We start from the raw sequence: 72,089 nt of genomic DNA on the forward strand, positions 1-72,089 counted from the left end.
TGCATTTAACACTTGGGCGCTTTGATGCCCTTGGTCTGATTATAGAAGAGGGCATATTTGGTTCATTTGAATGTGAGCTAACTTTCAAAAACTAGCCTAAGACTAAGATAGATGTTTGTGAAAAAAACCTCTATATTTGCAATTGAAAATGAAAAGTATTTCAAATATTTGTTTAGTTTTAGCTAAATTTGAATTTTAGCTGCACTCAAAGAGAACGAAAGTTGTATAGTTAAGCTTATACTACAATAGTTAGCTACAGAGAATATAATAATTGAATTCAATTAAGAACTAGAACCAACTTTATGTAACTGTGACTACTTAAAAGACTCTTAATCACCTGGATAAGCCGAAGACCCAAATTGCCAGTGCTTGAGTTTTAAATTAGTCTTAGTTTTATTTGCATTCTAATCTCTAATGAATAGTCACTAGAGTATATGTATGTGTGTACGTCTTGTCTTTGTCACAGTTCTTCTGAAGCTCTACTTCACGTATTAGTGTTGTTAGTATATATATATATATATATATATATATATATAAATATACTTTGTAGTGGAGCACTCCATCTGGACTTGCATATGTAAATATATGTATATTAGCTATATATATATATCAAGCTATATACATTAAAATTAAATCTATATACAACAATGCTTCCTTCCTAGAGCACTTGAGCACTAGGGGCGCTGAGTCGTATTCTTGCTGAGATAGAGTTAGAGTCTAAGATCGCTCTTGTTAGAATATAAACTGAATGATATATGTATGTCACTCAGTTTACAGAACTGAGAGAGAACTGAATAATTTAGTAACATAAGGTCTAAAATCTCTCTTGTTAGAATATGAACTAAGTGATATATGTATATATATATACACATATATGTGTATGTACATATATGTATGTATGTAGGCTTGACTAATTAGGCTCTCCTCTGGAATGTCTGACTGGAGTCTTAAGTTACATATACATACATACATATGTATATATACACACATACATTTTCAGATATTCAGATATGTACTCCTATATGTAATAACTGTATAGATCTTATATCTTATATATTTATAGGTATATTCTAACGGGTATTTTATAGTTGAGCATTACATCTGGCCTGCCTGAAAGTACTTGTACTTGTATACACATGCATATACTATGTATGTATGTATGTATGTATGTGCATACATTTATGCATATACATAAGTAGATGTATGCTCTGCATATATGTATGTATGTATGTGCATGCATGTGCTTTTGTGTACGTGGCGTGTTGTTGTTGTTGTTGTTGTTGTGCCTACCCCTATATTGCTCCTAGTTATATTTTTGCTCCCTTTTTTTCTGTCGTTGAATGAGCAAACACTCTGCTTGATTGATTTATGCATGCAAAGAGCTGAGAGTACAACACAGCACACACCTATGTATATTCGTCCTTATCCCCAGCACACCCCCTCTCCCCCCGCCCTGCCGTACCACTCCACTGCTAAAGTTCTTTTCTCTCCTTGATGCCAACAGCAACAACAACATCGACAGCAACAGCAGCTGCTGCAATAAAACCAAATCAAAATGTTGCTTCAGCAGATTGCTTGCTTATAATCTTAGCATCCGATGCAATGCGAATGTGTGTGTGTGTGTGTGTGTCTTTCGGTTTTAACTAACATTTTACTCAGTCAGTCCTATGGGATAGTATTTCACATAGCTTATAAACTTAAGCTGATTTGCCTGCTGTTCTCAGATGTTTTACCCTGAAAAGTCTATATAGAAAGAGTACCTATATAGAAGAACTGCATAGAAAGAGCATATAGAAATGGTATAGAGAAAGAATATATAGATATAGTATAAAGATATAATTATAGAAAAGTATATAGAAGTAAGAAAAAGAAATGGTATTAAACTATATAGGAATGGTATATGGAAAGAACATATAGAAAACTTATACAGAAATAATATATGGGAGCTTAAAAATATATATACATAAATGTATATATATAGACAGAATATATAGAAAACTATATAGAAAGAGTGTAAAGAAATGGTATTAAACCGTATATGAATAGTATATGGAGAGAATATATAGAAAACTTGTACAGAAATAGTATATAGTATATAGTATATAGTATATATATAGTAGTATATAGTATATACATATATGGAAGCAATGATTGGAAAAACCGAATGGAAGCAGTATACAAATATATATAAATATATCTATATAAATTGTGTAGCGAAAACGTATATATGTTCATGTATATATTATATGGAAAGAATCTATAAAAAAGTATATAGAAATATAATCAGAAAACAGTTTTGCATTAACATTCATTTTATATATACCCATAAATAATAAATGATGTGCTATGGCCATTGGATGCAATACCAGGATAACCCTGGGATCATGGCTCGGATCGAGGACTGTAAAATTCTCGACGATTTTACTGGCAGGAATAGTGGGTATATCTCAGACACTTTCCAGAATAATAGACAGCAAACCCGATGTGGTTTAGGCAGTCAGAGTTACGCAAAGAGCGAACGTATACGCAGGCTCAGTTGTGGTACGTCTAGTATACCTTGAAGTCAATAGGTAGATCGATACGCTTGCTTTCTTCAGATACCAAAGAACCTATTGCATTTCAGATCAGGGTCCACTTACAGGATCAAGTACTAGAGTGTGTCTGACCGGAGGTCAATCCTAGGATCATTCTAATGCTGAAATGCCTAAAGATATATTTTCCATTGGATATGTAGACGATATTACTATCACAAATATGTATGTATGTATGGTAGAAGCCCAAAAGCGACTTATCCAAGTTAGGATCCGCACGCAGCTGTCGCTTAACATAATTTCTGAGTTCAGTTGGCATCATATGTAGTGATTTCTTTTCCAAAAATAAGTTTGACCATAATTCAGTTCATTTAAGATTGCTATCATCATTGTCATTAGTATTATTATTGATATTATTATACTTTGCATTGCGTAAAGCTCTTGTCTGATAATTCATACAAGTGCTTCAGGTCGCCAATGCACTGAGCTCCATCATTATCATTATCATCGCCTCATCATTAGCAAGGTTATTATTCTACTAATTAAATAGATATATATGTAAATATTTCGCATAATTATTATTGTGATTCGAATAGAAGCTTTGCTATTAATTTAATAAAGTGCATCAAGTCGCCAATGCGCATGCCAATGCACTGCCTGCCATTGTCATTATCATTATCATTATCATTAGGCTCTGCATTATTGCGCTGCAGCTTGGGCCCCAGCGACTGTCGCAAGCGCTTCGCTTAATTATTTGAGCTGGAGCTCGGTTGCATGCCTCTAATTGGCTATTTAGTTGGCAGGCAGATAACGTCATCGGCCTCGTCTGGCCCTGGATGGCAGTCCTTTGCCGAGATCCGGAACACAAATGGCCCATTACAGTTGCCTCTGGCCGTGCATTGCGTTAATTTCAATTTATGTACATACGTCTCGATGCCATCTGAGCTGAATAGCGAGTTTTCCTCTCAGCTCTGCATGCAAAGAAGCTGGAAAACTTGTCGCCTTTAATTAAGAAGTGTCTCAAGTGTATGCATTGTACTTGAATATGTATGTATGTGCGTGTGTTGTATAAACAGCTAACATAATATTTCAATAGAGTCTCTCTCAGTCCGAATCGCACTCCATTCGAATGCGGTGTCATGTGATGAAACTTTAGCCCCAACTAGAAAGAACGGCTGTCAATGACGAAATACCCTCAAAGACACTTGATACATCATATATCATATATGATATATGATATTTGGAATAGCGTATACGATATATGTACATATACGACAGGCGGAAGATAAAGCTTTAACCTAAATTCTACAAGCATAATGAACTTTATGTGGGTTAAATTTGATTCAGAGATCTTCAAGAATACAAAAGTTATACAAGTTGTGTACTTTGAAGTGAGCTATGACGCGATCTTTCTTTAGACCCATGGTTCAAGGTTTATGGATATACCTATGATACCATCGACAAAAGAATTATACAGCTTCGATGTATAATAATAATAATAATCTTAATAAGTTAAAAGTCTAAATTTGTTCAATTTGAAATTGTAAATTGAAGAATCCCCAACAATACGTCTATCTAAGTGGAATATCAGTTAAACAAAATGTCCAAAACTCTTTCGACTCTTGATAGAAATACAATTTGCTTTCATTATACTCAAATAGGCAACTAAATTTAAAGTTTGCCCTAATTTTGTTGGGCCCAAATATCTAATTTGAATCCATAGAAGTATTTAAAGCAACGTTACCTATTGGCATTGTTATTAACTTTAGCTCTATAACCATATACATATGTAAGTAAAGCTGGAAAATGTGTACAGCTTCTATAGATAAGGACTCGTCTCATTATCCTTAGGTGAAGAGAGTATATTGCCTCCGTCAGTTCGTGCGCTCATGCATCTCTCCCTCTCTCTCTGTCGCTGTCTGCATTTTAGCTCAGTTTATAAAGAGCTAAGAAGCTATATCTTGCTGAAGTTCTATAGACTGAGCATGCTATGAAAAGCTAGTCGGTTCTTTAAATGCGTTTAACCTAAAAATAATCAAAATTTTATTTGATTTTCTGTTCACAACTTTTACAGATCAGAGATAAAGTCTCAACTCGAAATGAGTCGAAAGTTCCTTTAGAGTATCTTCCGTTAATATTATGTGATGCATAAGTTGAGAAGGCTTAAGCAAATTTGGATGGGCAGCATAATATATGATTCAAAGTAAGTTTTCGCTTATTACACTGCTATTCGAGTTATCTATATAAAGAATTTGATGTGCCCTATGCTGCGATAGAGATTTTCTGGTCTAGATGAGAATTTTGAGGGATTTTGGCAATGTTTAGCAATGATATTGTCCAGCTCTTGCTTCTTCGAAAATAAGACCATTTAGAGAATTCTACTGACAGTCTTTAGGTCTGTCTTTCCTATCCCCAATATATGTAGGTGCTCTTATAGGTTCTATCCTAGATACAGACAGATGGACTGGGCTAATGCAATGCAGCCAAAGATTATATATGTACATGTATATACTCGATGTGGTCTGCCACGCCTCTTTCTGCCTGCTGCCTACATTTCAAACATATCCATACAAAAAATCATTGAATTTTTGCTTCAATGACGCAAAAAATGTTCAGTTTTAATATAAAGTCTCAGTCTATATGCATATATACACATACACATACATACATGTACCTGTGAAATTTGCATTTTTATTAACTTGTGTCTAGCTCCCACTATAAAGTGACAGCAAAAAATAATCAAAGTATTAAGAGCGAATCAACAGCAAAATTTTCAATCAATTGGCATCTGGGCACGGTTTATCGCTTCGTAATTACTTAAATTAAAACTGACAGCTATTCGAGACAGTTGTTGTTGTTGTTGTTGTTGTTGTTGATATTGTTGTTATTGCTTTTGGCATTTGTCACTGCCCATACTACAGCCCTAGCACGACAGACGGCCCCCAGGCCGGTGTTGTCAATGACGCGTGCTGATGGCATTTACTCGTACTCGTACTCGAACTCGAACTCGTACTCGTTTTCAATGTTAAATGTTGGCTCCACTTACTGCCAAAGGGTGGACATTGGCGACACCGGATGGGGCGGGGCGGGGCGGCGGTCTCGGTCAGGCAGGAAAGAACAAAAAAAAAATTATAAAAAGGAAGTAAGAAGACTACAGACGAGCTCTACCGACTGAGGAATACTTACTACCTAGGCGCAAACGATACCAGATCCATTTACCACGCCTTGGATTGATATACATATCTATGTCTGTCAAACCCTACAACTCCGATTTCCCCTACGCCCTATGGGTGTAGATACATTCGCTTTATCTTTTTGGCTTGGTGTTATCCAGGCGAGTTTACATTGCATTTCTCAATTCTTCAACTACCAACTCAGAAAACTTTCTGAAATGCCCGAATATACATATATTTTCCTATTTGCCACGCTCCTAGTACGTGGATCGAGAAAATCTGGGCACTTTTTAATTTTCGGGTAGACACGACAATATGCTCTGAATTTCCTTACGGTCTCTAGCATTCAGACGGGCAGACGGATGGACAGCAGGACGGACTGTGCAAAAAGCCAATATACTCATTTCACTTTCGTGAGTGAGCATAAAAAGGGGGGGAAAAAAGAACGAAAAGAAAAGTGAAGCGAAACGCAAAGCAACAGAAATTATGCATGAAAGACGCACAAAAAGCGCCAGCAAACATACATGCACACATGCACACATGCATACACATGCACACATGCATACACATGCACACATGCACACATGCACACATGTCCAAATACACTGGCCTGAATGCAGATGCAGATGCACAGCTACACATACAACAACAGATGTCGAGGGTTGGTGTACTAAAGTGTGTGCGTGTGTGTGTGTGTGCGTGTATATACATATGTGTGTGTGTGTGTCTGTGTTTGCGTCTGTGTGTATAATTGCAATTGCAATGCAAATGCAGTCGAAAATGGAAAAAGCAACAATGGAAATGTTTACCACACGTATCGCGCCTCTATCTGCATTCATATCACTAACCAGGGCCCGCATAACTTCCAACAACAACAACAGCAACAGCAACAACAACCTATAATCAAAGACCAGAGTCAGGGACTCGGCACATTGCAATCAGTTGGTCAGTCGCTCTGTCAATTGTTACACCCTGTGATCAACAAATATACCAATGGGGTATGCTACATATGTATATAGATAGATACAAAAATTTTTATATACATTTATAGATTTAGACTCATATGTCTATATATCTGCATTTTGATTTGTGGTTTTGATGTTGACCTAAAAATGTTTTAGAAAGTTCATTGGAACTCTTCCATGTTCCATCCTTGGTAAAGCTGTTAAGTGTGAAGTTGGCAGCGACAAAATTCAATACGAAATTACTTTGTAAACGATCCGATATATGAAATCTATGGATGTACAGTTGTGTTTAAAAAAAATGTAGTGCTGCTCTACCTAGAATATATGCATACTATATTTGATTTATCATGCAAATAAAGCCTCTGTACTGTAAAAAACTTCAACCTAATCAAAAGGTTTATTATGATGAAGGCTCAAATAGAATCCAAGCAATAGAATTATGCCAAAAAATATCACTCCCAATAGTCATTGACAGCTACTATCTAAATATGATTTTTAAGAGTTCATTATTTCATGCTTATGTAGATGCAGAACTTAAAAAGCCTATGTACAAGCTTTTATAGCTCTTAAGAGATAAACAAATGAGATTTGATCTGATGAAAGTAGATGCAAAAGAAATATTCTTACTATAACTCATCCAGAGGATCTTTAGTATATTTAATCATATATATGTATGAATTCAAAGTGAACTAGTGAAATTTTTACAATATTTAAACTATATATCCATTTTCAAGCGAGTTAGAAAGACTTGAGCTGCCAAAGTGATGATATCTAATAGTAATATTAATAAATTCTAATATTTCCAGTCTCATATAACTCGCTTTAAAAATAACGAATCATAATTTCAGCTTACTTCCCATCAAATACAGGGTAACTTTCCATCAATCAAAGATCCGATATGATTTTTCACACTGTTCGCTTGCATAAAATCATCTAGTACGCCTATATATAATGCCTGTATATATGTATGTATATGCGATATGCATCCATTGAGTGTGAGCGTTGTATATGTATGTAGGCATGTATGTGTGTGTATATAGCACGCATCTAGGCTTTTGAAACTGAAGCTGATCGCATTATGGGCAAACAAGTGGGAACGATGACCGCTCAAGTTCAATGCAATGCGGAGACATCTAGCTATTCTAGCTATTCGCATACCTTTCAATTGGTTGACACTAATTTGAGATTGCATAAATATGATATACGATCATAACATAAACCTATAGTGCCTGGGATTCTAGCAATGAATACCCATGGAATATCAATTTCTAGAGCTTCGTAGCAACAAAATATTTGATTGCAGTCGATAAATATATTATAAATCGAGGCCAAGAATACTTTTTGTATATATTTTGTTTATAATGGATCTCTTATGGGCCTACTCCCATGACTCTAGAGCTAGATTCTCCATGATATTGAGATATTTGTTGATAAGAAAGGCTATTATATTTTAGGTCTATATATAGAGTATATAGAGGGCAGTCCACAGACTCTACTCGTGAGAAATCTAGACCTGTTTGTTGATTTTGACGAGGGTCTTAGCCGAAGTGCAATATTAAGATCAAGGGAATGAAATATATCGAAATGTTAAGTGGACTGTTAATGGGTGAATTCTTTGAGCCTTGACAGGTATACTCAAGTTCGTCAACTTTGCTTTAATATATTATTGAAAATGTGACCCTAGATAATCTGTTTTAGTAAATCTATAGAGGAACTCCACCAAAGCGAAATGCCAACTGCAGCATGTAGAAGTGTTCTAAATCGAGATGTATTTAGTATTGATACATCTGCGAAACTTCAAGTATACAGCTGTAATACCACTTGACATATTTCAGTTAATGGGGTATTGGGATTAAACGGGCAGCTCTTTATCAGTTACAACAAATAACGTACTCTCGATAAGCTGGCCGCTCGCTCAGTGAGCTTATCCAAATCTTAAGGTTATGAAGATAGATAGATATGTATTATTATAATATGTACCTATGTACCTATATAAATTCATTTGTATATCTTGCTGATAAGCTTCAGACTTCAAAGTTAAGATATAAATTTATATATATACAATTTGTAATTGTACTCTCTAGCTTCAGTAGAATGTATAGATCCATATCGACAATACTTTTATAGGATCAGAGACTGTATGCTCTTTTCACTCTGTAAATGAATGTACATGATTGTACAAATGTTCAATTTCAGGAATCGATGCATGCTGAAATCTCCGTTCATTGGAAGGTATTTCAAGCAAAGAATATTTCCAAGAAGTTTTTTCGACTACTAAATTCGTCAGCTTGGGAGATTTGTTTTGTTTGATTTGGAAATACTTTGCGTACGTCAATCAATCAATTAACAACAGACTGAAAGCATCTAAGCGAAAGGCTTTAAAATAAGTTCTTTAGATGTTCGTTTTCTGTAATCTTAGGTCAAAGATTGTCTTCGACTTTGAGAGTTTCCTAGTTGATAATACTAAAGCGAAATATAGAGAGGTTTAGATAGATATAAAGTAGAATCCGTTAAGAGCAATGCTCAAGGGATCGTCTTTACATGCAGAAGATCCTATAATCATATAAATTTACTCATGTTAGTTTATCTAGGGACCAGAATTTTCGTCGCTATAGGCATACGGATTACAGTCGGATTCATATTTTAAGTTTTCTCTTTTGATAATTTAATTTATTGAATAAGGATTAGATATTGGCAATGGATCTACCAGAAGCGTATATAACATAGTTAAAGAACTTCATCTTCCCTCTCCTCATTCATATTACCTACTCTACTCGCACATTCTTCAATCTAAAGGTAATTATTTCTTAAGTTTCATTTTTTTGAGGGATGGGGAGGCTACGACATCCATTTGTGTAAGGCAAGCGCTACACGTGAACGATATGCATAATGCTCCAAACATGTAAATTATATGTATGTATGTGTGTACGTGTGTACCTATGTCTAGCTGAACATCTCTTTGGTAAGAGTGGAGCGAGTGCTGCGCTTGGCATTTACTGGAGTTACTTCAACCCAATCGCTTGGGTCCAACCCTTGCGAGGGTCACATGGCGTATGAGTAACAAGGCCCTGCCAAATAAAACCTCACAAATGCAGTGCAAATTGCAGCAACCACAACAACAGCAACAGAAGCTACAACAACAACAACAACAACAACAACAGCCACAAGAGCAACAAACAAGTGCAAAGTCACGTCAAGTGCTTCAGCTGCTGCCATTCCATGGAATTTTAATTAAAAAACTTAAACAGCTAACGAAAAGCAAGTAAGACACTGCCGCAGTCGCGCACGTTCCACGACTAGCAGATACCCTGGAAAGCTAATTCTGTCTATATATGTATGTATCTATGATAACTCTCTACTACAGCCTGGAATTAGTTTTGGCATTTCATTCAAGAAAGCTGAGATAGAGAGCATGGAAACCAAAGATCAAATGGAATAAGTTAGACGACAAAAATAACGGAAATGTCGTTTACTTATTCCGTTATATAACATATCAAGTTTTAGTGACTGCTGAGATCATGCTTAAGAATATGGTTAACACACTCAAATGTCATAGAATAGGCATGAAATTCATTCTCTTTGCAACGTATTCCTCAACGGTTCCAGTATGCCCCATGAAATTCTTGTATTAATGAGTTTAGGGTATAACAAGCGTGAAATTTGTGTGCAAGCAAGCAGAGATTAAATACTCTTGACTAAACTGTTATTTGAATGTCAAAATATGTTAGTTGATTGATAGATTGGCTGACTGATTGATTGAATGACATGCATATTGCATACGAGAGGAAGAACTCTATTCGAAACTCTGAACAAATTTGTGAACAACAAGAGAGCGATAAGAGTTTTGTTTTGATATAGTTTTATAGCTTCAAGTCTAAAACCTAGAGTATTTTGGCTTTCAGTAATATTCAGCATGCGCTCTGCCTGGAAAGATCTCTGCTTGAAATCGTTGTCCAATAGAAGGCTTGAGAGTGTATAAGAATTGAAGGCGTGGCCAATGAAAAACATAAAAGAAAACTGCAAAAACTGTTCAGGTGAAATCTTCTTTTTTTTTTTTTGACTAATTAGTTATTGAATAAATAAATATATATGCCTTTCTTGGAAGCTAGGCAAAAGAGTTAAAACCCTTCACCTGCAAGTCTTGCATTAGCTTCAATTCTAAGGCTCCTTTGATGATAGATTCATAAATTATAATCCGAAAATACTTTATATCTGGTATATCTAGTGTTATGAATGAGCATTCTGAAGTGGATATGAAAAAAATCTTAATCATATTCAAGAGAGAGTTAATAGATCTCTATATTGGCTTCTGTAAGATATTCACATTATATACATACATACATATATTCAAATATTCACATTAAAGACTTATTTTTCTGATTTGTCACGACTCTTAAGGTCTATGGCTCTGTAATTTATAGTCAAGTCCTTCAAATTTGTATAACACTCTATACGTATTTGATTTTGAATCTCAGAAGTAATATAAATAACATGAACATGAATTTAAGTACGTAATATCCTTTAAATTTAAGAAAACAGAATTTGATCTTGAATAGAAAGCTTTTGCATTGAGATATACATATATACATATATAAGATATTATGCAATAATGTTCATCTGGCGCGATGGAATTGTGTTACCAAAACTGAAGTTTTCTGAAGGAAAGGTGAAGCCTGAAAGACCAGGTGAGCTCAACGACAGCTATATTAATGCGGTGCAGGTGGGGGAGCTAAAGGAAATCTGAGCAAATCGAATCTTTTAAAAGTCATTCCGTAATTGTCGAATGGAATTGAGCATTACCTTGTAATTGGCTCAGATCTAAGTTTTTTAATAAAATATGGAACGCATATGATTTCAGGTACAGACTGTGTGTGGTGTGCGCTTAGCTGTGGTCTGACAGGCTCCGAGATACCTTGTAACCAGAAATGTCATGACGCACATCCTATTCAGGCATAGCTCGAGCTGTCCTTTACAACATCCTACACACTCACACGAGTGAGCAGTCACACAAGCACACACGCACACACACACACATACATGCATATAAGCACCCACACAAGCACGCACAGTGCAAACTGCGTAATTTATTTTTGTGGCTGCTTCTGTTCCCTCCCGCCAGCTTCTTTTCCATTGCCTTTACTCTCCTTTTGGGAAATGGGAAAATGTGTTATTGAATAACTTCGGTGTTTACTGTTCGATATCAACGAGAAATTCCACGTCAATAATATAAAATGGAATGTGAATAAATACCAAGCCGAAAGGCTGAATCTTTAATAATGAATACTTCGATTCATTCGCTGGAAATCAAAAGCTGAGAACAGGTTAAAGAGCTACAATCCAAAAATCGGTTCGCTTAAGAACACACGAAGGATTTTGAAATAAACTAACAATATGTAACAAAAATTCAAACAAATATTATTTTCCAATTTGCCACGTCCCAGGAGATATATTGGGATATATAATGGATAGAAAAGCATACAGAACGTATATTGCTTACGTTCTCAAGATAAATCCAGATATAAATATATATATATGTAGCTGTACTAGTCTTGCATATACATATGTATGTACATACTTAACTTATAAGTTAAATATCAAATTACAGCTGGGATCTACCAAAATTTAGTTAAATTACTGAAGATATCTCCAGCTATTTATCATAATATCAGATTTGATCTATTATCTTGAGCTAAATTGGATCATTGAAATAATATGTTAATCCTTTGTTTAACTTCTCGAGCTGCTAAGCGAATCTAGAAGAGATTTGTTAGATTTTTACCGATATCTTGACGTTTATTGATTTGGCGCTGGCAATGAGCAGAAAGTCCTCGATGGTGCCCGAACAGGTGGGCACTTAGCTCATTATGTCTCATTTAATAGTTACGTGTAGAATTTTGAAGTAGATGCCTTGCACAAATTGCTCTGCAATCGCAGTGCAGCATATAGAACTCTGGGATTGGATGGCTGGGGTGGATGGGGTGGGCCTGCGACTTGCAGTTCCGGCTCTCAGCGCTGGCCAAGCTCGGGTCCGTGTCTGGGTCTGGGTGCGGGTGCGGGTACGGGTGCGGGTGCGGGTGCGTGTCCGAGTCCAGGTGCCTGGACATTTTTATAAATAGTTAAGCGCACGCGAGCTGCGCGCGAACCCCGAGCGAAAGTAGCGAAAGGAAATCCCCAGGACAATGCAGCCAAACGAAGCGGCTTAGTGTTTGTGTGTGCGTGTATGTGTGTGGGTGAGCGCAGCGCCGTCGGCGTCGTTGCTTGCGTCATGTCTGCCGAGGCGTCGCACCGTTGACAATTTGCTGCTTTCATTGCACAATTTAACATTTGTTGTTGTTGCTGTTGTCGTTGTTGTTGTGTTTTTATTGCCATTCCTCATCCCCCTCCCCATCCTCTCTCCCTCCCTCTCAGACTACCATTATTTCTCTCTGTGCATGGCTTGCTTGCTCACTCACTCGTGCGCTTGGAGAGCGCATGTTGCGGCAACAAATTGTTGCACAGTCAGCAACGACGCCAACGCAGGCGCTGACGTTGACGCTGACGTTGACGCTGACGTTTCGCTGTTTTCATTCACATTTCGTATCGCGGCAAATACGTGGCGTTCTCTCGCTGGCCTCACTCCCTCTCTGTCGTTTGCTTTCGCTCTCTCTTTCTCTGTATCCCCCTCTATCTCTCTCTCTCTCTCTCTCTCTCTCTCTGTCTCTCTCTTTCAGCCTACTCCACATCTTTGCCGTCGTTCACATTCTGTGCCCTCTGTTGCGTACGCACGTTGCACATTGTTGTTATTGTTGCCGATTCAGCTGTCTGTGTGTGCATGTGTGTGTGTGTGTGCTATTTGTCGTCTTCTTGAAGCTATTTTCCGGTTTTACAGTTCTCTTTTTGCGTTGCTTTTATTATGGCTCTCCCACTTGTCGCACGCCCCGCTTGTCATATCAATGTCATTACAGTTTCGATGGCGACATTCGCTTCAGTTTTCCCGTTCGTCCTGACCGGCAGCCATGACTTGCACTCTGCGCACCTGCGCCGTGTTTTTGCGACGCATTTTCTTAGCTACTGCTTCACACTGTCATTCGCCAGCCGAAAAAGCGCTCTCCATCCATCCACTTGGCTCGCTCTCGATAGACGCACGTTTGTTATTGTTTTCGTACCATGCTCCTTACTCACCCGGTTTTTCGACAGGCTCACGCTCTCTTGCTCTCGCTCTTCGTTTGGCTCTTCCTACCCGACGCTCTCTGAGTGTCAATAATAAACCGTTTCCTCTCGCCTTCTGCTGACTTTTTGTGTTTATGTTTGTTGTTGATTGCCTCACAATAAACTCCACTCGGGCTTTTACATATGTAGTATGTATACATGCATGTGTGTGTGTGTAAAGCGCTCTCTGCAACGCTGCATCTACTGCTGTCGCGACGCGTCGCTGCTGCTGCTGCTGGCGCTGCCTCTGTTGCTCCTTCTGCTGCTGCTCAAGCTTTGACGCTTGATATCTGATAATTGCGCATTGCTTTTGCCTTTGCCTTTACGTTCGCTTTTGCTCCTGCTTTTAAATTTGCCATTGCCGTTGCCTTTGCTTTCTTTTGCTTGTGCTTCCGCTTGTCCTTCTGGGTTTCTCATCGACACGTTGAACTTTTAGCAATTTGCCAAAAATTTGTCTCGCATCTATGGCTTCATTTTCCGCAGAAGCCGCAGACGAATTTATTGAGTAGGAAGAAATACACGGCACAGATTTATATACATACATATTAATATTACGTATGGCAAGCACTTTATTTTAAAATCGATATTTATCGATATTTATCTATAGATGTATCATCTATATCGTATCCATGAGAACTGTGCATGTGAAAGTCTGACCTCTACCAATCGTCATCCTAACAGCCCTTTGCTCAGTCTTAATCTTGGTGTAATCCTGGACTGAAATCTTATATTTTGTAGACATGTCCCATTGGAAAAGCCTGGCTAAAATGTATTGGTTAGCATCGAACCGCCTTTGAGCAACGAGATCTAGACGCTTCAACTGGACCGTGTCTTAACTTAAAAATAAACAAATATCGCCTAGAGCTTTACTTTAAGTACAGCTTATTCGTCATACTTTTAATCAAACTAATTTCCATTTCGACTAAGTTGTCTATAAGTGAGTATGCAGCACGCAAAAACAGTTATCAGTTTAGAATATCAAATGTCAATCAATGGGCAGCACTACAGATGGTAATCAATGGCTGCAGAGCTACGCAACGTGGAGTCTATTTTCAATTTGCCACAGCTTCCGCTACTAATCTGGGGGATTTTCATTTTGGCCACGAGCAGTGTCCTTCCTGATGAGCACGTGATGAGAAAGGGATCAAGTTAAGGTTCACATGAATTGCATAGGGTTGCCAATTTGGTTGTTGTCGTTGTTGTTTCCTATGTTGCTGTTATTGTTCTGGTGTTCAAGTGTTGCTCCTGTTGTTGTTGTTGTAGTTGTATAACATGCTATTGCTGTCTCTTTTGCTGTTATGTTTCTTGTCTTTGTTATTGTTGTTCTTCTACATAGTTCTTGTTGTTGCTGATGTCCGAAACACCTGTTGGTGCTACTGTCTGACATTTTGTTACTATGGTTGTTATAATAGTTGTAGTTGTTGTTTGACATGTTTATAGTTGTCAAACATGTTGTCGTGGTCGCTGGTGGTGTTGTTGTTGTTGTTGTTTAGACGTTGTGGTAGATGCAGAATCCTTAAAGTGGTATATTCTAATTCGTCGTGCTCTCGACTTATCCGAATCGATCCCCAGGGTTCCTTGATCTGGCTCACTTTATTCACTGTGATGAGCTTATTAAACGGGTGTACGATATTCACCAATGAATATGGAACAATTGGGTAAACAGACCTCAATAACAAAAAAATATATAAATAGATTTCATTTCATTTTGCTTTTTGAGCTACTCCATGGCTCCTGACTCGACTCAAGTTCCGTATGCTTCTGTTGTCCACACCTCGTTCACCCTACATAAGCAGATCCTCGCTGGGAACAAGAAGAAGAGGCGAGAAAAGTCAAAAATAATCCTCTTTTTATCAAGTATTTCGGACAACTATGTCATTTCGTTCAGGAAATCAATCGTTAGTCTTCTTCATACTTCTATCTACATACGGAAGATTATCTTAGTCATCATTTCAACTACATGTCCTATGTACAGTAAAAAACCCTTCACGTCAATGCAACAAAATATGTATATAATTTAAAGTAGATAAAAAAAAATTAACAATCGTCAAACAATTAATCAACGAATCCAAATGTAAATCCATTCACAGCATTCAAATGGTAGTAGCCAACGGTCGGTGTTATCGGTCATAATAATGGGTCAATCTCCGCCCTAGGACAAGAGGAAAAGAGACTGGCCACAGACGCACTTCCTGATCTTGCGCTCCAGACTCTTGAGCTGTGACAGCAGGTTGATGCAGAGCTGTCCTCTGGGCGGGCAGCCCAGGCAGGGCCGACCGCCGGGTCCGCATGGCCTGCATGGCCACCATGGCTTAGGATGGCATGGCTTCCTTGTGGTTGTTCTCCTTGTTGTGGTTGTTGTTGTTGTTGGTGTTGTAGTAGTCGTTGTTGTTGTCGTAGTAGTCGTTGTCGTAGTAGTCGTTGTCGTAGTTGTTGTTGTTGTCGTAGTAGTTGTAGTAGTCGTTGTTGTTGTTGTCGTAGTAGTTGTTGTAGTAGTCGTTGTTGTTGTTGTCGTAGTAGTTGTAGTAGTCGTCGTTGTCGTTGTTGTAGTGGTAGTGGTAGTAGTTGTTGTTGTAGTAGTTGTCGTTGTCGTTGTTGTAGTTGTAGTTGTTGTTGTAGTTGTTGTTGTTGTTGTTGTGGTAGTAGTAGTCGTTGTTGTTGTTGTTGTTGTGGTAGTTGTCGTCGTTGTCGTGGTTGTTGTTGTGGTAGTTGTTGTTGTTGTCGTTGTTGGACACGTCGTTGTTGTTGTTGTCGTCGTTGGGCACGTGGGTGTTGTTGTTGTGCACGGTGGAGTTGTTGTGCACGGTGGAGTTGTTGTCGGTTTTGTTCTCCTTGTCGTGCACGTTGTAGTTGTTGGTGGCTTGGTAGTTAAGGGGCAGCCGCAGCTAGCTGAGCTCAAACTAGCACAGCAGAGCACCACAAGGCACGCTGAAGGGAAAAAAAAATTAAAAATAAAAAAAAATCAATCCCAATCCTTAATGGTTATATGATACGAATTTACCAATCAGAGAGGCAAGAACGAAATTCATATCGAAGTATTGCTTAGACAGCCTTCACACCGAACAGAAGTGAAAGCGGATACTGATGCCTTTACCGAGCCGAACCTCCCATTTTATAGGGTTCGTCCGGCTGCCGTTGCATTTTAATTTTAGCACAGAACAATTGCGCAAATACACGCAACTAAATTCATCCGCAAATATTTGCAAAGCCAGTTTCTGGCAAGCTGCACGTTAAATATAGAAAGCCGAATTCACAATTTTTCGAATATCCCATGCCGACTAAGTCAAACTGATATAATTAAAAACTAATGGCGAAAAAGAAAACAAACTGATTTAAATAATAATATAAAACCGATTGTAAGAATATCATCGATGAGGGAACGATTGTCGATCGCACTTTACGGACTTAGCCCATCGTCCGTAGGCCCTTAAGGCTGTCAGTCCTTGCAAACGCAATTTCTAAGGGATTTTCCATACTTCTATTACTTCCATTAAAAATACTCCAATTCATTCATATATCAAATATTATCTTGCATACATCATATTTTAGTTATTTGAAAATTTTCCTCATGAATTCCCATCAAAAAAAGACTATTTTATATACTTTATATTATATATTTTATACGAAAGACTATTACTTAATGTTTTTACACATAGAAACCTGGGATCGTGTAGATCATTTACGTCTTCAAATAGATTTGTAAATATCGAACATTCAACAGCATACGTTTGCAAAAATACCAGAGACATCTATTACGCCCATCCCAGGCTTTACAATTAATAAATCTTATTTTTTGAATACATATTGAATACTAAACATTTTTAAAATAATATTTACAGCATGTCTAAGATATTTTTCTCTTTAGTATATTTAGAAAATATATTTAAAGAAAAAAAAAAAAAAAAAAAAAAACAACTTTAATAAATGGACTTTTGTAATCAAACTTTCAGTATGTGATAATAGCCTATATACATATACATATATGTACATACATATGTGATGAAATCCAAAATATACCAATAATCAATATTGTATAAACCACACAAGAATAAACAAAAAATGGCAAAGTTTAGTTGATAATATTAGAAAGAATATAACAAAAAATGATACTCAAAATCTACGCCCTCATACCTACGATTAATTATTATATTATTATTAGTACTCATTTTGAGAGGTTTCGGAGTATTTAAAGTGTATCCTCTTAATTTGTACCGCCTGATCTTCACTGTCATAAAAATAACGTAATCCGTTCAAATTTGATCTGCCTTAATATATTTTTATATTCTTAGAGCTATTGTCCTAGTTCATTATTTCTAGTACTGTGCATGATATTCCGTTCTCTTCTCTGTATAGATAATCATTAGACAGATCTATCACTCTTATAAGTGATAATGAAGTTTCTTTCATCAGAATTCGTAATATTGTAGAAAATATATATTTGTTCTATCTCTGATAGTCTATAGAATAATATGTCCGGTCCAGTTAGTGTGAAATCAAACTAAGCTGTAATCTTGGATTTCTCCTTCAACATTATTATACATCCCCTGTGGCATACACCAAATTTGATAGCTCTGATTGCCAAGTTGAGTGAAATAAATATTCACAAATACATATGTACATATATGTACATATGTGTGGCTTTGGGTGTGTGGCATATCGCAAAAATCTATTCAAAATTTACAATTTACTTATTATTATGGCCTTATGAATAATTTTAGTTATTCAAATTCAGTAATTAATACAAAAGGAAATTTAGGGCATAAGCATTTCTCTATCTCTATCAAATAGAATATTTTTAGATACATTTTTCGTTTATTAAAAATCATTTCCCAACATAGGGTTGATATCTTTAAAGAATAATACCAGAGCAACAAAATAAAATCTGAATGACTTTCAAAGATTTCTGTCCTATAAATATTCTATACCATGTTTCCTCCTCATCCCTAATGGATTACAATAGTTTTCAAGGATGAGACCTACTAGTTGTTGTTTGAACTTGCATTTGCTGGTATTGTAAACCTTCTTCCAATAGATATATGTACATGTACATATGTATGTAGCATTATATATAATTATTTTCTATTTTTCTATAAATATGAATAACTGCAGTGTTAAACGAATTTTCATCAATGTTTATCGAAGGAATGGAAGACCAATCCGTATCATATTGTCTTTCCATCTGACACTACCTGAAGTAGTCGTCCATCAATTGATTTTAGTGCTAGACCGATAGACTTAGTCATCAGTCCATCAATATAACAAAAGTAATTGTGTCTAAGTGTTGGATAGGAATTCAAAAGGACAATTGATAGACTTGGGATATATCGATAATATGTCAATCTATAATTAACAAGAAATGAAATACAACAATGTCAAATATTGTAAACAAAACATATATTTTATTAAATTCAAAATTCAAACAAAATGGAAAAATAGTCAACAAATGTCAATGATAATAGCTAAAGGGGGAAAGGTATCTTGCTTTGTCATTACGATAAGGATCTCTTGTCCAAGTCATCTAGTCACAACGGTGGCTGCAGACGCAACTCTTTAACGTGTACTCCAGCTCTCTGATTTGGGCCAGAAGCTCGGAGCATAGCCATTGCTTGGGCGGGCATCCGAGGCAGGGCACGCCGCCTGGTCCACAGGGACGGCACGGATTCCAGGGCCAATGTGGCTTTGTGGGGCGTTCTGTTGTTGTTGTTGTTGTGGTTGTTGTCGTTGTTGTTGTTGTTGTCGTTGTTGTCGTTGTTGTCGTTGGTGTTGTTGTTGTTGTTGTTGTTGTCGTTGTTGTTGTTGTCGTTGTTGTCGTTGTCGTTGTCGTTGTTGTCGTTGTTGTCGTTGTTGTTGTCGTTGTCGTTGTTGTCGTTGTTGTCGTTGTTGTCGTTGTTGTCGTTGTTGTCGTTGTTGTCGTTGTTGTTGTCGTTGTTGTTGTCGTGGTTGTTGTCGTGGTTGTTGTTGTTGTTGTTGTTGTGGTTGGTGTTGTCGTTGGTGTTGTTGTTGTCGTTGTTGTTGTGGTCGTTGTTGTTGTGGTCGTTGTTGTTGGTGTTGTTGTTGTTGTTGTGGTCGTTGGTGTCGTTGTTGTTGTTGTGGTCGTTGTTGTTGTCGTTGGGGTTGTTGTTGATCGTGTGGTTTTCGTTCGACACATTGTTGTGGTCGTTGTCGTTCTTGGTCTACATGTTGTCGTCTTCTTCGTCCTTTTTGTTGTCGTCCTCTTAGGTTTACATGTTGTCGTCCTTGGTTTACATGTTGTCGTCTTCTTCGTCTTTCTTGTTGTCGTCCTCTTAGGTTTACATGTTGTCGTCTTCTTCGTCCTTCTTGTTGTCGTCCTCTTAGGTTTACATATTGTCGTCTTCTTCGTCCTGCACGTTGTCGTCCTCTTAGGTTTACATGTTGTCGTCTTTTTCGTCCTTCTTGTTGTCGTCCTCTTAGGTTTACATATTGTCGTCTTCTTCGTCCTGCACGTTGTCGTCCTCTTAGGTTTACATGTTGTCGTCTTTTTCGTCCTGCATGTTGTCTTCTTTGGCTTTCTTTTCGTTACCTTGATTGGCCTTCGTGTCGTGGGCTTCTTTGGCTTTCTTTTCGTTACCTTGATTGGCCTTCGTGTCGTGGGCTTCTTTGGCTTTTTTTTCGTTACCTTGATTGGCCTTCGTGTCGCGGGCTTCCTTGTTTTTATCGCTGGTTTCTTGGCGCCACGACTTGCAACGACTGGTGGGCGGGGGGGAGCCGCAATGGGCCGGCCTGCATCCTTCCCTGGAGGTGGCTTCTTGGCCAGAGGCGGTTTCTTAGTAGCTGCCTCACGTTGGAGCTCGGCTGACGAGAGATCCACAATGCAGAGAAGCACCGCGATCGCTGAGGGAGTTGAGTGTTTAGCAATTAGCGGATCTTGGGATCTTGGCTATATATGTATATGAGATTACCTATAAGACAACCCACTAATAGTTTCATGGTTGCCTCTACCCCTTCACTGGGCGCGAAAACAAAAACTGCTTTTCGCAGGGGCCCACTTGCATGTTATATAGGGCCCGACGCACTAAAGAGGTTGTGCACGCGCGCAAACAACCCCAACTGAGCAAATAAATAATATTATAAATAAAAGTATATTGTAACTTAATTTTTAAGTAAATTGAACGCAGTCAAGTTCACCTATTGGTTAAATATAGTCCGTGCTCAAGAATTCCTTATGTCAATATCAATATCGGTATCTCATATATCATTAAGATCCTCACCTCAGGCAGACATATGTACATACCTAGATAATGGCGGTAGATCGATTCTATCCTTATTATCTAGATATTTATAAGGAAGGTCTTAGGAGTTCTTGCATCTTTATAGGGTTGTATACATATACATAGCATATGCATCAGATACAGGACAAATACATATACATACTATACAATACATACATATACATAACATAACATATACAGAACAGAGACAAGACATATACAGATAATACAATACAACATAACATATACATATACATATACAGATACATATACATAGACAGATACATACATAACAGATACAGAGACAATAAGAGACAGAGAATATGACAGATACAGAGACAATACAAGACAATACAGAGACATAGACATAACATAGACAGCAGAACAGAACAGTATACAGAGACATAGATACAAGTACAGAGACAGATGACAGATACATAGACTAGACATGACATATACATAGACAAGACATAGACATAACATGAGATACATATCAATACAGATATTACAGGATACATAGACGATACATAACATAGACATATACATATATATATATATATATACATATACATATACATATACATATACATATACATATACATATACATATACATATACATATACATATACATATACATATACATATACATATACATATACATATACATATACATATACATATACATATACATATACATATACATATACATATACATATACATATACATATATGGAGGTAGTTATCCAATAGCTCCTTATAGGGTATGTATTCGTATATAAATTACCGTCTCTTTTTGGGATATCTAGAGTGCGAGCAGTTATCAGTTAAGATTTTAGCCAGTTTTCGTTGCATTCTATTGAGGCTGGCCTCATATTCCTGTTTTGGTTGGCACGTCAACAACTTGTTTCGCCAGTTGGATGTACAAGCACACACATATGCATATAACTTGGATGTGTATGCATGCATATGTACATATGTAAAATAATTACATACATACATACATACACATGTACATATATGCATATTTACAGATATTTTGTGTACGTACTCTAACAAAGAAACTAAAAACTAATAACTACGCATTTCAAATAACACATTCTGACCCACATACATACATATACATATGTACATATACACACATACACACACCTACATACATACATAGCAATAACCATAGTATGTATGTGCACGTAACCATTTGTATGGGTAAATGCGCATCACGGAATGTATCAACAATATCTGTAAGATGTTTAGAAGAAGCGCAACAAAAGAGGGCAAAGATGAAACACAAAAAAGTACAATGAACCTTCTTCAAACTTCACTGTCTTGGGAGCGACGCTGGCAGCGAACGCAACGCACAGCGGCTATGCTATAAGCTGCCCCCTCATAAAGTATGTATGTACATACATACATACATACCTATATACATATATACGAAATTGTACATATACAGAAAAACGCACAACAAAGTAAAATGCAAGAGGAATTGTAAAAACAAACAATTTGCTGTTGCTGCTGCTGCTGCTGTCGCTGTTGTTTGGGGCTGTAAGTTTGCTGCCGCTCTCGCAGAGCGCTGCAGCTATTACATACGACGCGCTGCGACGCTGGCAGCGTGCCGCTATGACGAGACCATGCATATCAAAACAAGTTCCGTTCCACACAAATGCCAGCACGTTTCGAAATTGCCGACGACGACGACGACAACGACGCATCAAAACAATAACAAAAGCCCGGCCAACAAAACATTTTGGAAAACGAAACAGTGCATAAAAAGCGGCTGCAGCGCGCCAGCAGCAGCAACAATAACAACAAAACACAATAGCTTACAACTGTTGACGCTCCGAGCGCAGCATAAAGAAGCTGCTGCTGCCGCTGCCGCTGTCGCAGTCGCAGTCGCAGTTGATATTGGCTTTGCAGACGTAGCGGCTCAGCATAAACATTGCATCTTAGGGTGGCTCAAAAACTATTCTTAAATTTTTGAATACTTACATATATTTCACTACAAATTAAAATTATTTATGGTAAATTGAGGCAATACATGCATGTAAAAAACTATATGTGTATGTATACAATATTTGTATTTTCTTACAAAATATATGTAATGAGTGTTTTTTATTTCATATAGGCAAGTATAGGGGCATTAAAACAAGGCACAGTGCCGTACAAGTGCCGTAATTGTAACCCAATTCCCTATTAGCAAACGCAACAACAACCGCTAAGTGCCTACCGACTTGGTATTATCAGTTCGCTTTAAAGTTCATTACAAAATAAACTATACTCTCATATTTCGAGCACATTTGGCCTAATACCCCGCTGCGGTGCCACCCTAATGTTGCTGCTCCGCTATTTACAAATACATAGTTCTGACGTCGCTGCCGCTGTCGCTGCTTCTGCCACGGCCACTGCCGCTGTTGTTGTTGTTATTTCTTCTTCCTGTTTCTCGCTCACACAAACACAAACAAAACACACACATTTTAACGGCACCACGTCACGTGCGCTCGCGCTTACACTCTTCGCTCTCGCTCTCTGTGGCTGCACTGTGCGTTTGCCTTTGTTGTTTTTGCGAATGCTTCGGCTTCTGCTGCTGCTGTTGGCGCAACGCTTGCGACTGCGACTGCGGCAGCCGTGCCAAAGTAAAAGCCAGCGACTATGCTAGCATTTAGTTTGCTTTTGCTTGTGTCATTGCAGTGTGTGCGGGTAGGAGCTGAAGCTGAATAACAGAGCGAGCGATCAAAAATAATTCAAATTACAAAACAACACACTAAATCAGCAACTAGCTCAAAGAACCTTTGTTAATTTTTGCAAATTTATCGCATATTTTTTTCAAGTGTATCTATAAGATAGTTTCAACTGTGCAAGTGTTTGTGTATGTGTAAAAGAAAACAACAATAACAACACAAACAAAAAATTGTTCGTAACATCATTGGTAAATGCAAAACAACAAATACATACATATTTACGCACATATATATGTACATGCATACATCCGTGCATATTCGACATTCATATATATATATATGTATATTTAAAACTGTGTACATCACTGTATACATGTGTATATTCCTACACATATAGTACGTGTTTGTGTTTGTGTGTGTGTCAGTGTAAAAGTAATTTCGGTTCAAAGTGCAGGGCACAGCGATGTCGATTTTGGCTGCTGCTGCGGACCAGTTCGTCAGCTTTTGGCTTTGTTTTTAGCATGTGCCCTTTTCAGTGCGCAATACATGCAAACGTGCCTACAGCATACATATGTATATACACATGCATATGTATCAGTGTGTGTGTGTTTAGTTAGTTTACTTGACGGGGTGGGGCGGGGCGCTACCAGCATGCACAACAGACACATTTTGTACATCGCGCGTGTGCTTTTCTCATACCTTCATACATACATACAAATTTGCGCTTCACCCTAAACATACATACACACTAAAACACACACTACACACTAAAACACACATACAAACTCATACAACATGCACGCGCATACACACATATAGAATAAGAAAAAAAAACAGTACAAGCACGCGCAAGCTCCACGAAACGCTCTTCTCTCGCTCTCCACACCGTTTTGCTCTCTTAGTAATCTCTCTCTTCTCTCTCGCTGTGTTTCTCTCACTAGCTGGCGCTGTTGGCAGTTTGTCAAAGCTAGCGTTGCCGCCTGTCGTTTTCATTATACGTTGTTTAGCCGTGCCGTGCGGGTCGTCGTCGCAGCAAGCAGCAGACGACGTCAGTCCGTTGCGTCAGTAATAACAATCTACTATTTTTTTCGAATTCCAATTTGGCAACAAATAGGATTTTTTAAAATAAATATAATAATAATAACGTAGGTGCATTAAATACAAAATACAAAATCCTAATTTAAATATACGTATATTAAGTGTATATAAAAACTTAGAAATGAAAATAAAGTAAAAAGCCAAACAGAGAGATTTTCGAATTCGTGGTTTAGCTTTTTCGCTGTTCTCGTGTGTGTGAGTGTGCATGTGTGCGTAAGCTTTTTTCTCGTGCCCATACCACAAAGCGCGTGCCTTGGCTCATGCAGCTGTCGTCTTTGTCGCAGTATGTGCGTGTGTGTGTACTATATTGTTTTTAATAAATTGTATAAGCATGACAAAACGCAATGGTGTAAAATAGACATACATACGTATGTATGTATATAACGGCAACAAATTTAGCAAAGCAGCGCTGCCAACGTCGGCACATTTCTGACTTTGACTTCAACTAGTTCTCTTTCAATTGCTCTCTCTCTCTCTCTCTCTCACTGCAATGTCCTTTATCCGACTCCCACACCCACACACACTTACGCAAACGTCGCTCTCGCGCTTTACTCTCTCGGTCGCTAGACAATCGCTTTGTTATTTTTATATGCAGTAGCAGCAGCAGCAGCAGCAGCACCGACAGCAACAACATCAACTGCAAAAGCAGCTCTTCGTGCTCTCTCTGCACGCTGCCAACACAATTTATTTATTTATTTTTTTGCTTTTTTTTATTTGAATTTTTTTTCGAAATTAGCAACAATAATAAACTGGCGCTAAAACGAAATTCAAAGAAAGTGCGTGGCTAAGATTGTGTGGGTTTCTGTGGATTTCAGTGTATGTATGTGTATATACATACATATGTGTACGTGTGTTGTTTTTTTGTTTTTTTTTTGTTCAATCTCTGACTCTCCACACATTGGCTGCGTGTCTTGCTGTGCGAATCTGAAACGCAAAGAAAACCCTCGCTTCGCCAGAACTTTTAATTTGTGTGTGTGTTTTTTGTTTGCTTTCTTCGTTTGGCGTTTTTTGCGCTCTAAGCTTTTAGCTTCTCTTTTGTTTTTATAAGCTCTTCAGTTGCTCAATAATGATGATGTTGTTTTCAAATTCACTTTCTACATACCCAACTTCATGCGCTCCTCTGCATTCAATTGCACTTTTCAAAACCTCAAATAAATGACAACAATAACAAACGTGCGTAGAAGCCTCCAATGCTAACAGTGATCTATAAGTACATATGTATATACATACATACATACATTCATCCATACATACGAGTTGCTTACGAATGACTTTGAAAGCAAAAGACCGAGAGCAACTGGCGCCGTGGCTTGCATGTACACACATACATTCATATGTGTATGTGTATGTGTGTATCTGTATATGTATGTGTATCTGCGTGATTCATACCTATTTATGTACGTACGTACGTGCATAGCCCACACACACATACTCATACATACAGACTTACATATATATATTTTGCATCTGTTACGATAACAAGCTTGAAAGTAGAGATGGCCACGTGACAGCATGCACATGAGATCACGCACGATCAATTGATTGACGAGATTGATCGACTTCAGAATACCCCACAGCATATTTCTATGTCGTTTGAAATTTGGCAAAACTAAAAACTTGGCTTGCCCCTTATTGATGTATTTATTATTTTTCACTTGAAGCAAATTAATAAACCCTGTGTATCACTATGTATAGATAAAGATATCTCTATAAACGTGTACTTTCCCGTAAATAGAAAGAAGCAAAGCTAAAGCTTCTATATTTATCGATAATCAAAGGTGAATTTCAGTTTCTTCATGCTGCCCCACCTACAAAGCACTTGAATCTGAGATAAATCGAGTTATCTGTGAATCATCGTCACTCGTTTATGGCTCTTATCTGGCCTTTATGCAATGCGCATATACATTGATATATGTACATATATATACAAATACATATGTATGTATCTAAGTTCGTATCATAATTGGGGTATTTACAGAAGCCCCTACGTACATATTTTTATATTGTTGTGCTTTAAGCACTTCAAAGTATTAAGTTTCAACGTATCGAGTGACCATATAGCGACGATCTACAGCATTTGTGTATTCATTTTTAGACACTTTGTTTATATATATACATATGCAGATAAATAATATACATATAGTATGTATGTATGTATGTATACCGAGGTACATGTGTCTTCAGTTATCTCTTTCTTAGTTTTTGTTAGTTTAGTTATCAGTGTGGATTTTTAATTATCAATTAACGACACTGCTAAATAAAGCATGTCTTATTATATTAATAGTTGATCGTCATATTGAAATAATTTCGATTTCGAAAAGAAAACAAATTTTTTTTTTTTTTTGCCTTTTGACTTTTAATTCTCAGACGATGTGGAAAAAGGGTTCGGTTTAAGTGCTTCGAATAGGTAAAGTTTGACTGGGTTCGCAATGCCAACAGCCAGCCCCTTCCGTTCCTGCTCTTCCCCTTGCTTAGGTACGGCCTGTGCTCGCAAGGTTTCTTTCACACGATGCTCTCACCCGAAAAAAAATAACGCACAGAAGAAGAATGAATGTAAGATGGAAAGAAAGCCTGTCGACTGTCGACTTGCGACAATGGGCCATAAAGTATTGGGAAATATGATGAGGCGTCTAAGGTACGACCCTTGGCCCATGGGGTTGTTGTTGCTGCTGCTGTTGTTTCTTTTCGCATCGGGGTCGATTACTGGTTACAAAAAGACTTCTTGATAAGGCAGTCGCCGCCGCGTCATCGAGCAGAATTTGGCCAACATGTATAAGTCACGTTTCTGGGGGTGTGAGTGTATGTGGGCGGTCGTGGTCGTAATCGTGGTCTTCTTTCTTATTCTTGTTAACTTGGGCAATTACTGCGAATTGTATTCTATATAAAGCGCTCTGCATTTGAATATTTAATAGAATTTTTCCACGCGCAAGTTTGTCAACCTTTATCACGCACGCACGCACTCACATCCATCCTCTCTCTCTCTCCCTACTCTCTTTCTCTCACACACACACTTAACGGCAAGAACTCTCTTACGCTCTTTGCAGTTTGCAAGCTGAAAATGTCATACTGTCGCGCACCCTGTCAAAACCAAAACACAACTGTGTGCATGTATGTGTATGTGTGTGGATTTGTGCATATTTATGCACACACATACATACGTGTATGCAGGCTTGATATAGCGACAAAGCTTTGCTTCTGCCAACCCTCAGACCACCATCAAATTGTGTTTAATGTCAAGGCAAAGAAAGGGAATAGAGAGAGAGAGAGAGAGCGCAAGAACTCTGGCAACTAGAAACAACAATAATGCCGCCCACGCTGTACAGCAAAGAAAGCTCCTGTGAGCTAAAAAGCTTGCGTCGCCTGTAATAATAACATCTGTCTGTAACTCCCCAATTCCCGCTCTCGCTCTCTCTCTGTCGTTCTCTTCGGCTAACTTTGTAGTCGGCTGCCGGCTGCAATATCCTTCAGTCGCCTGCCAGGTGTTGACTGTCGAATGGATCGACCCTTGACCTTTTTTTATGAATTATGAACAGGGGGCTACTTATGACAAAAACACAATGCAGCATTAGTTGTCAATGGTCTCACACATACATACACACACTCATACAAATGTCAATGTACGTGCACATTATAAAAGCAGCAGCAGCTGACGTCGGCATCGACATCGAATTCGCGCACGCGTCGATGTAATTTTCATTGATAGCCGACTGCTGTGTCGGCGTCAGTGTCTACGTCAGCGTCATGGCTCTGCAACTTGTTGTGGCGTGCGCTTCTTTGTCTTTGTAGTTTGTGTTTGCGCTTGTTTTGTGTTATGTGAATATACATATATACATATGCATGTGTGTGTGCTACGGTCGCCACGCATTTGTGCGCAATTAGCGCAAACACAACAGCTGTAACTGATCGCAGCGCTGCGTCGCGGCGTTCTCTTAAGTTGCTTGCAGCCGCAGGCGACAAAATTGTCGTTATCGCTACGTTAATTTACAACATTTAAGAAATGTAGCTGCAAAGCTGTGTAATTTATAAATTTTTATATATTTTTAATTGGATGTGTTCATGGGACTTTAATTTAGTGACACAATGTTGTCAATCTTCAACACTATACAAATTATTTGACATATCCAATATGAAACGGAAAGCTGCCTTTATAATAATATAATATTATTCTGTGGTTTCTTATATACTATTATTAGCTGCCTTTATGGTATTCATATGTACAACAAGGGTTAATCCAGACTTGCATATGAATGCTTTCAAAGACGTTAGTTTTGTTGGTTGATGAGCTTACAAATTAGTGAATTGTACTCTCTCGCTCTCTCGCAGTCATATCAATTGTGATCCTAATAGTATATGTTTTACTCTCATTGCAGCACACATATGTACATACATAAAAACATAAACAATATAAATCAAAAACAACGGTGCCCATTGCCAGTGCAATAATCAACCGCCAACAAGCAACAACAACAACAACAATAATAACTAAAGTGCATAATACACCAAAAGCAAGCAACAATAACAATAAGAAGAAGCAGCATAAGTCGAAAAGAAGCAACAATAAACCTACAAAAAATTCAACTGTAAACGTGTCGACCCAAATCTAAAAGATTCTCTCTCATACGGTTCGTCTGTTCTCTCTCTTCGTGTGCGTTGTTTGCGTGAATGCGAGTACGTGTGTGTGCGCGTGTGTGTGTGTGTGAGTGTGTGTGCGTGAGTGAGTGTGTGTGTGTGTGTTTGCGTGACTGAGTGTATCTGCAAGTGTGTCTGTGCGTGCGTGATTGTGTGTGTGTGTGTGTGTGTGTGTGCTTGTGAGAGAGTGGGCGGCTGTGTGAGACGCGGCTATGTCATTGGGCGTAAAAACGCTACTGGATGCTGCTCAGTACATTGAGCAGCAGGAAAAGGAACAGCTGGCGGTCGGCGGAGGCGGCCTTCTCAATAGTATCGATGAGCCGCATCATCCGCTGCATTTCTCCAACAGCATTGTCCACAACAACAACAACAGTGCAAGCCAACACAACAGAAACAACACGCCAACAGCAGCGGTTGCAGCGCTAACAGGAATAACAAGAACAACACCCGCCATCGTAAACAGCCATAATGGCCTGACTAACGGCATCGCTGCAGCGACTGTGGAGTATGAGTACGACGTTAGCGTTGGTAGCGCCTCCACCACAGTGGTTGTTGCTGGTAGCCCTAGGCAATTGGAGACGACGCCAGCGACGATAACGGGACGCAGCAGCGAAAGTCACATCATTTCGGGTGAGTCTCAACATTTACAATTATAATAACTTCAATATCAATCATCATCGTCATCATCATAAACATTATTCACTTTACAATATTATGTGCATTCCTTTTTTGTGTTCGATTCGGTCGCTCTCCTCTCTCTCTTTCTCTCTATCTATCTATCTATCTCTCTCACTGTTGTTGCATTTAAACTTGCTTTGACCTTGTTAGCAACGCAGCAGCAACAAAAGGAAAAATAATAAAAATAATAACATTGCCATCAAACGAATAGCATTTGTGCATTTGTGTGGGCGCGCACTGTACAGCTAAAAACAAACAACAAAAATATGAGCTCGCGGGCACGATCGCAATTTCTCTCTCTCTCTCTCTTTCTCTCCCTCTCTCCTACTCTGCTTTCTTGCTGTCTGAGTGCATGTGCGGCAGCAGCAGCAGGTACTGTTATATTTTTAGCGCTTTTGTTGCTTTCTGTTTGCTCAGCTCAAGCCAGCCAAATATGCATGTGCTAAATTTGCTGCCTACTTAGTTTAGTGTTGCTGCTGGTGTTGTTGTTTCTCTCATTTCCTTAGCTAATGCTAGGGTGGGGAGGGGAAGCCAAGCAGCAATATTGTTTTTATTCTTACGCTTTAGCTGTTGCTGTACTCATTTGGCTGCTACATACAAAACAATTTTTACGCACACATACATACAACATTTGTAGTTATACAAATTCATATGTATATAAATGTATACACATTTGTGTTATTACCATTTTGTCTTTGGCTTTTTGCACGTACGTTCGTACTTGTTGCTGTTGTTGTTTGGGGTCACGTCATGTTGCTACTCATTGTTTGTGCGCTCTCTTTATCGCCTTTCAAGCGCAACCATAAAAAACAGGCAGGCAAATTAGTCATAGCATTCATACTATATAGAGAGAGGGAGAGATACGAGAGAACGAACACACGCATACAAACAAACGGCAATACTTGTGTGAGCGTAGCTCCACGTGAGCGTCACACCAGCGAGCGAGAGAAAGAAAAAGAGAGGGAGAGCGCATTCTTAAGTTGTTTCTCTTTCGTTTTGTATTTCTTTCTTTGCAAACACAATATTCAAGCTGAGAGACGCTCTCCTCGCTCTCTTCATATATATTTGACTCTCTTTTTCTTTTGCACGCCGCAGCTGTGTAAAGCAAAGTCAATGAACTTTGTACGCATTTTTGTTTTTTTTTTGTTTTGTTGCTTTTTGGGCAGAGCTCGTTCATATTTTTATTAGCGTCTGCCTTTCTTTTTATGTTATGCTATGTTTTATGTTTATTTTCTTTACACTTACAATTTGTTGTTGCATTTGTTGCATACCCGTTATTTGGGGCTTGTAATATTTGGACAGCTGTCTCTGCTCTGCTGCCGCCACTGCCGCTTCTGTTGTTTTTGAGCTTGTGTGCGCACATGCATGTGTGTTTGTTTGTGTTTGTGTTGGTTGTCAGTCAGCCTGCGCTCAGCTGAGCTCCGCAAAAACAAAAACAATAAATGGGCAGCAGGCAACTGCAAATGTTATGCAACACAAAGCATGCATACATGTACAAATGTGTGTATGCGAAACTCTCTCTCTCTGTGTGTGTGTGTGTGTGTGTGAGTGAGTGAGCTAATGAAAGAGCGTACGATTGAGTTTTTGAGTAGGTGAATTATGGAATCTGCTTTTGCTCCAGCTGACTTTAGTTTCTAGACTTGCGTTTCAATTAATCAAATGCAATAATAAACGGAATTACGCTTATTATGTTTTTAATATATAAATTTAAGTTTGGTATACTTAGAGCGTAAACATTTGCGTATGAATCTACACAATTATACAGCTACTTTTGCCATTTACACATACCCATGGATTAGTGTGCAATCAACGGGATTGTTGCTTTTGCTAGCGTCTCGACTGTGCTAACTGCAGTTCTTTACTCTCTCTCTCTCTCTCTTTCTTTCCTCTCTTTGTATATATATGTATGTATGTGTGTGTGCAAAGAGCTACTGCTATCCATTGTCCATATGCGATAATCGCCCTATCACTCTCTCGCCCCCTTTTTACACTCTTCGCCTAAAAGCACGCAATGAAACGGTACAGCTCTGGGCAACTGCCTAGAGATAGATGCAGTCGTTGCTGCTGCCGTTATTGTTGTTGTTGCTGTTGTTGTTGTAACTGTAATATGCTAACGTATGCGTGTGTGATCCATGTGTTTGTTGTTGCCAATTTGCATTATTATGTATTTCGTGGTTGGTTTTGCCAGCAGCGCGAGCATTTCAAAATACATTCGCCATTTAGTCGCGTGCTACGGCTGCCGGACGCTGGGCTCCACGCATTCCAAGACCCGTTCCATGGCGAACATGTCGCAGTCACAGAACGAAACGCAACAACAAACAAGCACAGATTGCCCGACAGAGCAGCGCGAATTACTAACAGAACTGCTGAGTCGCCTCAGCGCACTTCAAGCTTTATTGTTGGCGCATCAGTCGCAATCGCAGTCGCAGTGGCAAACGCAATCGCAGTTGAAAACGCAAACACAAAAAGCGCAGTTAACGTCAGCGACGCTAGCGGCGCCGCCCAAAAAGAAATGGATATATCGTCACTATCGTCTTGGTATGTGTGTGTGTGTGTGTGTGTGTGTGTACATGTGTGTAAAATACCACGTGATAAAAGCGCACGTGGCGATCGAATAAGAGTGCGCGTGAGAAAGAGAGAGAGAGAGTGAGTGAGAGAGAGTGAGCGAGAGAGAGGGGTGTGCGATGAAGAGAGCTTGCGTGTGTGTAGTGTGCGTGTCAAAAATGTGCAGCTTCGAAAGTTTTTACTTTTTGTTGCTGTTTGCTTTTATTCTTTCTGTTTTCTTTGATGTAAAGAGAGATCATAATGTGGGTGGACTTGTTCAGTTATGTTTTGCTGTTTATTTATTTATTTACATAAATTATACATTCACAGATACATGTGCATATGTGTATGTACATACATATATTTATATTATATTAAATATGTATGTATGTATGTGAAATGTTAATGTTATTTCTTCTGCATATGCATATTAAAATGGTTAGAATTGATTTAATTTTAGAGAAAAGGAAACAGAGGGTCTGCGTCAGATGTACGTCAGTTTATACATTTACATATATATGTAAATCTATATATGGTATATATGTACCTACTTTAATATGTATCTATGCGAAATGTAGAAGATTTTGAGACATTTCTATTCAAAGATAGTTGTAAAATTTCACTAAAATTAATTTTCTTTATGTAATATTATGAATAAATATTGATAAAATCTTATACATGTATGTATATATATATACATATACATATACTTCTGCACATACGTATCTATGACCTATAGGCAACAAAATATGCCTTGAGAATTCTCTATAAATCATTAGAACTCTACGATTTACTTTGATATACATATCTATGTATATGATGAATGCAAGAAACATATGTTTATAGGGGGTGTTAGATATGTGTTTTGTATAATTAAACACGCACACGCACCTGTCGCAGCACGTGAATCGCATGGCATATTGATTGGCCATTATTTGTTTATTTGCTGGGAAAACATTTGATTGCTCAAATAATTGCATAATTTACATAATTGCATATACTATAGCAACAATATAACGGGTGTCGCATATCGTATATAATTGAAATAATGAGCCTTGATTTGAATTTGATTCGATTTAATTTGCTTTGATTTGTGAATATATTTTTAAGTTCATATGAATTTACCAGATAGATACAGTTTTTATATGGTTCGATCTCTGGGTCTCTGGTCAGAATAGCTCATCTGATGCATTTATGTATGCAAATGTATATATGTATGTAGATACATACATATGTACATACACACATGCATATATTCATACATATCTATATCTTATATACATGAATATGTATTATATATGTATATGGATACATACACATACATATGTACATTATGTATACATACATACATATAAGAATTTATATACATATACATATATTTGTTTTTGTGGGCCATTGTCAATGTTATTGTCGCTGTTGTTATTGTTCTTGTTGTTGTTGTTGCTCATCTATTTTTGTGTGTGTTGTTGTTTTTTTTAAGTTGATTCAAATGTCATTCACTCATTGATTTATGTTCGTTTATAAGTCCAGACCAAATACCAAACATCACAAAATTACTTTAATTATATATGGTTAAGGAACTTCCATGATATAGCGGATTTCCTAAGTATAATACAGTTAAAGATTCTGGATCTGTTCAATGAACGCTGTTCAATTCCCATTCCGGAATTCAGCACTTGAGCTACAGTTTCATAGAGCTGACTGAGTTCGTAAGCCTAAGTGAACTAGTGAGCGAATGACTATAAGTGTAATCACAGACTAACTTTAACAGTTCTTGTTACTGGAATGATATCTAGTTCAATTGAACTGGCTGTGAATGATATAGTCAGACAATATATAAAAAGTTATAGACCCTTAGAAGCAATGAGGATTCAAGTTCTGTTAAAAAAATAAGCTCTCTAGTGCAATTCTCATTTATTCAGCAACTGATCATTTCGTTCATTTGAACTGAGTTCATAAACCAAAGTGAACTACTGATCGAATGCATCCAAACATGTATTATCACGAACCCAGCCCATGTAAATTGAATCAAGTTCAATAGAGCTGATTGTGATAGACATAAGCAGATAGAAAGATATAGTAATATATATGGAATGTTATAGACACTCAAGAGCTGACATATAACCAATGAGAATTCATTTTCTGTTCAATGAATCAGTTCTATAGTTCAATTTTCATACATTCAGCAACTCGGTACTACGTTCATTGAAACTAAATTCGTGAACCCAAGTGAACTAGTCTACCAATGAATTCAATTGTTATCATGGACTAGCTTTAATAGTTCTTCTTCTTTGACACTCTATAGCTGACATATAACCAACACGACTTCTACTTCTTTTCAATGAATGAAGCTCTGTAGCTCGATTCTCATGTATTTTGCATTGGAACTAGATTAGTGAACCCGAGTGAACTAGTAAACGAGCGTAACAGTTTCAATAACGCTAACTAATTGTAATATATATAGTCAGATAGGTGATATATGTATACACTCAATATCTACTAAACAACAGATATGATGTACAAAAGTCCCGTTATCATCGTTCTATGCCAACTCTATCGGGAACAGTTTTTCTATTTCCATTTCCATTTCCATTGTCATTTCAGTTTTCATTTCCCTTAAATTCGCACTCCATTTGTCATGCTGTCAGCACACACAAACACACATTCACACACACACACACACACATGCACATGCACACATGCACATATTCACATGTCATAGAAATTTTGATTTCTCACCTGCGCTTGCATAAATAATTATAATTTGATTTTTGTTTGTTGTTGTTGCTTTTTCCTCTATTCATTTATTTATGTTTTTTGATTTCCTTTCATTTTTGTTGTTGTTGTAGAGGATGAAAATTCCTCCTCCAAAACCAACTCCCACCCCCAACAACAACAAGTAGCAACAGGCAGAGCAGCAGCAGCAGCCGCCGCAGCAGCAGCAGCAACAACAACAACAACAACTGCAACAAAATCAAACAACTCGGGCCGGATCGATGGGTCCACGTTTGTGGTGCTGGCATCGGGCTCATCGCCGCTGCAGGTCCAGGTGCCGGCTGTGGTTAGCAGTGCTCGTACCACGCCCCCCTCGCCGCTGAAGCACAAGCTCTCGGCGGTCGCTGGCTCCCAGTTACCGTGCAAGTATTTGGTGTTGGCTGACGCCAAGGGCGCCAGCTCAACGCAAACGCCAATAGCCGGCGCCGGAACTGCAAACGGAACCGGAACCGGTACCGGTACCGGAACTGGTACCGTAGCCGCAGCCGCAGCCGCAGCCGTAGCCGGTGCCGGAGCTGGAGCTGGAGGAGCAACAGCAGTTGGAACAATTGGCTCTGCAGCCAGCTTGAGCCTGGCCAATTTCCAGCCGCTGACATGCCAGACGCCCAAATCGCAAATAACGCTTACCCCGCCCCCGACGGCCACACGCCGACTGATTGAGCCGCAGGCCCGAATCCGCTCGCACTCAATGTCCTCCCATAAAATTTCAGCGCAACCCCACGGGCTGGACGATGCGCCCCAGAGCTACCTGCTCGCCGGCCGGGCCTCGACTAGCACGGCCAGTGCGTACCGCACCATCTTCAACACGCAACAGCAGCCGCACCACCAACACCACCAACACCACCACCACAACCACCACCACCACAGCCAGCACCAGGCCGCATCCACATCCGTCTCCAGCTCGGCGCCAGTGGCGGGATCTCAGCTGGCCGGACACGGCGGTCGCAGACGCACCATCAGTTCCAACAGCAACGGGTGAGTGCCTGACGCGAATTGAACTGGAGTCAATTCATAGAGTCTCATAAATGCAGTATATTCCCATTAGTATATATATTTAGTATATTTCTGTAAGTATGTTTAGATGGGGTATATGTACATATTTCTATTCCATATGCAGTAGATGGTATATTCGTTTTAGTTTGTATATATATATAGTATAGTGTATATGTATATAGACAGTGTGTAGATGCAGTATATTCCTCTTAGTATATTTCTGTTAGTATGTATAGATAGGGTATATTTACTTCTATACTATATCGAGTGTGTATAAAGACAGTATATTCGGTATGTTAGTTTGTATATATACAGTATAGTGTATATGTATATAGACAGTGTGTAGATGCAGTATATTCCTCTTAGTATTTATATCTAGTATATTTCTGTTAGTATGTATAGATTCATTTCTATTCCATATACCGTGAAGTATAAAGATAGTATATAGTGTATATAGACAGTGTGTAGATGCTGTATATTCTGCTTAGTATTTGTATTGCATAGATACAGTATATTTCCTCTAGTATGTATAGATAAGGTATATTTACTTCTATTCCATATACAGTAAAGTCTATAAACAGTATGTTCCTTTTAGTATTTACATATGTGCATAGACAGTATATTTCGGTCAGTATATATACATATATACTGTATATTCCTTTCTAATCGATATACAATATAGTATTTTTGTATATAGACGGTATTTAATTGTAATATCTATATTCATTTTTGTATATAAGTATAGTTTTTAGTATAGGCAAAGTATTTTCGTGTTAGTATATATAATATATATGATATATACCTATGTATTTGTACAGTATGTGCATAAACAGTATTTTTCATTTAGTATATACATATGTGTATAGATAGTATATTCTTGTTAGTATTTACAGATACAATATATTGCTTTCTATTCCATATACAGTGAAGTATATAGACAGTATATTCGAGCTAGTATATATGCATGCCATATTTATGTACAGTATATGTATAAATAGTAGTCATCTTTTTAGTATGTACATAGACAGTATATTCCAGTATATTAATTTTTATACCATATACAGCATAAAGTATATCTATATAGACAGTATATTCAGGCCAGTATATTCCTTTTAGTATATATGCAGCTTAGAGTTTATACACAGTATATTAGTGTTAGTGTATAGATAATATTAATGATAAATATATATATGTATATACTTGATATTCCCTTTAGTATATGTTCATAGATAGGAATATATCTGTCAGTATTTATATATACCCAGTATATTCCATATTATTCCATATATATAGTATTTTCATATATTATAGACAGCATATTTCAGTTAGTATATATACAGTATATTCCTTTTAGTATAGATGCAGTATATTCGTTTTAGTAAAGATGCAGTAGATTTTTTTTTAGTATATCTACAGCCTATTATTTTCAATATATATGCAGTATATTCATGTTAGTATATAAATGCGTAATATTCCCTTTAGTTTATCTTTTAGTATAGCCATAGTATATTCGTACTAATATACATATACAGTATATTTTAGTATACATATATACAGTATATTCCTTTTAGTATTTCTTTTTCATAGAAACCACTACTATCTATTTTTTTTTTATGAATAATGTAATTTTCCAGATTTTTCTGTAACAAAAATATTCTAAATTAAGATTTAAATTTGTGAATTTGTATTTTCAGTTCGAAATGCTTTCAAAATATTCTGCTTATTGCAAAATTTGTAGTGCTCAGTAGTAACACTATTTGCCTGTATATAAACTCAATATTTCATATATACATGCAAGTATATATAGCTTCTAAATTCGTTTAGTTAGTAGAATGTTTTTCGGAACTTAGTATTAAACACTTTCGATTATGCATTTGATGTAGATTGGTTCCTTCTATAATTATACCATATCTATATAATTATACTATATGTCTATATCAAAGGCAATCAAATCAAATTGTGCGATATTAATTTATACCAGAAATTTCCTCTCACTTTATTGTTGTAGAGAGCCTAGTGTTAAGGCCTTATTCAATTTGAATCGAAACTAATTCACTGAACAACTAATTCTGATCTTAGGGCGGGCACCCGTGAGGTGCACAACAAGCTGGAAAAGAATCGGCGCGCCCACCTGAAGGGCTGCTACGAGGTGCTGAAGAACGAGCTGCAGCTCAAGGATGAGGACCGCAAGAAGACATCCAATTTGGCAATACTCGATAAGGCGCACCAGACTGTTGTGGTATGTGCCAGTCCCTCTACCCCTCCCTCTCACCCTCTAACTCTCATTTCATCTCATTCTTTGGTGCAGGAACTGGCAAAGGAAAATCGGGAATTGGAGGTGGTGATTGAGAATTTGTCCAAACAGCAGTTTGAGCTGCAAAAGCGCCTTAGCAGCCTAAAACGCCCTGCGGATCAGAGCATTCCACTCAGCGACAAAGGTTGGTTCATTGGCAATGTGAAAGCAGTTGGATAAATGTACATGCATATACCCAAATATATATGTAGATATACTTTTATATAAGCATATGTGTATAGCTATACAGTGTATCAATAATATCTTTGTACAGCCCTCAACTTCCGTAGAGTCCAGCAAGAAGTTGCGAAAATCTATCTAGAGGCAGGCCAAAACTTCTTTATATAGATCACATTTGATAACCAACTGGACTTGAATAGATAAAGCTTCAACTTATTTGAGCCATAGAAAATGCTGGTCAAAAATGGAGGTATTTCAGCTTACCAGTTCTAAGGATCTACATCCAAATCATAAATCAAAGAAATCTAAATGAGCTCCTCTAATATAAATGATAGCTTGAGTAAACAGATAATGTTCGCCTGGGATTGTCGTATGAGTGCAGAGCTTCTACATCTGGCTTAGACTAAATGGACAATTTACTTACTGTACTTTGATATTTCGTTGGCTCTAGGCCAAGTTAAAACTATTTGCCATAAGATTACAATGTAATCTACAGTAGAACTCCGATAAATCGAAATGGCAATGGGGAGCAGTTTTTTTTTTTTTTGATTTACACAGAATTCAAATTATCGATAATTATTGAGAAGGGAATCGATTTTTATCGATTTATTGTATTCGACAGAGCTCTGATCTATATCGGATCAAGCATATGCTGTTTAAAGATAACTGAAAGAGGTCTTCATAGTGGGCTAATCTATGTCTATATAAGAGGTTCTGTATATACCAGAAGAAAGAAAAGTTGTACGCAGACAATATTGATGGACTGTATAATATGTATTATATACAAGTATGCATATATTATCTGTATATATCTGTATATATCTGCATTTGTATGACAACACAGCGAAGTTTGTGCAACGACTGCGACTGCGACTGCGAGTGCGAGTGCGAAACGAAACACTTGAGACTGGACAATTTGTTGACAATTTGCATTTGCGCTCGGCGAAAAGTAGCTCAAGTTTTGCATATCATTTGCAGCACCTCTGCAGTTGGTCCGCTGCTGCCCGTCCCGCTCGACCTTCAGCTTATGCAATACAAATCGTGCGATTCGCATGGATCGATCGATTGATCTTCAGCTGCAGTTTGTGTATATGAAATATTTGTTTATATTTTGAGCATGCTTCAAATGTTCTTGACTAAAATCTCATTAAATCTCTCTCTCTCTCTCTCTCTCTCTCTCTCTCTCTCTGTCGCTCGCTCTTTTGCAGATGCCAATGAAGCCGTTTGCCTGGCAACCACCAGCAGCAACATCAATGCCAACGTCAGCACCAACGCCACCTCATCAGCATCGCCATCATCGTCGTCGTCATCATCATCTTCATCATCATCAGCATCATCATCATCAATATCAACATCATCAGTGTCGATATCTCCATTGTCAGTGGCCGGCGCAGCCACGCCCATTCTATTTGATGGCATCGCGCCCGTCTCTGCCGCTGGTGTAAGTTGACAATGAAAACGAAAAAAAAAATAAATTAAATAAATAAAATAAAATAAAATAAAATAAAAATAATATTATTGGGGCAAGAGTCGAGAGTCTAGCATATGAATTAAATTGCAAATTTATGCTAAGCCATGCCCAGTTCTCTATTCAACTGGTTCACATAACTCGCATAGCGAGCCAGGCATGTAATATAATGAACTAGTCAGCTGAATCGGTTATAGAGACAGTTCCAATTCCAGTTCCAGCTCCAGTTCCAGTAGAAATTTCAATTTGCAAATTGAGCAACTTTATATTTTATATAACGATTACTTGAAAGTTTCTTCAGAGGCGTTACGAAGGCGTTATATGAATAAAATACTAGGCTCAGTATAATCTAATCCGAGTCGTTTTGGAAGATTTTATGCAAAGGAAATAGTTCTTTAAGCATATCTTATTGGATTTGAATAACAATTTTATTTTATAAAAAAAAAAAAAAAAAAAAAAAAAAACTTTTGGTTGACTTTTTGTTAATTAAATATTTCTTTCAAGAATTATTTTTGCCCTTAAAAACTTGTTTTACATTAACAAATTCGTATATGACTCGAACTGGAACTGGTTCGCATTGCTGCAAATATGAAAAATGTAAATAACGTATTCCAATGGGGATAATGAATTAAATATTATTTTATGTGACTCTTAAAATGCACAAAAAGCTTTTAATATTTAAGTCGAAATTATCTGTCAAAGTCAATTTAAATATGACAAGAAAATTTGATATATTTTTATATGTATATATTTAAAAATAAAAAATTGGTTTGAATAATGAACTAAAAATATATATAAAAATATTGATCAATTGACTGTTTTAATATAATACGCTACTATCTTCATGAACGGGGTTAACTAAACACGTAAACTATTCATGGAAATATTGGTGCGACTAAGCATTAAATATTAAAGCAAAGTTGTTGTGATTAAAAAAGAATAGCTTGACAGAGGAAATAGATGAACCTAGAAAATAATGTTATAAAATAATTTTAATGCTAAGGAAGCCTAATGAATCGAATAAATGTTGTATAGGACTGTCCATTAATGGATCGAAAACAGTATAGGGCTTACCATGTTCGATAGACCTTTAAAAAGTTGCCCAGTTTTGACAGACTGATGTTTTTTCTTTTTTAATCAAAGAAAACGAGAATTTTGTTCTTGTAGATAATATTAAATATTTTATATGATATATGTGAATATTAGATCACTCCGCCTGGAGCCTAAACAGCGTACTGTGCACGGCTCTGTTAAAAGATATATAGGGTTGCCAGATGGGTTCGTCGAATATGGACAACCCTGTATTAGGTCCTTCATTAAGTACTTTCGCTTTCTTTTTAGTAAAATTTAAACACGATTTGTTTTTGTTATGCAAAATATTTTATGAAATGAGATGTTAGCCAGTTTTATCCAAAACCTTTTGCTATATACTTATATAGTATGTAGCGTTCATATAAATATTGTAGTAGTGCCTACTTATATGGAGAACAAATCTATTAAAGATTACTGAAGCTTGTATAATATATATTATGCCTTGATATAGAATTTTGTATTCAATATTGACAATACGAAAGACCCTAGGTAATACTAAAGCCCATTTAAAGGGTAAGCAAAGAGTCTAAAAAAAGAGATATATACATTTATATGTATATTCCGATTAATTAAGTATATTAAATGTGATGAAAAATTCAGTTGAGAGACTTTTCGCTATAAGAGAACCTAAATGAACTATATATAGTAGGGTCTACGCTTAAGCACAGTATTTAAATTATTTAATTGCACAAATTGTTGTAAAATTTGAACTCACAATGTCGAAGCTTGGTAAATTTTATCCTCCTTCTCTCTCTCTCTCTCTCTTTCTATATGCTGCTATCTCGCTCGCACCATCTATGCAGCTTATAACCACGGCCATATCATCTGTGATAAGCAAGAGCAACGCGAACAGTGGCAAACACAGCAACAACAACAACAACAACAACAGCAACAACAACAACAATGTGACCTCTGCTGCTGTCAGCTTTGCACAGAATGGGTATACCGCCGCAACAGCCTATGTCGCTGCCATCGACTTGCTTAAGAACAACAACAACAACAACAATAATAACAGTCATAGCAACAACAACAACAACAATGGGAACAGCAGCAAGCATTGCAATAATATTGTTGGCTTTGCACAGGGCACATTGCTAAATCATAGCGCTGCCGTTGCCATAAACCTGCTTAAGAATAGCAACAACAACAACCACAACAACAACCACAACAACAACAACAGCAGCAACAATGGCTCGCCCACAGCATCGTCGCCGCCGCAGCAGCACAGCCCAGCGGGCAGCCCCATTGTGGGCGGCACAACGCTGACAACGCGTGGCTCACCAACGCCATCGACGCCGTCGCCATCGCCGAGCTCCTCGTCGAGCGGCGTCTCGTCATCGTCCTCGTTCAATGGCTCCTCATCGTCGTCCTCGTCGTCGTCCTCATCGTCATCGTCCAGCTCATCAGTGTCGTCCGGCTCGTCGGCCAGCTCCTCGCCCCCTGCGCAGCTGCAGCAGACGGCGACGGCGACGGCGACGGCGCATTTGATGAGCGGCACGCGCGGCGCCAACATCAAGTTCCATGGCGGTGCCGGCGGTGGCGCCACCATTGTAACGGCAACGGCGCCCAATGCGGCCGCAGCAAATGGTAAGCGCCAGATCTAAATATATATATATATCTCTTAAGCAATTTGTAATTCTCTGGTAATTGCTTTCAGGACATGGAGCGGGATTCCATCAGGCGGACAAGGATCGCAACTACAATTTCTTGATACGCAGCGGCACTGCGGCGCAGTAGGAGGCAGCAGCAGCAGCAGCAGCAACAACAACAACAACAACCACAACAATAATAATAATAATCATAAAAACCGTAAATCAACTAAAACAACAACAACAACAACTGAATTGTGTGCAACAGCTCCCACCTTAAAAGAAAATAAAGAAAAAAAAAAAAACAAAACTCTAAGAAATTAAAAAAAAAAAACTAAAAAAACAAATAAAATTATAAACAAAATAAGAAATGTAAAGCAAAAGGAAATAGAAAACACAGCAAGTAGACAAGCGTCTAGTACTCAACTCTATGTTTCTTCGATTTCTGCCATGCAACAACAACAACAACAACAACAACAAGCGCAGCAGCAGCAACAACAATCGCACACAGCAACAGCAGCAGCAGCAGCAGCAACAACAACAACAACAAGCATAACAGTTCCGCCCAACATTCAAGCATCGATATTGAGAATCAAAAACAAAACAAAAAAACTTACAAAAAAAGTAAAGAAACAAAGAGAAATACATATTTAAACAAAAGAGAAAATTATTTTTAATAAATAATTTTATACACACAAAGCAAATTAACAACACAACAACAACAAGATGAAGAAGAAAAATATGTAGACAACAAATGCAACTAGTGGGCTACAACAGCAACACACACACACAAACACACACACAAACACACACACACATACTGAGAGACAGAGAGAGAGAGAATCGCACATTTTAAACACAAAGAAAACATATTATATAAGATCTATTATATGTATACATATATGCATATATAATATATATGTATATATTACAAATATTTAGCCACCTACTATGTATCTAAACACATATAGCTATATTTCTATGTATAACGAGAATCTAGAGAAAATCTATATAAAAGAGAAGAAAACCAACTAAAAACCACATAAATGTTGTATGTTTAGCGAATCAACAAAATACCAGACACACACACACACACACACACACACACACAGACAGACAGACACTAACTGAAATTAATAGTAACATAAAAAAACAAAATTTAAAACGTATTTCTATGCGCTGTTGTAACAGAAACCACCAAATGGGTAACGCTTTATAAAACTACATTGCATATCTAGGTATATGATGTATGCACACATTCAAAACTGTATATGTGTATATGTGTGCGTGTGTGTAGCTATAACTCTGTATAAGTCTATAGAAGAGCTCTGTGTGTGTGTGTGTGTGTATTTTTTTTTTTGGCAAACATTTTATGCATGACAAATGGGGAAAAATGTCGAACTAAAGACATATTTTTTATTATGCCATGTGCAGAAATCAATTAACCGTGTGCGTGTGTGTGTGTGTGTGTGTGTGTGTGTGTGGGTGTTAGCATATATGTAGCTATTGTGTACTCTATGACCAAACGAAACCATCTAAGCAAAAACGAAAAACACCAAACAAACAAAAACTAATGCAAAAGTAGAGCAATTACAAAAAAAAATAAAAAAAAAATTAAGTAAACATAAATGCCTGCCCCCCCGTTAGATCATATTAATATATAAATGGGCTCGAGAGAAACGAAAACTCCTTTTGAGAAACATACACGAAATTCTATATATATATATATATATATATATATATATAGACTATATATGTATGTATATATGTACCATGTCCCTGGCCGAAATCAAATTCAATTTTTACAGCCTTCCTTTTATTTTCCATGTTCGTACATCACAAGCTGCTTTTTGCTGTTATTTTAATTTTTTTTTTTTTGTATTCTCTTTGAGTTGTATAATATATATATATATGTATATGTGTGTGTATATAGACATATGTATATGATTACATTTAGAACATATATGATGATGTAATTGATGTATGTATGTATGTTGATTAGACCCATATAGGCATATGTAGTTGTTGTAGTGATATATACATAGTTGTTCGCATATACATACTCGTACATACATACATACATACATACATTAGCAATGTGTCCTAGATACGCGTGTCTCAGCAAACAACAAATAAGCAAAAATAAACAATATCTAGTGCAATAAGCAACACACAACACAACACAACACACAAAATAAAACAATAAAATAATATAAATTACAATATTAACAATAGACTTATCAGACATTACTAAGTAAGCCTCTCACATGAATAATGTTTAATGTCTATATACATCGATTCTGTGGCACGTGGCTTAGGCCCTCGACATTCGCAATTGAGTGAAATTCTTCAGGCATCCAGATTTAGTTCAAGCTATTCGCCCATAAATAATATCCAGAAGCGATTGTAGATCAATTTACCCACAGTGAATACCCTTAATAGAAGCTCAGACCGAGTCTGAGAATGTTTTTAGTTGATTTCGCTTAACACGTAGCCCCCAAATAGACAATATATATGAATGAGTATATACATATATATTAATTAATTAATTAACCCAGGCGATATATGTATGTATATATGTTCTTTAAGCATTATTAGTTCTTCAGCTCTTCACACATTAGCAAGCAATAGAAATTTCTCTCTCCATTTCTATTCATCTATTTTTTTCTCTGCTTAATTATCAGTTGTTTTTATCTCTCTCGACCTTAGTGGTAAATGTTGCAAAAATGTGTGTTGAACGGCCAAATCGACCCTTTCTTTATTATATTTTTTATATATTTTTTGAAAGATGAGTAGAAATCTGAACAAACGCCTTAAGAGCTCTACTTTAATCACTGATCCAAAATCTAATGTAATTTTTTAGTCACAGTTATAAATATATATATATACATATATATATATATAAAAACAAAAACAAAAATAAAAACAAATAATGAATATGAAGAACTTGTATGAAATATTTATATATACACAACTTTGAAATTTAAGGCAGAAGACAAAACAAAAACAAAAACAAAACTAAATATTATATTTTCGAGCATTTTTTCAATGTGTATTTGTATGTGCATATGCGTGTGTGTGTGAGAGAGAGTGTTAAGAAAAAAGTATTAAACAATAAAAACAACAAAAATACAAAAAAAATAAAATTAAAAAAAAAAAAACAAAAATTAGGTTTAATCTTAAAAAAAACACACACACAAAAGCGATGTAAAATCATGAATATTTAAAAAATAATAATTAAAAAAAAACACACAGTTTTCTTTGAAAAGAAATTTTAGAATCTGAGGAAAACGGGCAATAAATAAGTAAAGGAAAACAAGCCTAAAAAAAAAAAAACAATTAAAAATCAAACCAAAAAAAAAAAAAAAAAAAACAACAATCATTATACTAAACATGCGATATATATTAGATAAAATTTCATTTTGATATTTTTTTAATTTGTATATACTTTATTTCAAAACAGTAGACAACTTTTGTTTAGAGCACATACATATGCATATATATATGTGTATATATGTGTGTGTATGTGTGCTAGCACTTTAAGCAAGTTTCCAATATTTCAGTTTCAGGAAAAGCAAAAAACAAAAAAATAAATAAATAAAATAACATTTATGATAAGAGAAGAGAAATGAGAAATGAAATGAAAAGAATGAAAACCGAATAACTAAACAAATTAAAGTTTATTTTGACACCAGAAAATTTTTTAAAAGCAAAAAATTCAACGCAGTTGGAATCTATTTTCAAAAGAAAACATAAACTTAACTAAAATACAAAATGCAAAAAAAAAAAAAAAAAAAAAAAAAAAAAACAAAAAGAAAACAAAAATGGGAATATAAAGAAGAACTTAGTTTTAGTAACGTAAATGTTTGTGTAAATGTTGAAATGTATATGTAAAATGCTTAGCTGTAAGTTCTAAAAATTAAAAACTAAAAAAAAAAAAAAAAAAACAAAAGCTAAAAACAAAATAAAAATATATGTAAAAAATATAACAATGAAATCTAAAAAAAATTAAAATTAAAAGAAATATTGACATGACTATTTAAAATGTATTTAGTTCATTCGTTTTGAAGATCTGCATATTTATATGTTTGTTTATTAAGTAATTCATTTAGTATGTTTCGCCTTTTTTTTTTGTTTTTTTGTATATTTAATGAATCTACCTGCATAAGTAGCCAAGTAATGAACATAATACTTTATTTTAAGTCTATATATATATATATATTTGATTCGTTCTTACATTTACTTAACGATTTCATTTTAGAAATGCTATATTTTTTTTATTTACTTAACTATAAAGTAAACATAAATATAAAAACAAATCGGGAGTATTGCAAATTATAAATGTTTGATTAGACAAAAACAAAAAAGTAAAATAATATAATGTAATACATAAATTAAATACAGAAAACGAACATCTTTTAGCTGTAATTGTAACAGGTAAACTTAATTTTAAAAGCATAATGAAAAAACAAACAACAAAAGTAAACAAACAAACACAAATAAGTAACGAAAATATATGAAGAAGTAAATATATATGTATATATATATATATTCAATAAATGTGTAAAGAAAACAAAAATGCAAGAAGAAAATAAAAAAAGTGATTTCAAAGCAATGTCTAAATTGCATTTTAAATTTAAATTTGAAATTTTCTTAGCATGGAGAGCATAGAGAGCTCTAGTCCAGACTGCTCGACTAGGAAAACTCCTGGACATATAACTTACTCTTGGAACCAGAAAATTTCGTCGCAATTATCGTACCGACGCTATAAGCAAAGTTGATTTAACCAGCTGATAATTATTTGATATATATATATTTTTTTTAGGAATAGTGGTGGACAGTTTCCTTATGGATATACTTTATATACATAGTCAAGATTTCAGAACCTGATACTAACCTTCAGATATATGCATGTGCCATGAGTTATCTCGGAACAGGCAACCAAAATCATACGACAGCAAAATTTAAAAAATATATCAAATCAAAGGTATTAATGCGTAGATTACATATATATAAAAATTTATGATCTAGCTCCTTTAGTTCAAAAGATATTTCAATTCAATTTTTATTTTCAATTTTTATAATAAAAATCAAATCATAACTCTTATTTTTGACTTTTATAATAAAAATCAAAAATAAGAGTTATGATTTGATTTTTATATAAAAATTGTTCTGTAATTATTATTTTTGATTTTTATCATAAAAATTATTTATAATAATCAAAAATTATTTTTTTCCAAAAAATTGCAAATAAAAGTATATCCTTTTTTTGAATTTGCCGTAAAAAAATAACCTATGTGTGTTTTTCCTTCTCTTCTTGGGGCTTCCTAAAGGCCTCAATTTTTTAAAATTCATAACTCTTATTTGCGGTCCCTGCAGCAAACCATCGCCTCGTGGAAAACAAGATGGACATACGAAGGTGTAAGGAAGATGGACAGCAAAAACCATCCCCGATCTTTTTGGCACAAATGCTCTTCGGTCATGGAAAATATCTAAAATACCTAAAGGAATTAGCAGAAACTGTCGATAATATCAAAGTAGAGACATTAGCCAAAACACAAAAAAGTCGCTGAAAAGGGTATGAATTGTATGAATTGGACGCAGGCCATGCTCATTTAGAGCATATTTAGGGGCATCGACTTGAAAGTTAATACAGTATGGTTCCTGGTTCCAAAATGGATTTAAGTACTAGAAGAGGTTTTTTCCAGCCAGAATGACGATTTGACTGACGGTGCATAAAGCATTCGTCTCAAGTATGAGTTCTTTTTCCACAAAAGAAGAGGAAATATAAAAAAATAAAAAAAAATATATATAAAAATTGTATAAAATAGACATAAATCGAAATGCAATATATTCTAGATCTCAAGATGTAAGAGCTATTAACTTCATAGCTAATTTTTAAATCAACAAATTACCCGTCAAGTATGTTGATATCTATGATGGTAAAGCAATTCACAGCAAGTGTAATAGTTATCGATAAATAAAAAACGCTTTTATTTTTCATAGTTTTGTTTATTTGCAAGCTAAACATATGTTGTTTTTGTTTCGTATCCAGTTTTACTCATAATCATTATAATAGTTTATAAAAAATGCTTTGCTATTGATGTTAAAAAAAATAGTTACTCTTATTTAAATTCCGATATATATATAATATATATAAGGGACTGAGTGTTTGTGTATAGAAGTGAGAGAAAAAAGAAGTGTATGTGTGTGTGTGAGTAGAACGCTTAAAATGATGTTCGGCTGCTGTTGCTGCTGCTCCCTAGGCCCCTTATCGTAATATATATATATATATACATATGTATATATTTATATACATATAATCTATGCATATATAGCAACATTTTTCGTTTTACTGATTTCTGTTTATAATATAATTTATCATACACAAAAACAAAAATATGAACAAAATGAATGTGTTCAGCAAATTGAATAGCAAAATGCACAGTGAGAAAAAAATCAAGTAAATTGCATAACTTATATATTTAATAATAATTAGATGTAGGTATTACCATTCTAATAATAATCATAATAATAATTAGAATAATAATAATAATAATAGCTTATAGACTAAAATACAGAATGCAGTTGCAAGAAACCGAAAAGAAATAAAATATAAACAAGATTAAAAAAAAAACTTTTGTAAAAAAAATTGTATATCGAAATTATTAAGAAACAAATGATTGAAGCAGCTAAATTTATTAATTTTATATTATGATTTATTTTTTTTTATAGTTTAACTTTTAGATTAAGTTTTGTTTGCATTTGTGGCTAGTTAGAAAATTACAAAAATTTGCATAAGAGTTTTGCTTTTTCATTGATTTTCGTTTTCGTTTTTGTTTTTGTTTTTGTTTTTAAAGTACATGTAATATCATTATTAGAGATGGAGTTTGATATCAACCTGCAGCTGCATTTTACAATTATATATTTTTAAACTAATATTATGTGTATTTAAATTGAGTGTGTGTGTGTATATGTATATTTATATATATATTTATAAAAAGCTTTTCTGTATGTATATATATGTGTGTGTATCCTTTGCTTTGCTTGACATTTTGCTATTACTTTATACAAAAAAAAAAAAAAATTAGAAATAATAATAATAAAATTAAAAATAGAATAAGTTTTGTATATAAATTTGTTATTATTTCAGCTTGCTAAATTGATAAATAATTATTTATTTTGTTCAATTACAAATGAAAAGCTGGCGCTGTGCTGTAAAACATTTGATTTCATTGTCTCTCTCTTTGTTTTTTTTCTTTTTTATTATTATTATTATTAGTAGTAGTATTGTTGCCTAAACATAACTGAAGAGTTCGATTTAATTATGTATATTACATATCATTCATAATTTATTTGTAAATTTTTATCATCGTTGAAATGTCGCACAAAATTTTGATACAAGTTTTTTGTCTGCTGTTGTTGTTGTTGCTGCTTGTTACTAAATATTATTAACATAACACAATTTATTATCATTATTATTATTGATTATTATTATTTCACTTTTTTATTTTGTTGCTGGTTGCTGTTGTTGTTGTTGTTGCGGCATATCCGTGTGGCCATTGTTGTTGTTCCATGTGTCGTGTTGCATGTGAGTCCGCGATTGCTGTTGTTCGTGCCGCAGTTGCTCGATTCCTATTGTTTCTCGCTTTGTTTTTGTTCTCTCTTCACTTTCCTTTATTTCTTTCTTTTTTTCTTTACAACAATTGGCAGCAAGGAGAAGGCTTCGCCGGCTCTTTCACGTCCATCTGACGTTGTTTTTTGCGTGATGAAATATCCCTGATTAGATCGAAAAATACCTGCAGAAGAGCACACAATGATGACGATTAATAACATGTTGCCAACTGTTTATTATCATTATTAATTATTACTTTCTTTTTTTTGGTTTTTTTTTGTTTTGGGGGGGTTAATTTGTTCTAGAATTACAAAATTTTGAAAGTGTCTAAAACCGAAAGCAAAAAATTTCATACACCATAAAACCAAATTGAAAGAAAAGTAGAATACCAAAATAAAAACCAAACTAAAGCAAAATACAACAACAAAAAAAAAGGAAGAAGAGAATAACCGAAGCAAATCATGGTACTTAATAACTAGGCGGGGTTCTTTGTTACTTTTTATAAATTGAATTGAAATATGCCTTTGCAAAAATGACATATTTATAATACATTTGCCAAGACTGCAAACCAAAAGCATAATTTTTTCTAAATATTTTCAAATATTTAAATGAGTCGGTCATATCCGACTATAGAATACTCATTTACAGCTCAAACGCTGTCAGACTCACTGATTTTTCTCGGACGAGTGGACAGACCAAACCAATATACTCATCTCACATTCGTCCTGAATGAGCATAAAAATATTAGATTTTCAATTGAGTTAAGGCTTTGGTTCTATGCTCAATTTAGTTGGCAGTCTTGACTCTACTTCAATTATTAAATTCTGCTAAAGTTACCAAAAATAAGGCACATATATATAATATGTATACATATATGTATGTGTGAGTGTGTGTACATATGAACTGTTAAGCCTGCAGAGTCGATGTTCTTTAAAATTGAATGCTAAATTGTTTTATATATAAGTTTATCAGATTCCTTATGAGTCTAACATTTCTTAAATTGTTTAATACTAATTGTTTATTATTAAGTGAATAAATTTGAATAATGCTAAAGCTTAACATAAGCAAAATTTATGCCAAATGTAATTGGTTCTTGATCTAGAGCACTATATCGATAAACTTGTTATCGAAAAATATTGTGAATTTCTTCACATTGAAAGAACCATATATTTATATATTTAGGTAATTAAGTTCTATGTTAAATTATACTTTAAAAGCAATATATGGCGAGAAAAAGATATCGATATATTTATTGTTTATCTATACTATTAAAAGACTATATATGATGTTGATCATATTTGATCTTAATTGATATTAGAAATAACATAATTTTTGTTCCATTACAAATCCCTTATCGATCAATTTGTTATCGATTAGCTCTGAAGCTAAGAAGAAGATAATATTATAGATTCATTTCACATTTAAATTTCTTAATGTTTAACATATCGATAAATATGATATCGACTTATGTATATCCATGAATTCAGTTCTAATACTAAAAGCAAGAAAACACCCTAAAAACAAAAATAACTTGTTATTCTGCTCAAGTTCGATGTTCAAGAAGATATCTTACTTTCAGAAAGTCCGATTTAGCTTGGCATACAATTTAGTAAATACATAGAATATGGATTATAAACATGCTAGACTCATTAGGTAGTTAGTTCACTGAGTCGATTGGTGGTTTGGTTGAGTTAGTAAATATTGTGGTCAACCGATATGTAAGGTTTTTCTACTTAATATTAGTGTGGTTTATGTTGTTATTCATATGTAGATTAAAGTCAAAGTAAATTAAAAATTAAATTAATTAATTAACGATACCAAATCTAAATCTAAATCATATAAAATAAGTAAATGTAGTTATTGTTAGAACCAAAGTGGAGTTTTAGTGTTGCAAAAAGCCAAAAGCGAAAGAGGGCAAGCTACAAAAGTACTTAAGGGATCTATAATATTAAGGTATTACGCAAAGTGTGTTTGTGTACGTGTGTGTGTGTGTGAGAGAGATATTTAAATAATTGCTTGTTTTGTTTAATTGAAATTATATATATATATATTTAATTGTTGTTTCGTATGCACCTAATGCCTAAAGTAGGGTACACTTAAGTCTCCGCTTCTTGCATCTATCTTTAGCACGCCCGCTCGTGGCTTTCGAATCTTCGGTTTTTCGTGATCTTATTTCGCGCATCAAATCAAAAAATACCTGCAATTGTGATGGGAATAAAACATACATGTACGTATATATATATATAAAGATATAGATATATATCTATTGAAAATGTAGATATATTAAGATTTTTTTGTTGTTGTGATTAACTTTTCTTAAGTGTGTGGGGTTAGTGTTTGAGAGGTTTGATTCGTTTATGTGTTTCTTGTGCCATGTTTGGACATTGAATTGCATTTTTTGTGAGACATTGTACATCGATGCGCTGGCAATACGAAAAATGAAAAACAACATAAAATAATAATTCATTTAAAACATTTAAATATTTGGTACAATTCTTTACACAACATCCATAAGCCACAACGATAGCGATAACATTGCTGTAAAGCGTGCTGCGATTTTAATCGATAACGATATTTTCAATACACTTCTTATGTTAATTTTGATATCAAGTTTTGTTTAATCGTATGTTTCCTGAAAATCTCAGCACTAAAATAAGTCGCCTAGAATTTAATTTAATGAATTTAATTTAAATTTTCTGTCAACTCACAAATTTGTCAAAAATGAAAATTTTCAATAAATATTGATTGAATACTATAAAAGTATATAATGTAAAATTTAGTCAGCAATATTTCCTCTAAAAATTTTCTTTTTAAGCACTTCTAAGAATTTCTTCTAAGTATTTCTTCCAAATCTTCTAAGTATTTCTTCTAAGTATTGTTTTTTTCTCCAACCACTTCTGTTCAGTATTACCTCTAAATATTCCTCTACGTGTTTTTTCGACGAATTTCTTCTAAATATTTTCTCAAAGTATTTAATTTTCATTTCAATCTACTTATTTGAAGGAATTGTGAATTTCTAAACAAATACGGTGTTCCATAATAGCTTAAGAAGTATAACTAAATCACATAAATGCATCTGTATGTATATATAAAGTAAAAATTACTTTTTATATTATTTTAAACTATTTGAAGAAGTTTTTAAAGTTCTATTTTAGGGCAAATATCACGTCATGAATTTCGAACCTAAAATTTATTTTCTGGAACATCTAAACAATTTTTTTTTTTTAAATTCAATAAAATTTTTTTTTTTTTTCATATTCCAGCTTGATAAAAAAAAAGTTTGGAAATTCTAAAAAAATATTGTTCGTAAATAATAAAAATTATATGATTAATTTTTATAATATTATTGCAACTTATTAAATAAATAAATATTATTGTAACTTAAATATATTAAAAGGATTATTATTATTTATTTATAAATTTTTTTTAAATGGACAAACTATTATTTAAATAATAAAAGTGTCTTAAATGATTAAGTGTGAAAAAAAGAAAATATTATATTTTTAATTGATTATTTTTTATTATTTCTAAAATTCTTTAGCTCTTCTAATTCCGATTTCTATTTGAAAAAAAAACTAAGTGTTTTTTTTTGCACCTATAAAGAAAAAACCTTTGAGAATATTATTGAAAAATGTTTACTAACAATAAATACATTTATAAAATAAATATAAATTCTATAACTAAAGCCGTAATTTCGTTGAAACATCCGGCTGCAATGGCAATCCAATTACGCAAATTCGTTTGTCAATTATCGCTTTGAATACGCAAAAACAGTTCATGGCATAAACGTTGCTATGCTCACTGATATGGTACTACTAGCTTTCTTGATAACTAACTATGTGTGTGGCTGTGCGTGTGTGTATGTGTGTGCGTGTGCGTGTATCGTACGGTAAAAGCCCAAAACAACAAGTGGCCATAAAATTGTTTGGCTAAAGATTTGCAATGTGCAAAACGCTTGAGATAAGCATACAAAAATGTGAATCGTAACAGAAGACGAGAAGAAAACTAATATGAGAGTAAGTACTTGAAGTTGTTGTTGTTGCTGTTGTTGCTGCAGCTGATTACAGTGTGTGGTAATCACAAAATACAAAAAACACACATAAACTCAAAAGGAATAACAATTGTCATATATATATATGTATATTCTATATATACATATATATGAGAAAATAAAAACAAATGACAAATGAAAAAGAACGAATAAAATGTGTGCAATAAATTTTTGCATTTCGTTTTCTGTGGTCTCATTTTTCAGCTTTCTGATTGATTCATTCATGATTCATAATTCATAATTCATAATTCATATTCATTTGCCCACATTTCATTGGGTTTTCTCGTTTAAGCCAATTGTTGAAGAGCCTTCAAAAATGTTGCTGCAAATGTTGTTACATTAAATATTCCATATACATATACATACATATACATATATATGTATGTATATATGTATACAGACTGATTCATATTCCGTTTCAAATCGCGAGTTAAAACTCACAGAGTCATTTGCCAGCTCTAACCGCACTTACCTTGTCCACATTCTCACGCGTCTTGGCCGAGGTCTCCACGTAGGGCACGGACCACTGCTGCGCCCTCACCTGGCACTCGTTGAGCGGCACCTTCCGTTTGTCATTTAGATCGCATTTGTTGCCCACCAGCAGGAACGGTATGCTCTCATCATTTTTCACCCGCAATATTTGTTCTCTGCGTGTAAGAATGGAATGGGATGGAATAGATTCGTCAGTTGAACAATATTTGCCAAAGTAACGGATAAAATGCTTATCAAACGGTTCGCCAAGCCATGCCAGACCACACCACCCCACCCCATGCCATGCCATGCCATGCCATATCGTGACTCACAGCCCACATACTCAACTTGTGGCCCAGCTATCGCGCCTGCCGAGCCACACCCAGTCACACTTCATAATTGTCATATGTCAGTTAACAGGCGCCAGCACCCACGGGCTCTATGCCCCCACTGTTTGTGTGTACTAACTTAAGACTCGGGCTCTCTCATGCGCCGCCTCGGGCTCTCCGCTCGAATTGAGGTTAATGGGAGCATAAAAACATGGGCCTAGCCTAACAAGTGAGCAATAAGTTGATTAACAGCAAACTATCGCGCAAATTGAGCAAACTATCGGCAGTTTAGTTTGTTTATATAGGTCAACGGGAAACATAAAAGCTAAACTAAAAACCTAAAACATATACTCACCTATCACTCCCCAAAGTAATAGAATGAGTCTAAATATTAGAAGTTGTATGTATTTATATATTTCCGCCTATACCAAAATTAAGATCAGTTTTATATGAACTTATGCAAATTTTTGGAATCAGACGAGGTCGAAAAATTGAATTGCTTACTTAAGGAACTATCCCTTCACACATATATATGCTATATATGATATATGCTATAGATATATCTGTTATGGGCTTAGTTCACTGGATTCATGAATGCATATATAAGGCGTATAAAGCTCAACTGTATTTGGCTTAATGATAACTGAAAAGCTAAACCCGATAAGAAATTGTTTTGCTCTCTTCCATTCACTTTCTATAAAGGTTACTCAACTGATTTAATCAAAGCAAAGTTTCGGTCTATGATCAAATTTTCACAAAGTTCGACAATCTTGAATGTCTTTAAGCAATATGGGAATATTCTTTATATGCAGCTTATCTATTAAAGGTTGTATATGACAAGAAATTCCTTAATTTTAGAAATGTCCAACTGTCTAGCTATGAATTGTGAACAATGTTTTTAATTAAACCCCTGAACTTATTTTAAATGTGAAATGTATTTAAAATTTCCATAGACGGCCCCCTTTTGACGACGTCAAGTAGAGATGAAGAGCAATACGGAATTTAAGAGCATCCTCAATGCGATTGACATTGCAATAGATATAAGCTATTGTTTAATCAATAATCGGTTCAGGATTCGTTCGATAGGTGTTTGAAAATGATTGTAGCTAGATAGAAGAAGATCTGGTAGATCTAGTACATTCATACATATACAGTCGAGTCTGGATAATGTGTACCCCACTAAATTGAAAATCTCGATAAATCGAAAACAAAAAAATTCTATATTCTTGAAAGAAATTCGTTCTCAATAATTCTCGATTATTTGAATTACTGTGAAAATCGAAAAATAACAAAACTGATCCTCTTGCCATTTCGAATTATCGGTATTATACTAAACATTCTTGAGTAGGACCAAGAGCTATGTCGATCTAGACATGTCAGTTCCGACTTAAATCTTAAATGTTTGAGCTATACTTTTCTTTTTAAGTCATCTCCTTATCGTCGCTAAGAATCGATAACTTGCGAGGCACTACCGACTAATTTGTTCCTTTATGCTAATGACAAGTTTTATTGTACTGCATTTTACGTACGCCTAGGAATGACTTTAGACTTTAAGATTTTGAATTTCAGACCTGGGGCCACTAATTAGAAAGTGTTGCTGGGACAGTAGCACTTGGTTGGCTGCGGCGCTGCTGTGAGACTTGTTCAGGCACACTTGTGGGCTGACACGCCCACTTGACATACACTCGCCGAGACACACACTCACCTGAATTCCTGGGTGGCCTGGAAGCTTTCGTCGTCTGTGATTGAGAAGACGCAGAGGAAACCCTCGCCGCTGCGAAAATAATTATCTCTGATCGCTGCGTAGTCCTCCTGGCCGGCTGTATCTAGTATATCTATTTGTACTTCCTCTCCATCGAGCACAACCTGAACGGGTTTGAAAAGATAGGTGTGAATATTTTCGCGGCAACTGTTGGTCCCCGCCAATGGAGTTTACCTTTTTCCTATAGCTATCGGCCTTGGTGGGCTCGTAGTCCTCGACAAACTCATCGTACATGAACTGCAAGGTGAGGGCCGATTTACCAACACCGCCGCTGCCCACCATGATGACCTTGTGGAGCGCCGGGCCGGCCGTCGGTTTCTTGCTCATGGCGATGGAACGTGTTAGGGATAGGGGGCGACTGCTGTCCGGGCGGGATTAAGATGCGCTGTACACTGCACTCGGTCTCTTTGGCAAACGCTCGCTCGCTCAGTCACGCTCTGGCTTGTTTAGCTGCAAGATAGAGCGAGAGAAAGGGTTGAAGAGTTTCGTTAGCTATTTTCGATTGGGCTTCCTGTTTTGGGACATGGCTAAAATAGCCGGCAACAGACAGTTGCCGTTGTCGTTGACTCTCCAAGTCATTCAACCGTTCAACAATTGAACCATATACGGCCAGGGGTATTGACTTGTTGTGCTGTCTCTCATAACTGACGAAACATTTGCGCCTTATGTAAGCCAGCTAACACTACAGTGACACCTGCCTTTAACGGCTGCCATTTACGCAGACTTCCTGCATGGCTGTCTCTAATTATATGTCATTAATGGGCTTTGTGTATTTCCTTCCCAATTTTTTATATAGTTTGGTTACAATAAAAAAACCAGATTAAACTACTCTAAATGGGATTTTAGGAATGGTTTTTCGTTGCGACTGGGATAACTGGTAGAGCTGCAGTTTGTCTACGATATGGATAAATGAATGGGCAAACGCACAAAGTGTCATACATATAAATATTATGTATATATAAATATTTATATATATATTGTTATATTCATCCATGCTCCAGGCTATGGCAAAGCCGATCTGAGTTCATTGTTTTTGTTGTTTGTTGTTAATGCATAAAAGCTATGCTGTTTTCATTTTATTTGTTTCCTTTGGCCACTCTACGCAAATTGGCAAATGAAGCATTACAGCATACTCTAGTGGGCTTTGATCGACTGCAAGATACCCTGTGCCAGAGAAGCTTGGCAAACATTGCTGCAAATTGTATTCTTAGTTAGCTACAGTCAACAACTAGATCGAGTTCAGTTCACTCATCATACCCGCTTGCCATTGGGTACAAGGTACGGCAAAACAATAACGGTTGAATGAACTTTTTACAAACACAGCGCGCAGCAGGCATGTGAATAGCATAATGCAGAGCTGGCCAAAACCGAACTCAAAGGCACAACAACAACAGCAACAACAACAACAACAATGGCAACAACAATTTGTTTTTGTTGTTTCTGTTTGTGGCCGCCATTCGCAATTAGCCTCTTGTGAGCGACGCGTTGTCGTCATCGATTGCAATAAATTAAGGCGTAAAATTGCGTATGGCTTGGCTGCAGCGGCCTGGCAGAAACATACATACAGCCGCAACAAAATTGACACACAAACTAATACACACACAGACACACAGTTAGATGAACGCTCTGGCTGGCTGACTGACTGGCTGATTGACCAGCCACGTGGCCATTTGGCTAGCAGCCAATTCAGCAGTGGGCCGAGACAAGAGATCAAGTTTGTTATAAAAAGAACCAAGCGAAAGAGAGGAGAGGAGTGCGACAAGGGGTAGACAGAAAGAGAGAGAGAGAGGGAAAGGGAGAGGGAGAGGTGGGCTGTGGAAGAGTGCCTAAGAGCCAAGGCGATTTAATTACATCGCAACAGCTGATGAGCTGTTGTCATAGACCGATGAGATTCGCCGCTGCCGTTGGGAATGTCTACGCATAACGGTTCATGCCTACAGTTAAACGATAGCCATTCATTAATTAATCGAAACTTTACATACATATGCCCAGAATATAGTTAATAAATTTGCTATTAATTTATATCTATTCTAGATAAATCAACTTTGATAATCACAATTCATTGACGAAAAATTTAACAACATTTTAAATACAATTTTTTTATTGCTTATATTTCTAATCTTATAGAATTTGTCTCCTGGAGGCCCCACACCCAATTTATATGTTGTCCCTCAATTAAGTATTAAATGCAACATTTTGATCGAAAATTATCGATTTATTTGGCAATTATCTTATGCAATGTATTTATTGAAAGGCTTATATATTCAATTATCGTTTGTGGCTATTGAAGCATTTATCGATTACAGCTATTGAAATGCTTATACATTCAGTAATCGATTAAAACTTTTCTATTGAATTCAAACACAATTTATTTTACGTTGGGAATTTCGATTGGTCTACACTTGTTTTAAGATAACGCAAAACGATAATTTTCGATTCGATAGTAAGCATTTATCTTACTTATTAATATATTTATACGATCTGGCCGTCATTAGTTATCGATAAAAAGCCATAATTAATTTGTCTGTTGATATTTACATGCCAAAACGATTTATCTATTGATAATTATCGATTACAATTAAACTTCAGGAGCTGTTATAATAGACTGATGAGATTATCCAAACTATATGCACTTTGTATATCGATAATTGGAACTCACAGAAATGTATGCACTGAGAATTATTATCATTTACGATTAACTTTAATAACATTAGGATAAGAAGGCTAACGTACTACAAATTACCAGTTAACATCGATTTATCTTGAACGAATATTAATATAAGTGTTCAATTTAACCCAAACTAGCTATCGATAATTTATAAAATTTGGCTGTCAATAGACGTAGATTAGATAATAATCGATTGCAATTTGTCTAACTATAGCCTAATACAAGCTGGCTATTATATAATTCATAGCTATTTTCAGATAAGAATTGATAAGAGTTTAAATTGACTGTAATAGTTTTAAGGTTTATCAAACAATTTTGATTAACTCTCTCTATGAACTTAATGTAATGAATAATGAATCACTACCACTAAGCGAATATTGATAGTGATTTGATCTGGTGCTTTTATTCAAGCAATACCTACTATAATTTTTAACTAAATGAAGATAAGCAAATGGGCGTTGCCGAAAGCTTCAAGTTTACATACTCAAATATGACATATTAAAGGGAATTAATCAGAAGCAAACTTTAAAAAAAAATGAAGAAAAAAAACCAACAAATAATTTATTTTTTGTACTCTAACTAAAAAAGCTTTTTTTTTTTTTGTTTTAGGAATTTCTTTTCAAATTGTAAAATTATTTGATTATGTCAGAGTTGGCATTATGTATACAATATAGGCATTATGATCGTCTGTATAGGGTGATCAAAGCGGAAGAGCGACTAGAAATGTTTATGACGAAAATGATTTATGTGGCCATAAGGCATATATGTACAGACATACATATGTATGCGTATGTGTGTGTGTATGTGCGTGCGTAATATTTGAATGAATGAAGGCTTTCAGCCAACATGAATCTGCTCAGATAACAGCTAACAACAAGTGACATTTGTTTTGACAAACACAAAAAAAAAAAAAAAAAAAAAAAAAAACAAATATTATATATTAAATATGAGACGCCCAAGCAGGGGCGTACCGCCACTGACCCACAAAATAAAGAACTGCAATGTGCGCTGCCCAACTGAACTTGAATCGCTTGCGGTCGCTGTTGTTGCCAAATGAGATGAGCTTCGGTTAGACAACGCCTGGGAATCGAAAACAGACAGAAACGGCAAGAGCAGCAGCTGTCAAATAAACTAATGTGCGCAACAAGTACAACGAACAAACAAACAAACAAACGACAAGCAACAGCAGCAACTCGACGAGTGCCACGCGGCGTATGAGTAATCGCCAGCAGCCAAACGAGCGCGTCAATCAATAGACCTGAAACTATACAAAAACAGCAACAACAACAAATACACTCACACACACACACACACACAGAACAGTGGAGCTGCAAAACAAGAAAAGAAAACGAACACAAAAAAAACTCCCACGCCCCGCTCGACTGGCTGACTCTCGCAACTAAATTTCCAGTCACACCAGCATGAAATGAAAAGAAAAACCGAGTCAAATTGCTTCAAGCCGGCGTGCCCAAACAGAGTATACCCTAAAATCCATGCCGTGCCCTTTCGCATTAAGCAATGCATATCGATTTTAATCGATTTCATGTGTGTGAAGCAAATTTTTAGTGCGCAAACAAAGAGCAAAAAATATATCGACTCGGATACTATTTAAATGTATGTATATTTGTATACTTATAGTTTCAAGCTCCTTCCGTCTTTCACGTAGACTTAGGTATACCCAGCATACCCTGAATGCGACTTTTCAATGAATTCAGGGTCATATAGAATTTCGTTTATTTGTTAGTCATAGCAAAAGTTTGTAAAGAAGTTTTGTTAAACCAATATCAAACAAGTGAGAAGGATGCGATCGGGCTCTACCGACTGCTGAATACTCATTCACGGCCCATGCGCTGCCGGATTTATATTTCGACTTGTCACGCCCCTAGAAGATTGTATTTTGTATTATTATTATATTGCTATATTATTATATTATATATATTTTTATAAATTATTATTAACATATTATTTATATTATTATAAATTATTATTTTTTTATTATATATATTATTCTTAATTATTATTATTATTTTTGCACAAATACCAAATAAAAATGCATTTTCCGATTTGCCACGCTCGGATCGGGAAAATTTGGACACTTTACAATACATTCCAAATTCAATATTCTAAATTAAAAGTCTCTAGCGTCTATAGTATCGAAGGGGTTAACGTTCACAGGGACAAATATACTCATTTTACTTTCATTAAGAGGTATACAAAAGCAGCAAGGAATCAAGATAGCAGATTGTGGGTAATGCGGAAAGTTTGTTAAATTAGTTTGTTTACTTTTTCCTGAACATAAACCAACAACTAAAATAATGCAAGATCCCAATCACACCAAACAATGATTTTTTCCCTTTGAATTTGTCTATAAAACAAATTGGATGTTCCGCAAAAAGCATTTCATGGTATATAAGGAGTACAGACTCAAGCTATAGTCACATATGATCATTAGCCAAGTAATACCAATCAGTCCCTTTGCATAGATGCCTTACAGTCAAGTTTCTCTTATTTTGCATTGACTGTACTGCTTTCTTAACATCAATGCCAAGTATTATCTGTAATAATAAAGATTCCCTTTAACGTAAGAATATAATTGCTTTTGTCTAGACTATAGATCTATGACAAAAGATCTAGGCAAAGACAAATTTCTGGATAGTTGGTGATCATTTCTACCCACAGACAACGAAACTGATCAGAAAGTCTCTACAATGTCGTAGAGGCAGTAGACAATTGGATAAATAATTTAGTAGGTCTTAACGAGAAGGCTTCATTGGATAAGGCAACATCCTGGAGGTGTTTTTCAGAAGAATCCTCAAAATTTGCTACTATTTATCGACACATTGTTTGTCAGTTTGTGATTCATTTCAAATGAGTTGAAAATAAGTCAAAAATGATAAGATTGGCGAAAAAAAAAATCGGAAAAAAGCAATTAATCAAAGTAAACACATATTTTTTTTTATACATATATTTGTGTATAAACTGAAACATATAATTATGTATACATATATAAAAATTATATCGCCGCAGTTAGTGTTCGAATTACCCAACTAGTTGGAGACTCTGTCAGCAATTTAATTTTCATTCATTTCGATTCAAGGATAAACAAAATGAAATCAAACGATTTTTGAATATATACATATATATATATATATATATCAAATACTGTACAAATTGTATATAGTGTGTATATGTGTTTAACAATCGAATGCGATAATGTTTATATAGAGACGATAAGACTAATTTATAATTGCCCAATAGGTAAGCATCTTATAAATATATATATATATATATATATATATATATAGCCAATATATATATCTCTCGCTCTATATATATACATAGGTATATGCTATTGCATTTGATGCTGTTGACATGCGCTACACATGTACATGAAACCGCAACAACAAATTAACAACTTGGTCTTTTTATTGCAATATTACTCATACGCAACGTAAGCGCTAGCAAAAATGAACTGAACATTTGCCAGTTAACATGCGGCGTTGCACGCCCATTGATTCATCACCCACAAACACAAACACACACACACACATACTATACATACATGTATGTGTGTTTGTATATGTATATAATTAATGAAATTACGCGTTAATGCAATCAATTTCTGATTAGCCTTTGGCACGTCTTTTTTTGTTTGCGGTTTTTCTTTCGCTTGAGAATTTGATAGATAGTGATATTATGAATTATAATATTACATATGTATATATGTATATTGAAACATATATGTATGCTCTGAGCACATACATTGTGTAGAACATTTGACTTGAACTCAGAATCGGTCGAGATATATAAATACACTGGACGGCATTGGGATAGAAAAGCTCTCAGGAAAAAATCTTTTCAAGTCTTACAAAACTTATTTCAAAGTTTGATATTCAGCTTGGAATTTGACCTGAAAGAGTAACGTTATCTTAAACCAAGTACTGCAAATAACTGTGTGAATTGTCCATTTGTCGCAATCTTCAAGTAACTATATTTTGTCGAGTCTCGATCATTTGTACCCCGATTAATCGAATATCGCGATAAATCGAAAATAATTCTATTCCCTTGAAAGGAATTTGTTCTCGATAGCCCTCGATATTTGGAATTTCTGTGTAAATCGATAAGAACTGATTAATGGGACTCGACTGTAATTCATTTCCCATGTCTTTCAGCTTTTCGAGCGAGTTTTTAACAAGATAGTAAAAAAAATATACATATATCAAATACTAGTAACGAGTACGAGACTTAGGTTAAGGTTTAGCGATGACTGCGCTATAGAGTCTAAGACAGAAGCTGCAATAAATGAATTCTTAAAAAAAAAATAAAATAAAAAAATTGTACATATGATATTATCTCTTATCTACAAATAGTTAGTCTATCCTAAAAAATATATTCAATATTTAACCTTACATAGCATATTGCAGTCCTACGTCAACTGTGCATATGTGAGTGTATGTATGTTATATTTAAGCGTGAATGGTTGATATTTGCTTTATGGACTTCTAAGAACAATTTCTATTTATTTGAAATTTATTTTCAGTGGCTTTTTGACTCATATGTTGCACCCAAAAGTATTAAAGTGGTATAGTTATGCATACAAAATATACTTATATGCTGCTAAGCAGCCTTCGTAGTTGCCCTACTTTCACTTATAATAAAAAAAAAAAAAGTGCGTCAAGTTAGTAAACAAGTTAGACAAACTTGAAGTGCATAAAATCTCAGTTTTGTTGTTTTTTTTTTTTTTTTTTTTAATATTGTTTATATCATAAATTAAGTAGACTTTTGAGCACAGCAACGCCAGAAATTCGCTAAGCTTTCACACACGCTACTAGAATTCTCCGTGACTCACATCAAATTAAAAGGTAACAAAAAGAAAAACATAAAAATGAAAAATGATTTAGCTAGCAAAAAGAACTCAAAGTTAGTTGGGTTAGTTAGTCTAAATTTTAATTTTAGTAAAAGCTAAACTTTTCATACATTTATGGCAGTGTGAATAATTGCTGGCATAAACTCTATGTGCGTTTTAAGAATAGACGTACTAGTAGTATCTAGAGACAGAAAATATACAAATACTATAATAGAAATTTTAACATGTTTTGATTTAAAGGACACCAAAGACGGATATTGCATCAGTTGAAATTAAAATATTTACGAAATTGAGTATATTTTTAATTTTGTATTTGTTTAATTGATTGAGCAGAATTTAATTTGGCTTTCTTTTGTATTCAAAAAAATATAGCGAATGCTCAATTTGCCCGATTTACATCTATTGGATTTCGATTTGACTCATGTCCCTGACTAATTTTTGACAGATGTTCCGCTTAGACGTATTTTAGCTCGTCTGCGATTTGTGCCAATTCAAAAAAAATAGAGAGAAATAGAACAATGAATCTATATCGAATTCTGGGCCAAAAACAACATGCTAATGATGCAGCCGCCATATGGCACAGACTTGCAGACTTCCCGAGGCCTTTTCAGGAAGCTGAAGGCACGACGGAGCAGGAACAGAAAGAGATAATAATGGCATTCAAGGAGCAGCTGAATAGGATTATAAAAAATTGTGAAATGTTCTTTGTGAAACATTCATGAACAAATAATTAATTTGTAAGCAAATAAAAAATCCTACAAAGAATTTATAATCGCTAAATTATTTTTAAACTTTTCACTACTTTTGTCTTAAGGCAAAAACAAAAATAGTACTTACTAAAGCTAGAACTAGAAGAAGAACAATAATAAAATCAAAGACCAATGTTGAGATTAGCCAACAAAAACCATTAATAAAAAAATTTTAATAAAAACAAATCGAAACCACGCAACAAGTTTTTTTCTGGGCCAAATCTTTCAGAGAGAGAAAACAAAAATGCCAAATTAACAAAAACAAAGAAAGAGAAAAATTGAAATTGAAATTGAAAAAGAGAAGACAGAAGCATAATATAACAAAAGATATATACAAACGTTGAGCAGTATTTTTTTTGTTTTGTTTTTTTTTTTTTTAACAAAAGGAAAACATTTTCCCAACGTTCTCACTTTTGCATGGCCTCAAGCAGCAGCAGCAGCAGCAGCAGAAAAAGAGAAACAAACCGAGCAGAACTCTATTTTTGCCATTTGTTTTGTTTGCGGAAATTAATTTTTACCGTACGCAGGAAAAACAGTTTCAGAGGCAATGACGTCATTGCGACCCGCTGACAGACAGACAGCTAAACAACCCAGCCCCAAATAACAAACAATCCAAACTAATGCCCAATTGAATCTCAATAGATGCGGCTAGACTTAATTGATATACGATTTTTCTGGTTCTATATACTTACATATGTATATGTATGTATATATAGGCATAAATAAAATTAAAAAAAAAGAACATAATTCTTTAGTTTGATATAGTCAATAAAAATGTAGATGCAGCAGCAATTTCAGTCGATTGAAACAGCCCACCCGAAATAAATATTATACATAGTATTCCTCTCTACCCGTTTGGGGCGTGGCAAATCAGACAAATCTACCTCTTCTACAGTCTTAGAGCTACAAACTCCAATTTTAGCGACCTATTTACTGTTTTCATCCTCTATAGGATTTACACGATAATAATAATGTATACCAATTGTGGGCGTGGCAAATCGAATAATGGAGCTGGTAGCGCTTGGGCCGTAAATAAGCCTTCAACGTTCCAATTTTATTTACATTTATTTAAATGTATTATATAATTTTTTATATGTATTCTTAAAATATTTTATTAATTTATTTATGCAATTTTTATATTTATTTTGTAATTCCTTATTAAATATTTCTAATTATTTTTTTTATTTATTAATAATTTAATTTGTTGTATTACTATTTGAATTGTTTTAAGTATATTTATGTATATATTATTTACTTGTACTTTGTACCCCGTTAAATAAAAAATTGCGATAAATCGAAAAATCCTCTGGCAAAAGACTCGTTCTCGATAATTTGAATTTCTGTGTAAATCGAAAAAAAAAAAAAAAAAAAACAACCCTTACCATTTCGAATTATCGTGACTCGATTGTATTTTATATTTGTTTAACGTTTTATTTTTATTTATAAATTTTTTCTGTGCTTGTTTTATTTATTTTTTTTTTCTTATAATTTTTTTTTTTAACTTCTTTTAAGGCTATAATTTTTTGAGTTTTATTTTATTTGTATTTCTATTCATTTAATTAAAGTTTGATTTATATATATAGAATTATATTTTATTTTTACTTTCAAAATTTTATTTTATTTTTTTTTTATTTTACTTTATTGTCCTACTATTTTATTTTATATTTTTTCTTATATTTGAGTATTTTTAATTTTTTGTTTTTTATATATTTGTTTTTATTTTATTTACCAATTTTTTAACAAATATAAGTTTATTTTTTATGTTTTTATATGTTTTATATATATAAATATTTTTTATTTTTATTTATTTATTTATTTATTTTTTTTTTTTTTTTTCATATATTCTTTTTTGTTTGCGTTTCCCTTAGTATAGTATCAATTTAAGTGCTGATGAAGAGTGTATTAAGAGTTCATCATGTTTTGCTTTTGGGCAATCATACACAATGTGTCTAACTGTGTTTGTATTTGTGTTTGTGTGTATCTGCTCACGACTTGTGTTTGCCATAATATTGGAAACGAGTAGCCAAATATCGACCAGACCAGACGGAATAATATTTATTTGCTAGAAATTGATTTTAAACAGACTCTGGTGCTGAAGCAAGCCGCCCAATCTGAGTTCTAGCCTTTAATCTAGCTGTTTTCTCTTTCATTCTTTCTTTTTTTTTGCTGCACTGTGTGGCAGCAATTAAATAATATGTATAAACATATGCTATATATACAGACTGTATTCACTATTTATATAGTCAATTTTGCTTTGGTTTCTATTGGATCGCCCGATTAATTATTACTCATAATTTTGAATGTTAACTTGCTTTGTGTTAAATATATATATATATTGTTTATATGCTGTTGCTGTTGCTTCTTTGTTTTCTTAGACATTTTCTTTTGGTGGTTGCGTCAGTGACGTCATCAACAGCTGCGACTCGCTGAAGCGTTAAGTGACGGACGGGCGAGGGTGTAGTCAGCTCATGAAAGGTGCTCAGAGCATGCAAACTCACCCTTCCCTTCCCAAGGCGCAATTGAAGACTAAGTTGACGCGCACACAGACAAACACACACACACACACATACATACATACATACATATGTATAAATATATGCATTTTCGTATATGCTGATGCCGCAAAGTGCAGTCAACTCGCAGACACCAAACACGTATTTCTTAGCCAAGTTTCGAGGGTCTGGTCGGGCCTCAATTTTGCTTTGGCGGGTGTTTTGCGTGCGCTCTCTTTGGCCTGGTTCTGATAATCAGCTAACAGTTACATACAGTTTCTGTAGACCAGACCGCCTCTAGCCATGCTTTTTGCGTTGCGTGCGTGTTTTATATGAGTTTTGCTTTGGCTCTCTTTTGCCATATTTCTATTTTCCTGACTCTTTTTGGGGCCGCTATACGGTTGGCATTTGCTTTTTGCTCGTTTTTAGTCAACGGTTAATGTTAAGCTAATGTTATTATGGTTATGATACCCTGTACCCAGCACACAAAGGTCATAGGCTACCTTGTAGCAGTATGTGTGTAGCAGGTAGTAGCCAAGAGAGTTGATCTATTTCATAGATCACAATATTCTTGGCTTCTTTTTTTGTAAACTATACTATATCAGACAATTAGATCTGCGGTCTACAATTGTCAATATACGATATACTATACACCATTTAAAATATATGATCTACGATCTAAGATCTTCAATTTACGTTGTACAATATACGGTTTCTGATCAACTATCAATGATCTACATAATATGTACGATTGATTTTGAGATCCAAGATCACTTTCGATCTACGAACTACCATGTATGTGGCAAGATCTTCAACTTTCAATTTAATATATATTATTTATGATTTACACTCTTTACTTTACTTTATAATTATAACAGTTCATCTGTATTAGCTTTAAAAAATATATTACTTTTCTTAATGTACCGGCATTCAGTACACTTTAGATTTCGATATATATCGATTGTCCAAGAGAATCCTCTTTGAGGCTTTAGAAAGCATGCATATATTTAGTTTTAACATAAATATGTTAAATATTTAATAGATTTTAGATAATACAGATCACCATCATATGATACATAATCTCTAAATGCGAAAGAAACATATGGAATTCCTATTGAAATCACAGGGTATTCAGCTATTCGAGCATTCCCCAATTTGAGAGCACTTAATTGTTTGTTTGTTAGTTGCGTTTTAAGCTAACTGTTAAATAAATGGGTTTTTATACATTTAGTTGGTTATGTTTAGAGTATTTGATGGCTACCTGTTATTGTTGTTGTTGTTGTTGTTCTTGTTATTTGAGTTATTTTTGTTGCACTGAATTGTTGTTGTTATTGTTGTTGCTACAACTTGTGGTTTGTTTGACTGTTGAGCACAACCTTGACGCAACTCTGTGGTTACTTAGCTACAGTTTACGTCGTAATTCTGTAGGGCTTTGGTGAAATCCAAATCGGAGCACGTGTCAATTCAATTTCGTTTGATTGAAATATTGATTCACTTAAGCATACCACGACTTTACACTGATTATACAACATAAATTATACTGTAATTTTGGATACTCTTTGTTCATTAGAAAAGCAAATATTACAAATTATTACAAATTATTGCAAATATTACAGATTATTATTACGGTTATTAAATAAATAAAAAATTGCAAACTATAATTAAGTACATTATATTATTATATATATTTATTTTTAAGTATTAATTTGCTTATTGTTCATTTATTTTTATATTTTTTATTTTGCTAACTCGATTTTCTATTTATTTATTTATAATTAGTATAATTTATATTATTTTAATTAGTTAAATTGCATTTAATATATTTTATAATATTTGTATTTACAATATTTTCTATTAAAGAATTTTGCTTTGTATGTAAATATTTTTTAGCTTTTTAAAAATGAAATTAAACAAATTAAATGAAAAATATTTTGTTTATTTCCTTATTAAGGTACTTGAAAATTCTTTGCTGAATAATTAGTATTAAGTTTAGGGTATTTAGTAAAAATATCAAGATCAATATGGAGACGATTAAATTCTAATTGTAGTCGAACACGCCCTTCTGCAGCACTGTTAATTATTATTGCTTTGATCTTCGTATACCTTTGACTTCATATTTCGAATAAATGTACAGCGCATCGTCTCGTTCGTCACTCACAACTGGAGCTGCGTTTTTCATTGACCATTGACTGTCGAGATCTCCGTTGGGAGTTGCTCAGCGTCGTTGTTGGCACGATTATTATTTTGCTGCGCCATTTAAGACGAACAACAATAATAATAATCTCAACAAAGAGTGAGAGGACAGAGATTTTATTTGACTTCCGCCAAGATTAAGTTCAATAAACCACCAAGAATTGCAGATGCCACTGCGAGTAGGTGGCAGAGTGGCAGAAGACGCAGCATCAATAAAGTAGTCATGTGTGTATATGTATATATATGTGTGTGTGTGTCTGTATGCATGTTTGTCTATATGCACTTATCTTGGCAAAATTCTGATACATGTACACACACTCGTGTGACTAGATTTTATGATGTTGCTGTTGTGTTTTTATGCATCTCTCGAATTCCTAAAAGTAATCCCAAGTTTATTAACATACTTCGAGCCGCATAATCCATAGAAACCGATCGAAACAGGGGCAACAAATTAAGAGTCTTAGTTGCTTTTAAGATACCCTATGCGAACTAATAGTAGAAGTTAAGCTTTGGAATTCACCAGATAGCAATTTTTGTTTTCTTCTTCGAGGCATGTGTTTGAATAGATTCAGAGATATGCCATACAAATTTAAAAATACTAATTTCTCTTTATTTCTTTTTATTATACTTTAATTTAATTTGCTTCATTACTTTATTATTTTTTTTTTTTGGATTGATTATTATTGTTTTTTTGTTTTCATTATTATTATTTGTAAAATCAATAAATAATTTGAATGGTTTTTAATAATTTGTTCATATCTCTTTTTTATATAATTTTAAATTATAATTTTTACTTTTTGCATTATCTTCTTTTTCTCACTAGCAAATTTGTATTTTCTTTATTATTATTATTATTATTATTTTTTTTTTTTTTCAATTGAATTTTTCTTTATTTATTTTATTTATATATGTTTTTTTTTTTTCTTTTTTCCTTTTTTTTTTAGCAAAACTTTGTAGGAAAAATATATTGTATTTTTGTTTATTTATTTTATTTCTAATTTTTTTTTTTTTTCTCTTGTTCAGATATATCTTTTTAACAAAACTTTGTAAGAAAATTTTTAATAAAAACTATATTTACAATTGGTTCATACTGAACGAACTCTTTAGCCATTCGACTTCATATCATATTGTATGCGCTGCGCAGTTTATAACGATCTTGTAGATACAGCTCCAACTATCCCAAGCATTATCTTCTATACGGAAAAAAGAGCTAGATGAGCTTGCAGGAAAAAAAAATCTTGTTTGTCACATTTTTTCACACAGATTGCTGCCCCGTTTCAGGTTGTCGTCAAGTCGTTTTTCTCTTTCGTTTCTGGCTGCGGTCTCTTTTCCGCTGCACTGTGTGAATTTACCACAATTTGTAGATGCGGCGAATTGCATCTATTAGTCAAATGCGGCACAGCTGGGTCTTGCCATGGACAAGAGAATGCGAATGCGTCTGTCAACCGACAAGAGGCGGGGAGGCACGACACGCCCACCTGCTGATTGTGAATGTGAATATTCACTTTTCATAATTAATGTAATTATGTGTGTGTGTATATAATTATGAGGCAAGACTAGAGACATGAAATTAGTATATACTATCGTAAATAAACTTTTTTTTATAGATAATAGATATTATTATTGTCGTTATTATTATTATAATTCAAAATGCACATATTATAAATACATATGTACATACACGTATTTTATCTAACGCTTTTGAGCCACATTTGACACTAAAAACTAACACAACGACGAACAAAAAGTTTAAGAACGCGTCTTCTTGTTGTTTGCCGTCTTTCTTGT

General features: G+C 35.1%; 4 protein-coding genes across 8 annotated transcripts in view; 1 reads left to right on the plus strand and 3 right to left on the minus strand.

Moving 5' to 3' along the window:
• Positions 1 to 15,848: 15,848 nt before the first annotated feature.
• LOC115564286 (uncharacterized) lies at positions 15,849 to 16,953 on the minus strand. Its single transcript, XM_030388447.2, has 2 exons — positions 16,859 to 16,953; positions 15,849 to 16,785 (listed from the first exon to the last, which is right to left on the minus strand). The coding sequence occupies exons 1-2, from the start codon at positions 16,884 to 16,886 to the stop codon at positions 16,010 to 16,012; spliced, it is 804 nt and encodes a 267-aa protein (XP_030244307.2). The 5' UTR covers positions 16,887 to 16,953; the 3' UTR covers positions 15,849 to 16,009.
• Positions 16,954 to 19,234: 2,281 nt separating this feature from the next.
• Positions 19,235 to 20,912, minus strand: LOC115564287 (uncharacterized). Its single transcript, XM_089264258.1, has 2 exons — positions 20,778 to 20,912; positions 19,235 to 20,709 (listed from the first exon to the last, which is right to left on the minus strand). Exons 1-2 carry the CDS (start codon positions 20,803 to 20,805, stop codon positions 19,376 to 19,378), a joined length of 1,362 nt encoding a protein of 453 aa, XP_089120384.1. The 5' UTR covers positions 20,806 to 20,912; the 3' UTR covers positions 19,235 to 19,375.
• Positions 20,913 to 24,809: 3,897 nt separating this feature from the next.
• Positions 24,810 to 44,121, plus strand: Mnt (transcription factor mnt). Of its 4 annotated transcripts, none has more exons than XM_089264353.1 (8): positions 24,810 to 24,826; positions 29,234 to 30,122; positions 35,564 to 36,464; positions 38,562 to 38,721; positions 38,791 to 38,920; positions 40,164 to 40,396; positions 42,319 to 43,102; positions 43,173 to 44,121. In XM_089264353.1, the coding sequence occupies exons 2-8, from the start codon at positions 29,705 to 29,707 to the stop codon at positions 43,250 to 43,252; spliced, it is 2,706 nt and encodes a 901-aa protein (XP_089120479.1). In that variant the 5' UTR covers positions 24,810 to 24,826; positions 29,234 to 29,704; the 3' UTR covers positions 43,253 to 44,121. The 4 variants fall into 4 exon arrangements, with proteins under 4 accessions (XP_089120479.1, XP_089120481.1, XP_089120480.1 ...); XM_089264355.1 differs by lacking the exon at positions 24,810 to 24,826 and having other exon boundaries at positions 42,319 to 42,642; positions 42,682 to 43,102; XM_089264354.1 differs by lacking the exon at positions 24,810 to 24,826 and having other exon boundaries at positions 35,564 to 35,995; positions 36,026 to 36,464.
• A 4,974-nt stretch (positions 44,122 to 49,095) lies between these two features.
• The window catches only part of Rala (Ras-like protein A), a 28,644-nt gene continuing 5,650 nt past the window's right edge, over positions 49,096 to 72,089 (minus strand). Inside the window, exons 2-6 of one of the 2 annotated variants that reach the window (XM_030388779.2) lie at positions 57,507 to 57,782; positions 57,276 to 57,436; positions 55,243 to 55,417; positions 52,793 to 52,916; positions 49,096 to 50,903 (exon numbers count right to left, since the gene is read on the minus strand). In XM_030388779.2, the coding sequence (XP_030244639.1) occupies positions 52,800 to 52,916; positions 55,243 to 55,417; positions 57,276 to 57,436; positions 57,507 to 57,659 (606 nt within the window). In that variant the 5' untranslated portion in view covers positions 57,660 to 57,782 and the 3' untranslated portion in view covers positions 49,096 to 50,903; positions 52,793 to 52,799. The remainder of the gene's footprint in view (positions 50,904 to 52,792; positions 52,917 to 55,242; positions 55,418 to 57,275; positions 57,437 to 57,506; positions 57,783 to 72,089) is intronic. The other variant, XM_030388780.2, reaches the window with a different exon arrangement.

Source organism: Drosophila navojoa, chromosome X, assembly GCF_054131105.1.
Source record: "Drosophila navojoa isolate 15081-1374.11 chromosome X, UAZ_NAV_1.0, whole genome shotgun sequence".
Lineage (NCBI taxonomy): Eukaryota > Metazoa > Arthropoda > Insecta > Diptera > Drosophilidae > Drosophila > Drosophila navojoa.

What these genes read in the sequence shown, in the direction of transcription:
- Mnt (XM_089264353.1), top strand. Translation starts at nt 29,705, where the DNA reads ATGTCATTGGGCGTAAAAACGCTACTGGATGCTGCTCAGTACATTGAG. An exon ending in CATTCCACTCAGCGACAAAG is followed by an intron (nt 38,921 to 40,163) that starts GTTGGTTCATTG and finishes GCTCTTTTGCAG; the next exon opens with ATGCCAATGAAGCCGTTTGC. An exon ending in CAATGCGGCCGCAGCAAATG is followed by an intron (nt 43,103 to 43,172) that starts GTAAGCGCCAGA and finishes AATTGCTTTCAG; the next exon opens with GACATGGAGCGGGATTCCAT.
- LOC115564287 (XM_089264258.1), bottom strand. Translation starts at nt 20,805, where the DNA reads ATGAAACTATTAGTGGGTTGTCTTATAG. An exon ending in ATTAGTGGGTTGTCTTATAG is followed by an intron (nt 20,710 to 20,777) that starts GTAATCTCATAT and finishes CAACTCCCTCAG; the next exon opens with CGATCGCGGTGCTTCTCTGC.
- LOC115564286 (XM_030388447.2), bottom strand. Translation starts at nt 16,886, where the DNA reads ATGAATTTCGTTCTTGCCTCTCTGATTG. An exon ending in CGTTCTTGCCTCTCTGATTG is followed by an intron (nt 16,786 to 16,858) that starts GTAAATTCGTAT and finishes TTTTCCCTTCAG; the next exon opens with CGTGCCTTGTGGTGCTCTGC.